The sequence below is a fragment of the Lontra canadensis genome, unplaced genomic scaffold (assembly GCF_010015895.1).
Source record: "Lontra canadensis isolate GAN:19392208 unplaced genomic scaffold, GSC_riverotter_1.0 scaffold47, whole genome shotgun sequence".
Lineage (NCBI taxonomy): Eukaryota > Metazoa > Chordata > Mammalia > Carnivora > Mustelidae > Lontra > Lontra canadensis.
In genome coordinates, this window is record NW_022631041.1 from 4209045 (window position 1) to 4269992 (window position 60948).

A 60948-nucleotide genomic window follows, 5' to 3' on the forward strand; every position below is an offset into this window, starting at 1 on the left:
GTTTATCTTTCTTTCTTTCTCTCTCTTTTTTTTTTTTTCTTTAATTTTCAGGTCATTATTTGGGGTCTTTCCCAGAAAAATTCTCATAGGCCCTTCCTTCCTTCCTTCCTTCCTTCCTTCCTTCCTTCCTTCCTTCCTTCCTTCCCTTGCTCATCCTTGCTGGCACTGCATGCCAGGGCACTTGCCTTCCACTGGGATACATACAAAAGTTAGCCAACAGACATGGACCATGCCCTTACAGTAACTAAAGTCTAGAAAGGATGATTGATGCACATTGTAAAGTCACACATTCTAAACTGTAATAAATATCATGATGGAGAAGTAAGAAAGGGAATGTAATCTCTAAATTCAGGAAAACTTTCCCCAAGTCAGTAACAAGCATAATATCAAGACTGCTTGTCTAGATGTTTGTCCATCTTTTCAAAGAATAAAAAGACACATGTCTGGGAAATCTGAGGGGTGGTAAGAGGAAAAACAAATATTTTCTTTGTCTTCCTTCAGATGACGTAAACATAGGAATGGGGGGAAATGTTGCCTTTATGGTGGTGCTGATTATTTCTATCTATCCTGATTATTTTCAGGATTAGCATTATGTAAAAGGTACCAACAACCCATCACTTTTGAATGAAAAGGTGAATATGTGGTACATCAACAATCTCCATTTATTATAGAGAGGAAGGTATAAACCGGGTTTTCAACTGAGTGGAGGTGGGGCAGTTCTTATCTGCAGATAGGAGATCCAGATATGATATGCAGATATGATATGCAGCATATGATATGATAAGAAATGGGTCTGTCCATCAAAGCTAAATTCAAATAATGGAGAATATTCCAATATCCAAGTAGTCAAACAACACTTTGTCACTGAATCCAAGGAACTTGAGAAGAAAAAGAAAGAAACTTTGGTTAACAGCCACTGCGGGGAAAGTGGTCAGCACTAATGAACTCTAAAAAAGCAGATCAAAGGAAAAAGAGCCCCAAATTATTTCTTAACAAGTCAATAGAACAAAATCACATTTTGATACTCTGTTCTCACAATCAGTTGTAGTGGATAAAGAAGTCAAGTTTAGAGTGGTTAGAAATATCAAAACATCTATGGAGGAAGACCAACTTGAAGGTAAGAAAATTCTTTCTGTTTTTTGGATAAATATAATGTATAGAGATTTTGAATCATTAGATTGTACACTTGAAACTAATATAACACTGTATGTTAACTATACTGGAATTAAAATATAAAACCATTAAAACACACACACATAGATACAAAGATAATGTCTTCTACTGACCAAGATAACATCATTACAGTTTCTACAAAGGAGAGGTTCTTCTTCTTCTCTTTTTTTTTTTTTTTTTTCAGGAGAGGTTCTTCTGTGACCAGAGGGAAAAAAGTACCATCACTCTCCCTGGAAAATGTCGGTATAAATTTGGGCTAATCTTATGAGTAGGCAAAATAGAATGTGACCTCTGCAATGAGATATATTTTTCTATTTGTTCTGTGGCTATCCTTTTATTGCATTTTCTTACCTCTAATGTTTTCACTTAATCTTTAAATAGCTAATGCATTTCACATGGTTCCAAAACAAAGAAATGTAAAGAAACGTATGGAGGAAGGGAATCTCTTTCCCACCACAGTTCACAGTTCACTGTGGCTCTTTTCCCCACCCTGTTCTCACCATGTACCAACATTATCACTTGGTTGTGTATCTTTCCAAAATTCCTTCAAGCATATATAAGAAAAATCTCATGTATATTTTTTCTACCATTTATCTACTATTCTTACACTAGGCCAGCATGCTATACCTAGTATTCTGTTCCTTGTACTTTTCATTTGACAATGTGTCATCTTATCATGATGATACAGACAACTTCTTATATTTTATAGTTGCATATAATTGAATTATATTGGAGACATTGCATTATACACTTCTGATGAGTGAGATTGAGAATCTTTTCAGATGTTTAAAGAACCCTTTTGCATTATTTTTATGAGCTGCTTGTATTATATGTCCTTTCCTCTGTCAAGTTATTGGAAAGCTTGATGTTCAAAAATTTTAACAATCAGTTTGATACAGTCATCAGCCAATAGCAAATGATGACTGCTTAATTCAAATGGATGCCAGGTGTAACCTGGCATCCCTATGGCATCATGTTCCAGAAGAAAATTAACACTGATTGTTGGTCTTTTCCTAGGTGCTTTCAATATACAGATTATTGAAAATAACTTTTTCTAAATGTGTCATTTGTCTTCTGAATTTGCTTAAGTTTTTTTTTTTTTTGTTTGTTTGTTTTTTTTTTTTGGAGAGCAAGATGTACTTTCTAAATTTTAGATCATTAAGTTTTCAAACCTTTCTTTTATGCCATCCATGTTTTCAATTGTAAAGAGTTTTCCACTCCAAGAATTTGAGCAAATACTTGTATTACTTTTTTGAGTACATATATTTCAAATTTTCATGCTTAAACTTTAAAAGATTGGGATGCTATCCTCATACACATTGTGAGATATAAATATGTCTAATCTTATTTTCCCCAGATACTTAGGTGTCTGACCATACTTACTGATGTGCCCATCCTTTTCCCCACTGACTCAACAGCTATCTAACCTACATTTTAAACTCCCATATGAATTTGGGCTTAATTCTATAATTTCTATTTTATTTCATTTACCTGTATAAATCCCTATGTACTAGTACCACAGTGATTTAATCAGTAAATCTTCACTTTAAAACTTTTAAGTCTTCTCTACCCTCATTGCTCTTCTTTTTCAAAATTTTCCTACTTATTTTTATTTCCCATATTAGATTTAATGTTGGTTTATATAGTAACCCCCTTCAGAAAAGAGTTTGGTACCACTCTCATACATTACTGGTAGGAACAAAAGTACGAAAGGGAAGTTGAAAATATCCAGCAAATTGCATGTTCATTTGACCTTTGAACAAGCAATCCTAATTCTAGCAATCTATCTCGAGAGACTCATGAGGAAAAATGTAAAAAGATATATGTTCAAGAAAATTCCCTGAAGCACTATTTGTAATGGCAAAACAAAAACAAACAAACAAAAAAACCAACTAGGAAATCTTAAATTATTATCATCAACAGGTGTCTTGTTGAATAAAATATGTATAGCTACACAACAGACTAAAATGAAGCAATAAACAAGATTAAGGACTGTCTCTATATACTATGATGGAGTGATCTGAGAAAAGTGATATCTAATGGGTTTTGTAGATTTCCTTCGTTTCTCTGACTTTTTATGTTCTGTCATTTCTTTATGGTCATTTTCTCTTTCTTTCTTCAGTAGATTAATGATTTATCTAATTTTTTTCTCCAAGAACCAGCTATGGCATTTATTAATTCTATACTTATTTGTTTTCTAACACATTTTGTTGTTCATTTTATAACCCCTGGTTCAGATGCTTATTTGTTTTCAATTTTCTCTTCTGTTTATGTAAGTATTTCAGCCTGTAAACTTCCTTCTAAGCATTCCTACAGTGAATCTCATAAAAAATTATGTGTAATGTTGTCATTATTACTATTTTACAGAAATTCTGCAATTCCTCTGTGTGTTCTACATTGACTCTAGAGATGTTTGAAGTGATTATTTTGTTAATTTTTTTTATTTAATTTCCCAATGGAAGTCTCTTTTGTTTTCTGGTTTTGTTATTATTTTCTGTTTTTTATCGTATTTCAGTCAGAGAAATTTTTCTATACTATTTCCACTTTTCAGAATGTTTTAGGTTGTTTTGTGACCTCTTAATTGATCAGTTTCATGAATAGAACAAGGACACTTGAAAAGAATGGGTATTCTATTTTCAGGTTCAAAGTTTGATATATATCGATCAGACATGCTTCCTAAATTATGTTATTTGGGTCACCTAAATCTTAATTTTGTGCAGTTTGACCTACCATAGACTGAGAGAGTTAAATAAAATTAATCGACTACTAGTAAGCAGATACATTTTTCCTTTTAATTTCCTGCGTCAGCTTTTAATAGGTATTTGTATTTGAGTCATAATTACTCATAATGTTTACCTCCCTTAGAAATTTCTCATATTAACATTATAAAGGAGGCTTCTCTTTCTCCTTCACTAATTGTTGGCCTAAACTGCATTTTGTTTAACCTCTTAAAAGTCAAGATCCCCACATTATTTTTTGTTTGCACTGCATGAGAATACATTTACCCCTTTTTACCCCATATTTTCTGAATTATTTACTCACTGACTTTGGCTTCAATCTGGAGTTAGGTTTTCTTTATGCTCCAATCCGAAAAATCCATGTCTTTCAATTGGTGTGCTATTTATTGGCATGCAGATGTCAATAAACATTACGTTGCCAGAAATATCTATCTGCTGCACCACTCCAATGAGTGTGCTTAGAAATCTTCCTTTTAGGTTTGAGATATTACCTCTCATCTCTCTTTTCCTGGCACCTCTGCCCTGCCTTCTACATGGTTCTCCCTCAGAAACAGTGCCATATTCAGTAATCAGCTGTATGAGAATACATTAAAAGTCTATGTAAAATGCACATTAATGAAATGCACTTATGAATGACTTATGAAATCATATTCAACACCACCTGGGCCCTTGAGATCTCTAATCCTGGTCCCAAGCCTACAGTCTAAGATTTCTACTTTCCTTGGAAATAAATTGAACATTTTGCCTTCCAAATACAGCCAAAATAAAATTCAAAAATCTCTGTCAAAGAACAGTGGTCCAATATGAGTCCTGCATTATCCCCCAAAAAGAATCCAGCAAATTGATAGACAACTGTCTCTATATTTAATTCATCCCCCTTGCCCACAATATCTTCATGGCAAGGAATTTACTCCTCCTTTAAGATACACCTTCAATTTGAAATGTTTTCTTGCCCTCTAGTCAAGTATGCTCTCATCATCTCCAGAACAAAATTCATCTCAGATACACCACTGAATTTTGCATTTATAAAACTCCTCTCTAGATATGTGATATTGTGAAAAAATATGTGAACAATATTTTTCCACTTTTAAATTGAAATTATCTCAAGAAAATGGAATTTCCTTAAAATCCTATAGACACATAGTTGTCAGCAGTAGTCAAAGAGAATAGACCTCATTAAAACTTTGCCTATAGTTATTAGCACCTTAGCGTAAATTGCCTTTTCAGTTAACTGGTTTTAGTGCAGTGAGGAAATGAAAAACTTAAGTTGAAGGAAGAGTGATTTTGAAAGAAACTTTAAGGGAGAGATTTAGTGATGAGCAGAAAGCTCAGAAGCAGGCAGAAGGCTGCAAGAGAAGAGAAGAGCAGATAAAGAATGCAGGAAAAGGGAAAACAATGTACTTTGTTTAATTCATATTTTTACTGGGGCAATTCCCTTCTTCAAGGTAGAACTATAAACGATGGCACACCTGATAAATCTATGACCTTGGGAATTTTTTTAAACATCTTATTATGAAAATTTTCAAATATGCAGCAAACTTAAAAGAATTTTAATGTATAAAAACTGGTTTATCCACTATATTTATGTACTATACTTTGGTTAATTGAATTTAAATTTTAAAAATAAATAATAAATAAGTCAATTGCAGAATCTGCATATTATAAACTAGAGTTCAATTTCTTTGTAGTTTCTTTTCTATAAAGGTAAAATTTACAGTATAAATACCATTATCTGACAGCTAAACTGTGACAGCTCTGTGCTTATCTCCAGAGATGCTTGGAAGTTTGTACCAAGAAAAGAACAAGTGGGATAACTAAAAATCTCTAATGTGCTGTTTAATTTCAAATGTTAATCTTTACACCCAGGACCAACTTGTTTATTGATCGCTTACACCTGGTGTAATTGGCCAAACACCCTGACTTGTTTATGTGACTAGTGGAGCATAAAAGATTTTGCTGGAGGGGCGCCTGGGTTGCTCAGTAGGTTAAAGCCTCTGCCTTCAGCTCAGGTCATGATCTCAGGGTCCTGGACACCGAGCCCTGAGTCCTGAGTCGGGCTTTCTGCTCAGCAGGACACCTGCTTCCTCCTCTCTCTCTCTTTCTGCCTCTCTGCCTACTTGCGATCTCTGTCAAATGAATACATAAAATCTTTAAAAAAAAAAAAAAAAGGTTCTGCTGGAAATTTTTCCTCATGGTCTCATGAAACTAAGATTCTCCACTCATTTATCAGTGGCTCATAATCCACAGACTAAGTGCATTCTATGAGAGTCAAACAGACCCCTGATGAAGCTGTCCCTGGGAATTTCCGGCCCCATGATCACCTACATTTTGCTTTGTCATTCTCCTTGCCTTGATTAAAACTTTATGTGAGTATGCTCTGTGAAGTATTGTCAATCTTTTCATTTATCTAATCCTGTGAAATTGTTGCATACAACAAAATACATAGAGTTTAAGCAATATTTACTAATTTTTTACAAACTCCTATAAAGACAGAATATTATTCTTGACCCCAGAATGTTCCTTCATACCCTTTCTTAGTCAAGCTGCAGCTCACCTCCAGAGACACCTGCTGTTCTGTTTGTTGGTTCCCCCCCACCGCCATACAGGTTAGATTAGCCTATTGCAGAACATCATATACATGAAGCCATAGAGTATACGCGTTTGTGTTTGACTTTTTTCCTTAGCATGCTTTTTGAGATTCATTCTTCATGTTTGTATAAGTGCATTATTTATTTTTATTGCTGAATTAATATTCCATTGTGTGAATATATCACAGATTGTTCATCCATTCTTTTATTGATATACACCAAGGTTTTTTGTTTTGTTTTGCTTTGTTTTCCAGTTTGAAGCCATTGGAATAGAGATGAGTATATTTGTTTAAAAAAAAAATCATTCTGTTTTCTTTACTTTTGAATAAATATCAAAGGGATAAACTTCTGGGTCACAGGATAAATGTATGTTTTATTTTATAAGGAATTGCCAACAGTTTCCCAAGATGGCTGCTGCATTTTGCATTCCCATCAGTAACACAGGGGTGTTTAAATTACTCCACATCCTGGCCAACAGTTGAGTTATCAGTCTTCTTAATTTTAGCCACTCAGGTGGATGTGTGGTGGTATCTTATAGTTTTAATTTATATTTCCTCAAGACTATTGTTATTGAGCAATTTTACATATGTTTAATGGATATTTGCACATGTTCTCTTGTGAGGTGTCTACCAAAGGAGTTTGCCAATTTTTTAATTAGATTGTTTGTCTTTGCATTATTCAGCTGTGGGAGTTCATTCTATTCTGGGTGCCAGTTTTTGTTTTTGTTTTTGTTTTTTCCAGTTGTATGTTTTGTAGATACCGTCATTGAGGCTGTGGCTTGCCTATTCATTTCTCTTATTAATAATGTCTTTCGAAGAACAGAAGTATTCAATTTTAAAGAAGTCTAGCTTATCAGTTCAAACTACAGAAAAGTAAGAAAGCAATGAAAAGTAAAAAATCATTTTAAATTTTGGGGGTAGCTTGGTACTCAGTAACAATACTATCCTATGTCCATAGGCTAAAAGTAAAAAAGATGGTTTAATATGAAGAGCCCTGAACTATGACTCATGCACACCTAACAAGTACTGGACAAGTAGAAACCTGAACATTTTTACCATGTATAAATATGAATTATGACTTTTTGATATATTCCCCCATCCATGCATGAATTGTAAAGAATTCAAATCCTTCATGCATTATGCAAGTGCTGACACAGAAACTCTTAAAACCTCACAAGAATGGAACTCCACGTTTTACTCTTGATTAGTACTTTTTTTAAGAGCCAGCTCTTGATAATTTGCTTGACAGAGCCAACAGCACCTCTTCATTGTGAAAAATCAGTTGGCTAAAATTATGTGAACCACAAAAAAAAATTGAAACTCGAGTTATATAATTATGGTTGTCCTGTTATAATGTAAAACAATAAATTAAAAAGATTGTAAGAGTGCCTTTTCTCATGCACACCAGGGGATAATACTTAATGATATGATAGACTCTTACTGAGGGTATTAACTAATGTCAATGAGGATGGTGATTTTTTTCCTCCTGAGAACACAGTTATAAACTATAAAGCTGTGTTTGACTCACTTATATTTTAATACAAAGATGTTAACATAATAAACAAAATTCTGTAGAAAAATTATTTCATTTTTCAAAGTCCCATGCCTTTTAGAAAAGAAACAAAAAGATCTTAATTTTTTACAACAAAAAGCTCAATAATTTTCTGCTTTACATTTAAAATCATGAAAATATATAGTCTAATTATGAAATGATTAGATGAGGAAGATAAATTTCTAAATAGTAGTATTTTATTAATGCTAGATTGGGTCATTTAAGACTTTGTTTCTACCCTGAAATGGTAGGTTAGAATCAGTGTCCATTCATTCATTCCACAAATATTTAGTAGACCAACTACATGCCAAGCATTTTGAAATCTCCAAAAATAGAACAGTTAGCAAACTAAAAATTCCCTATTCAGCTAGAGGTCATTTTATAATGACAGGAAAGAATTAATAACTAAATGGTATGTCTACAGATGCAAGGGATCAAGAGGAAAATAAATGATGAGGAAATACCGAAGGGATGTGAGAAGGCCAAGCCATTTAGCTTGCTTGAGGAAAAGCAGTTTAAGAAAAGGGAAAAAAAAAAAAAAAAAAGCAAAAGCCTTGGGATAGGATTATGCATGCATCCTCCATGAATCCAGTGGAGTTGGAGCAGAGTAATGTTACAGAGGTGTAGCTAGGCTAAGTCAGATGGTGTCTTCAGAATACTGTAGACTCGTTTTTTTTTCCCTGACAAGGGCAGCCATTAGATGACTTTGAGCAGAGGACTCACACGATATGACTATTTTATAATTTATTCTTTCTGCTCCATAGAAAAGAACATAGAGGATAAGAATGGAGTTAGTTAAGGGACTACACAATCCAGTTGAAAGATGACTTTGCCTTGGACCAGGAGGGGTAACAATGGGAATGAGCAATAGGAGGTTGGATAAGAAGGTCAAGACTTCAAGGGAAAAGACTGAATTGGAGATATAAATTTGACAGGCCACATCAAAGTGGATGAAATCACTTCCTAAGTAGGTGTGGTTAGACAAAAAAATGTTGAAGAAGACAGAGAAAGAATTAGCTAAGAAACTAAGAAGTAAAGCCAGAAAGACTGTAGGTAAACCTGACAAATGTGGCCTCCCACCAAGCAGATGAAGAATTTTATCAGGAAGGAGGGAGAGAGAAATCAACTATGTCAAATGTTGCTGATAGGTTAAGTAAGATGAGGACTGAGAAATTATTGACCCTTGAATAATTCAGGGGTTAGAAGCACTGATCCCCTTGCAGTCAAAAAATCTACATATAACTTTTAACTCTCCAAAATCTTTACTACTAGCCTACTGTTGACTGGAAGTCATGCTAAGTAACACATATTTTGTATGATATATAGATAGAAAGATAGGTAATCTCAAAGAGAGAAATTTCTGGGTCACAGGATAAGTGAAAGTTCTATTTTATGAGAAACTGCCAACACTTTTGTCAAGATGGCTGCTGCATTTTATATTCCCATCAGTAACATAGGAGGGTTTTGGTTACTCCACATCCTGACCAACATTCGAATTATCAGTCTTCTTAATTTTAGCCACTGAAGTGGATGTGTGGTTATATCTTACAGTTTTAATTTATTAACTTTAATAATTTTATTATTAATTTAATTAATATATATATATTATATACTGTATTCTTACAATAAAGTAAGCTTAAGGGGAAAAAAGTTATTAAGAAAATAAAAAGAAGAGGGGCTCCTGGCTGGCTCAGGGGATAGGGCATGCAACTCTTGATCTCTTGTGAGTTAGAGCCCCACGAGTTGGGTGTACAGATTACTTAAAAATCTTGAAGGTGCCTGGGTGCCTCAGTCAGTTAAGCATCAAACTCTTGATTTAATCTCAAGTCATGATCTCAGGGTTGTGGGATCAAGCCCTGCATTGGGCTCCATGCTCAGCACAGAGTCTGCTTATCCCTCTCCCCCTGCTCCTGCTCTCCCCCCACCAAATAAATAAGTAAAATCTTTAAATAAATAAATAAAAATTTTAATAAAATAAAAATATTTTAAAAGGAAATAATAGAGAAAATACATTTACAGTACTCTACTGTATTTATTTAAAAAAAAAAGTCTGTGTATAAAGTGGATCCATGCTGTTCAAACCTGTGTTGTTCAAAACTCAACTGTATGAACAATTCTATCTCGAACTTTGGTGTAAAAGGGAACTAAGAAATGGAGATGTCAACTGCCAAAAAAGAAAAGAAGGATTTTTTTTTTTTTTTTAGGCAAGGAATTATAGTACATTTGAAAGCTGATGGAACTGATACAATGGAGAGAAAGAAAAACTGACGACCTAAGAAATCCCCAATGCTAAAAGATTTCATGAACCCTTTCTCTACACACTACCACAATTGCTTCCCTGCATCTTATTTTCAGGTTAGGCTCTAGGTCATAGTAACAGTTTCCCAAAATCTTATTTTCCAACTTAGACCTCCACTAGCACCAAAGCTGAGGAAAACTGTTAATGTGTTAAATCTTTCATAATTTGCTGGAAGTGCTATGATTTACCTACTCATTATTAGTAAGAGTAATCTCTTCCCAGTGTTAATTAACCATATGCCTTTCTATTTTCTCAAAAAGTATGTTCCTGGTCCAATTCTCTGTGGCTTACTTTGGGGTATTTTTCCCTCTGTGAAGTGATTTAATGTCTTTGTAAATTAAGAATACTAACAATCTGTCAGGATGCCTGGATGACTCAGTTGGTTAAGTGTCTGCCTTTGCCTTTGGCTCAGGTCAGATCCCAGAGTCCAGGGATTGAGTCCTGCCTCAGGCTCCTTACTCAGCAGGGAGCCCACTACTCCCTCCGTCGGCAGCTCCCCCTGCCTGTTCTCTGTCTCTCTCTCTGACAAATAAATAAATAAAGTTAAAAAAAAAAAAACCACACACTAACAATCTGTCATATTTTATTTCAAATACATTTCCATATTTTTTCATTTAATTCAGGCTTGTTTTGTTTTACCGTATTGATTTGAAGGAGTTTACATACAGTGGGAAACATTGGTCATTGTAGGTTTTGGATTTTATTCAGATTCATAAAGCTTGTCTCCATTTACAAATTAGATTGATATTCACCTATATTTTCTGTTATTTTTTTTTTTAGTTTCAATTTCTATGCTTAGCTCTTTCACCCCTTTTAAATTTATTTGGTGAAAAAGAGTGAAGTAAAATCAAAATGGATTTTTTAACTAACTCCTCAGCACTCCCAGCAATGCATTTTGAATGATCCATCTCATTCACCGGATCCATCAGGTCTCATTTATCATGAATTACACTACAGGATCTGGCTCCATGATAGCTATTCTATTCCATCGATCCGCCAGTCTATTTTTCACCCATTAATTACTGTAGTTTAATCATTTAAATTACACCCTTAATTATCCTAGTCTTAGAAAAAGTTTTATCTTATAGGACTGGTCCCTACATATTATTCTTCCTTTCCAAAAGTTTTGTAATGTTCCACATCTTCTCGTCCTTTAAGAAAGGATTGAAGACCCCATTTTCGTTGCCATATTGTATAGTGATTAAGAGCATTGACTCTAAATCTGGTCTGCATGGGTTCAAAATCCAGCTCTATCCCATAGTAGCTCTATAACTGTGGGCAAATTATATAAACTCTGTGCGCCTCAATTTCACATTTCTAACATGGGTATAATAACAGAACCTACCTCATAGAACTGTTATAATAATAGAGCAAATGATTAAATATATATAAAGCACTTGGAATAGTATCTGGCAACATAACATAGAATATTACATAGAAGTGTTTCCTATTATTGTTTAGTGGCCTCTACTCCAATAAGCTGTACATGCATCCGTCACTGAATCCCTGCTTGGGACCACTTCTCAGGACCTCATCTTCTGACTTACTGATCTTGTAAAAACAACCAAGTTAAAGTAATTTCGTGTTTGGTCATAAGAATAATCTCACAGGAGAAAAACAGAAAATCCAAGACTTTTTTTCCTATTTCTACTGAAATTATTTCATAGGTATTGTCTCACCTGAGATTATTGATTCTCTTGACTTTCCAACCCACAGGATGGGAAGAAAAAACACAAAGGCTCACAAAAGTCTGAGTGTGTATGTTTAAAATCATTCCCAATTCATTTCTGTTGAAACACTGCATTATCATCAGTATTCTGTTATGATTTTTGCAATCTCCAAAATAGAATTTCAAGTATAATTCTTTGCAGCCTATAGTTTGTGCCATTACATACACATGGTATTACCTTTATTGGCCTGTTACAGGGCAGGCCCAATAGTTTGGGCTCTCATTGCTAAAGGAGAGACACAAACATTGACAGAGACAGAGAGGAGGTTTACCAGAAGAGCGGGTTAAAAATGAAGATTCCAGAGATTCCAACTTAATAGCTTTGCACACTGAGTAAGTCCTTGCCTCCCAGGTGACAGAATACAGATGGTCTTAAGGAGCAGAGTTTGAGAAATACTGCCCTAAGAAGGGACATAGAGAGAAGCACTGGCAATGTAGCATTGTCTCTAGTTGTCACTGCTTCCTTAAAAAAAAGAAAGAAGACAAAAGTCTCAGATTAAGGGAATGTTATCCATTTACAGTGTGAAACGCAATGAGGCAGGGATGGGAAGAAGAGAAAGGAACAGAGACGTGCTGCTGGTGAGGCAATAAGAGCTACTTAAAGTCAGCAGCTGCAATGTCAGGCAGAGTCTGGAGATCATTTCTCTCCAATCATTTCTCTCCATCATCTCTCCAAGATGGGGAAGCCCCTGCTGCAGGGACCTTCCGTCCTCAGTGCCACTTCTGATTTCCACTTCCTCAACAACAACAAAACAAAAACAAAACAAAACCACAAACGTGGCCTGTTAGGAAAAGTATAACCTCCACATTCAGAGAGTATCTCAACACAATCCCGTTTGAATTTCGACTCTTCATAATGACCCCAAAAGCCTCCGTGTAGCTTTTGTGTCTTCACCATCTTGTGCCTTTTGTGTCTTCACCATCTTGTGCCTTTTGTGTCTTCACCATCTTCTTTTGTGTCTTCACCATCACCTTATGCAAGGACGGCCAGAAGAAGAAGGGGTAACCCTAGATCTTTCTATGCTGAAACATAAATACGTAGGCATGCTCTTTCAAAATGCTTTCAGTGCATATTCAGAATCCTACATGCAATGAATTCCACACAAACTGAGATTTTAACACTAGAAATATCATCACCAATATGCTATATAATATGAATTAATCTGTCCACTTTTCTAGGTGGCCATGATAGATATCTTCTCTTGTATATATTAACTCCCTCTCTCTGCTCACTTCTCTTCCTAATAGCAATTAATTGTAATGAATTCCACAAGACAGTGAGATCCATGGCATTTTGAAAACTATTCTAAGGATTAATGTTTCAGAAAGTTCAGAAAAAGTACAAAATTTGATAAAGAATTATGAGAGAAATGGGTCCCCAGAGAAGTATTAATCATGTTTAACTTGCAACAAGTTAATATTCCTATGGTCTAACATGATTCAAGTGTCTGATAAATTTTTATAGACAGAAATTATGCCAGTTTTTCCCCCCAAATTGGTTATCATTCACTGAGTTTATCTTGATGGTTTAATATTTGCTTAGAGTTTTATAGACCATTCATTGAGTTCTGTTAGAAATACTCATCTTTAAAAGATCCTTAAGAATTGTAGTTTTAAAGACACTCAGTTATCTGGGCAGTGATAAAAATGGTTTTAGATCATAATATCTGTCATCCTCAACTCACTGAAGGCAGGTGGCTTTAGTGAATGCGTTGCTCATTTCACTGACCAATTTACTTCATTTAGGGACCAACTTCGGTGGTAACATAAAGCCTATGGAGCAATACTTCATAGACATACAGAATGGGCAAAAAGAATGACATGAAAGAACAATGAACCAATATCTAAGGAAAAAAATGGAATTTAGTGAACATTTAAAGTCTGAAGTGTGAAAATAATTAGCTTCTAATAAGAATAAAACAGAAACAGACTCTTTTTTTTCCCCTTAGGCCATTTTTAATACACTTTTATGATATTAACTATATCCAAGAATAATTTCCACCATGTCAAGGAAACAATTAGGAACCAACAACTGACAACATTTTAAGATTACTGGATTACCATTTAGGAAGCATGATAGGACATTCTTAATAGCCTGAAAACTTTTTATAAGCAGGAATGTTCTCTTTGAAACTCACCGTAGCCTAGTCTATCATATATAACAACAATCATTTAGTCTCAGTAACTCTGGCTTTCCTCAACCCAACTCATCTCACAGACTGGTTTAATGCAGGTGGATAACACAAGACTGTATGGTCACTCTCCTAGAATGCCAGGGGAATTTAAGAGCTGAAACATAAAGCAGTTAGCCCAGAAGTACCGCTTCCTACAAGGTCAACTTTTAGCTGGCTAAAGCATAGTGAGACCTGGGGTCAGAAGTCCCGGTTCAAGTTCAGAATCTTCTATGTTTTATACGTGCCATCTTGAGCAAATCACACCACCCTCAAGACTCTGTTTCCTCTCCTGAAGCATATATCTAAATGTGAAATTGTCTTGTCCAGCACTTGACATATAGCAACTACTTGGAATTGGGGTGAACCTAAATCTAAATGTGGAGAAGATTCTAGAATCCCTCATTTAATACCTACTCTCACTCAAACCTAAGAATTTATGTCCATGTTAACATAAGGGACATTTTTTGTATGTTATTGATAAGTATTGATATACTTAAAAATGAAATATGTTGTCTTTAAATACCCTCAAAATGGATGGGAGAATAGGTAAAATACAAGATTGGCAAAATATTCCTAATTGATGAAGTTGGAGGATGGGCAGTTGGGGCTTATTGTACTATTTTCTCTAATTTGTGTATGCTTAAAATTTCCCTTAATAAAATGTGTTTTTTACACATTTTACACACATGCACATGGACACTTCTTCTCCAATGCATACACAATTTTAGTAATTATCCTGTTTGTTATATATAAAGGGTGTGCAGAGCTCTGCCATATATTTCATGTGCAATCCACTTACTGGCAGAAGTGTTTAATAAATCTTACTGACTTGAATACAACTAATAACAAACACTATGTGCCAGGCACTATTCTAAGTGCATTACCTGTATTAATTTATTTAACCCACACAATAAGCTAACAAAAGAAAAAAAACAGTTAATTTATTTGTGTGTGTGCCTAAAAGCACAGACAACAAAGAGAATAGAATCCCTTGTGTCTTAGAAATGCTTCTAAATAATGAGGAGCCTGATTTTGTGCAGCTGTTCTTCTCTGCATCCCCTAAGCTCATTTGTTTTGAGAATGCAGGGAATCACTCCAAATCCAGGATGCAGGATTCCACAGAAATGGTTCACGTGGCTGGCTGTTTAAGACAAAGGTACATAACAGCTACAGCTATAGGCTTTTGCTAACCAAATTTTATCACAATACCATTAATCAAAACAACTTTTCCATAAATCACTGGGAAATATAAAGGATAAAGGGAAATTTTCTTCCCTTCACTTCTTAGTCTTTCTTGATTTTGTGTATACTCCAAATGAAGAACTTTTTTTTTCTTTTTTTAACCTTTGATGGCTGGTATAGTCTCTTCTCAGATCCTATCAGATGGCTGGGAGTATTAAAACGATCTCATTTTAACATGTCAAAGAAAAAGACAGAATAAAGACAGGTTCATGTTGAAAGCATCTATGGCATTTGGTGACACTTTCACTTTTGAAATAGTTGTGGTTCTTATTTTTCTTTTTCCACTAAACTTGCCTCTGTTATATAAATGTTCCCTGGGATTCAAACATTTTGCTTTAAAATATAAAATTTAAAAACATTACTGAATCATCTATCAGCAATATGCAGCATTTATTATTCAAAATAGACATAAAACACTCAAAGACATTACTGGAATATACAATGATTTTGAAAACTAACAAATTTTGACAGCCTTGTTTACATTAAATTTTCCAGTATGATGAGGAGACAATGCTTCTTTCTCTGTTATAATACTTCTTGTTTCTTCAAAGCAAATTCTTTTTTTCTTTTTTTTTTTTACAATAATCTATTATTAACTATAGCTACTGTGCTGTAACTTATTTCTCTGAAACTTACTTATCTTTAACTGAAAGTTTGTACCTTTTGACCACTATCATCCATTACTCCCTACCACACAACAAATTCTTCAGTATGTGATTACTCTATTTTCAAAAGTATAAAACTCACTTTTTTTTTTTTTTAAGCTGTTAATCTTGCTGTTGCTCTCCCAGAGGTAGTGCATCTTTTTTTCCTCTGGTTGCTCCTTCTTTTTTTTTTTTTTTTTTTTTCCAGTTTGACAATATTCCCTTGTATTTTTTTTTAATTTTTATTAATATATAATGTATTATTAGCCCCAGGGGAACAGGTCTGTGAATTGTCAGGCTTACACACTTCACAGCACTCACTATAGCACATACCTTCCACAATGTCCATAACTCCACCACCCTCTCCCTACCCCCCTCCACCCAGCAACCCTCAGTTTATTTTGTGAGATTATGAGTCTCTTATGGTTTATCTCCCTCCCGATCCCATCTTCTTTCATTTATTCTTTTCCTACCCCCCAAACCCCCCACGTTGCATCTCCACTTCCTCATATCAGGGAGATCATATGATAATTGTCTTTCTCTGATTAACTTATTTCACTCAGCATAATACCCACTAGTTCTACCCATGTCGGTGCAAATGGCAAGATTTCATTTCTTTTGATGGCTGCATAGTATTCCATTGTATATTTATGCCACATCTTCTTTACTCCATCCGTTGATGGACATCTAGGTTCTTTCCATAGTTTGGTTATTGTGGACATTGCTGCTATAAATATTTGGGTGCACGTGCCCCTTTGGATCACTACATTTGTATCTTTAGGGTAAATACCCAGTAGTGCAATTGTTGGGTCATAGGATAGCTCTATTTTCAACTTTTTGAGGAAGCTCCATGCTGAAAACTCACTTTTTATTTAATGTTCTTTTTTGCAGTATAATGCCTTAGTGCAAATCCAGGAATTATGTTGCTATGTTACCAATGCCTGCATTTCCACATAAATTGGATTCTCTTTCATTATATAATTAATTTTTTGAAAGGGAAACTGTGTTCTTGCTTCTCCAAGTTTATTATTAATAAAGATATTAGGCAGTCATAAAGCTTTAAATAAATTTTTAATGAAATATTATTTTAATGTTAAGAATAAAATGGATTTCAATTGTTTAAATTACTCTGTATCAATATGATATATAAGGCTATAGCTACAACTTATTTGAAATATGCAATTAAGAATTTGAGGATCATGCTTTAAGATAAAATGGTCATATTCCACATCGCTCTATTTGGACATGCAACTGCCTTTAAAATTCTGGATTATAAAAATGGTTAAGAAGGGATGCCTGGGTGCCTCAGTCAGTTTAGCAACTTACTCTTGATTTCCACTCAGGTCATAATCTCCAGGTCATTAAGATCCAGCCCAGGGTCTGGGGGCTCAGTGCTTAGCAGGAATCTGCTTGAGATTCTCTCTCCCTCTCCCTCCATCCTCTTTTCTTCCTTACCACCCCCCTCTTTCCAGGTGGTTTCTCCTGTGTACTCTCTCTCTCTTTAAAAAAAAAAAAAAAACAATGTTAAGTATTCCTCTGATAAAGAAATGGGGAACACCGAAGATGGAAGAAGCAATGTCCAAGCAAGAGAAGACAGAGGAGAAAGATGGAAAGAAACCTAACCATTGCCATATGCAAAGGGCCCTATTATTAAACAGGACTTGGTGAAAGCCAACAATCCTGAATAAAGGAACTGAATGCATTTTTATATCGCAGAAGCAAAGAATTCAAGTTGGAGAGCAAGAAAAGGAAGAGTAAGGGAGAGGTAAACCAGAAAGGATTTTTAGAAACCCTATAAACATTACAAGAGTTTGAAGGTCACCCTAAGTCCGTGATTGTCAAACTTAGGTGTGCCTGGGAATCACCTAGAGCGCATATTAAAACAGACACCAGCTGAGCCCCACCCTCAGTTTTCTGATACAGTAGGCATAAGGGAAAGGCATGCGAATTTGCATTTTTTGCAAATTTCCAGGAATTGCTGATTCCATTACCCTCAGATCACACTTTGAGAGCTTCTTTTTTGAAAGAAACCTCTGAAGGATTTCAAAGAGGCAACTTTGAACTTTAGAAAGTTCACCCTTATTGTAACAGTAGAAAAGGGATCAGAAAGGAAGCAGTGTGGACATTGTTTAGAAGCTTTGCTACATACAATATAGGCAGAGCACCTCTAATTACCTGAACATCACCAGTCAAGAGTTAAGAACGCCTTGCAGGTAGAGGTCATTGTTCTCAAAGCTCTGGCTTGAACATAGGTGAATGGTTGCCACATTTCCTGTAATAACACTGGCTGAGGAAGCACCTTTAAGGAGAGAAGAGTGTTGAACATTAAAGGAAGTTTGAAGGATGATGATGTTCTGGTAATTGTTTAACACTTATTGTCTAGGGTAGGGATGAGGAAGGGGAAGCCTGATTTTTAGGGTTTGCAAATTTACAAATTATGTAGGGTAAATATCCCCACCATGGCTGATTTCAAGCTCCCAAAGTGATGTCACAGAATAGGGAAGAGGTGAGGAGCGATACCTAACATGTAACATTTTTACTGTATAAATACAAAGCCAAACTAAAACCAAGAGTGCTGCTTAGGAGTTGTAGGCACCATTTAAAAGCATATTAAGTTGCAAATACAGCTGTTGAGTTTTTATCAGACAAGCGAAACACAAGCAAGAGTCTGTCTGTGACACCACATCACAGTTTAGGTGAGGCCATGTGTGACCAAGGCATTAGGGGAAAGGATCTCAAGATATGTGGGTAGAGACGGGTAGAGGGGGTAGTCCTGGAAACTTTGGAGAGTCTCAGTGGGAATCAAACATCAGATAGCATGCCCTTAGCAGTTACCCAGCTGTTTTGAGGCCAGGGTTGTTTTCTCCCCAGAACAGCAGCCACAATAAAGCAGTGACTTAATGTTAAGGAATAGGGATAGTAGCTCATCTAAACAAGGGTTATGGTATGAGGTGAGAGTCCAGGTAATAAAAGAGGGACATTTTTTTTTTTTTTAAGATTTTATTTATTTATTTGACAGTGAGAGATCACAAGTAGAGAGGCAGGCAGAGAGAGGGGGGGAAGCAGGCTCCCTGCTGAGCAGAGAGAACCCGATGCGGGGCTCGATCCCAGGACCCTAAGACCATGACCTGAGCCGAAGGCAGAGGCTTTAACCCACTGAGCCACCCAGGTGCCCCAAGAGGGACATTTGATGGGGGTAGATTTCAAGGAAAGTGAAAAACCCAGTTATCCAGACTGGTGTCCAAGATCAGAGGCATACCACCAGTATGGCGTGAAAATGCTGGACCATACAAAGCTGGGCTAAATCCAGGCCTTGGATCCTGATAGACTGTAGAGTCTAAGAGATTCAGCAGAGAGTTAGACATCCCAGGAGAGGCTGGAGGAGGGTTTTAGAGGCTGAGAATCAAGGAGGGAGTAATAGTTATTCAGTTTGTTTGTACTAGCCCCTTTTAATTATCGTACAGAGTACTCCTTCCCCGTGAATTATCCCTATCCATGGCCATGTGGTTTACTCCCAGCATAGAGAAGAAAGTGCTTAAGATGCAGGTTTTTTAAAAAAATAATTTATCTAATTGAAAGTTTACATAACTTAATAATTGATGTTTAACACCTGGCTCACAGAATTTCTGAAAATTAAAAAAATTAGCCCTTGAGAGTCATAATAGTCAAGTACAGCATTCCATAGACTCAAAGTAGATGATTTTTTTTTTTTACATAGCTGGTATCTGCATATTCTTAGACTCACAAATTGTAAGGTTTCCTTTTTCTGAACTAGATAATCTCCCCATTTAAGTATAAACATTCCTAAAGTTTTTTTTAATTATTTTTATTAACATATAATGTATTATTGCCCCAAGGGTACAGGTCTGTGAATCATCAGGCTTACACATCTCACAGCACTCACCATAGCACATACTCTCCCCAATGTCCATAATCCAACCACCCTATCCCTACCCCCCACCCCCCAGCAACCATCAGTTTGTTCTGTAAGATTAAGAGTCTTACAGTTTGTCTCCCTCCAGATCCCATCTTGTTTCATTTCTAAAATGCAGTTTTTTTATGTATTGCTTATTCTCACTGGTTAGCAGATTCCATGTAAAATTAAAATGTAGGGGTGCCTGGATGGCTCAGTGGGTTAAGTCTCTGCCTTTGGCTCAGGTCATGATCTCAGGGTCCTGAGATCCAGGCCTGCATTGGGTTCTCTACTCAGCAGGGAGCCTGCTTCCCCCTCTCTTTCTGCCTGCCTCTCTGTCTACTTGTGATCTCTCTCTGTCAAATAAATAAATAAAATCTTTAAAAAAAAATAAAATGTAATAAAACATAGGTTTCATCAAGTCCTAAATACAAGGAGAGACATTGAGTGTCCTAATGTTAAATACGCCATTGGAGTAGTCAAAACTAATCATTGTACCTTGTAGATCTTATAACAAATAAATTTGACAAAAGCAATTTCAAAGTATCTGAATTAATAATACCTTGAGGAGGAGATGGGAACAGAAGAATTTTGTTTTCATAGTCTAGCACTGTTTTGGACTATTTCTGTAGTGAATTCCCTTATACGCAATTAAAAAACATGAAAAGTCTGCTCTATTTCTTGTACTGAAACAAATAATTTCAGGTTTCTACTTGTGTATTTATTGCACTTACAACAATATAAGTTACTTTATTTTAAAGCAATACACAATTTCAAAGTCAACTTGGATATATTTCTGTTAAAAAAAGAAGGAAGAAAGAGGAAAGAAGAAAGGAAAGAAAGAAAGAGAGAGAGAGAGAGAGAGAAAGAAAGAAAGAAAGAAAGAAAGAAAGAAAGAAAAAAGAAATTATCCAAAAGAACTTTTAAGGGTCCAGAATTTTCACAATGCCACTGTAAAGGGAAAAAAGTAAGTGTTTTGTTTTCCCTAGATATTTTTCCATAGTACTCATTTTTACCTGACTTGTAGACTGTTTCTTTAAAAAAGAAAAAAAGTTAAGTCATTCCATTTGGTTTCTATAGTAACAAAAACTAATTTCTGGCTTTCTTCATGAGCTATGATCACGCTGAAACCAAAGAGGACTCATGGGTCTTGCAAAATTCATAAAGTTCTGAACAAATAGGACTGCCATCTTCTGGCATTCATCTGAAATGACAGATAATTCTATCAATTCTGCCTCCTAACCTTAAGATTTCCCCCCTCATATTTCCTTCTGTTATTTTTAACACAGCATAATGATGTGGCACAGTTCAGATAGTTCTTGTGTGACCTCATTAAGTTGCAAATAAGCCTTTTTGTCCCAAAGGGAACATGAAGAAGTGAGGATATCTTAATGCAAATATTTGTCCCAGAAAGTTGGAAGATAAATACACTGGGAACTGAAAGATTCAAAATCCTTCCATTTCTTTCAAGAGGTTATTTAATTGTTGTAGATTTAAAACAATTCACAGCAAAAAGCCATGAGGTTCAGCAGGAAATTCTACCAGTGATTACTCTGGCAGAGCTTTTCTTTCCAGGAAGGAATGGAAGGAGGACTAATGGAAGAGGGCATATAGGACCAGGGGACTTCCTCCCGCCCTCTTCAGCTGACAGCAGTGAGTTATGAGGTGTTACTGAGTGAAACAGAGTTACCGTAAGAGCTGTCCAAATAACTTATGGCATTGAATCACAACACCATCTTCGGGAGATAATTCATGTCACCAGTGAATGTTCAGTAATATGGATTTTCTCCAAAACACCATATTTAACAGGCAGCACCATTAATGGCAGAGTGAATTATTTAATAGAATTGAACTATACTCTAACATGGAACAAGACCTGATTAAAATGTATGCATAGTTGATAAAACTATTTAAGCTAAATACTGGTTGTGGGTAGCAAATAATAATAGGTCCAAAATGTTAAAAGATGCCAGCCAAATCAAAGATTAAAGAGGGTAAAGAATAATCTAATTAGAACATGCCTATATTTCCATACTGCCTTTTTATTATTATAGACTTAATAGTAAATTAAACTTTAAATGAATACGGCAGATATTATTCTATCAGAATAGTTTATGGTTGCCATATCTGTTCTTTACAATATTAGGCACAATAAATAATTACTTGAATAAATGATTCGCTTACTCTAATATTGATAAGATATTAACATTCCTAAAAGAGAATATCCTTCCAGATTAAGTCCAATGCAGTTGGGAGTTTCAGACTCACAAAGTAAAAATGATTCCATGAAACCTTTAATTTATGAATTAAAGACTATGTAGTCTGTCCCAAATAGGAGTTAGAAGCTGCTCATCAATAATAGATTAATTGAGATAACTATGGAACATTATAATATGCAGTAGTAGTAGTAAAATATTATTGATTCCATTTGAACAATATTACTACCACTTGCCTCAAGCAAAACTGGCTCTAAAAGACCAAAATGAGACTTTAAAGCATTCCCCCCAGATCATGCCTCCATGAGAAGAGTCAAAGCACTATAATTAGCCACTGGTTTTGGCTCCACGATCAATGTGACATTCTGTCCCAGGATGAATCCCCACCTCTGAACCATGGTTAATTGCATCTGGTCATTTTACCTTGTGTGACTATGGACATTTCCCTATAATTGTTAATGCTACTGAATTTCCCTGCACTGTATAAACAATGACTTTCTTTCTCTGAAATTTCACTTTCAGAGTGCCCTTGTACACTTTCCAGATCAAGTTATTCTCCATTTCACAGTTGACTTCAATAAAAGAACTAATTGTACCAGTCAGAAGTCACATATACAGGCAATTATAAAAGTAAAGAGTAAGTCCTAGTACAACTTTATTTATCCTATTGAATATTCTGTGTCCTCTATTTATCTTGAAGTTACCTTTCACAATCACCATCTTCTTTGTATTTCCACTTCTAGTACCCTAAATTCAGGTCTTCACAGATGTTTTTCTACACTGTTCCAGGCAATAATCTTCACCTTTCCCTAACAACTTCTCCCCTCTACAAACGGTCCTCCATGCTACTTTCATATTAGTTACCTGAAAGAACAACTCTGATTAAGTCATCCCTTTGCTCAAAGTTAACAATTGCCTTTAACTTGTAACATGGAATCCAGTCCTGGCATGTTTTAGAAATGTTCCTAGTCTGCCAGCAGCTTACCTTCCTAACTCTCCGCTCTACAATTCCATCCGGGGAGTTTATGCTGTAGCCAAAATAGACCACTTACCATTTCCAAAACCTGCCTACTGTATATTATTTCTTCCACCTGACATTACTTCATCTCAGATCTTACTTACTATCTTGTGACTGTCTTCAAGACCTTGCTTGGATGCTTTCAAAATAGTATAATTATTAATGCTTATTGTTAGCTCCACCTGGAAGAAGATGAATCCCTTCAGTCAGCTACAAAATCAACTCTCATTCACTCTTTTATTCATAAAGTCAATAAACACTTGTGAAGGACATACTAAACACCAAGCCCCATGACAGGCCTTAGGGAAGGAGTTATGCCAACAAGATACCTGCCTTCATGAAACTCACAGTCGGGTAGGCAAACAGGCTATACACAAGGTAATAAATAAATAAGAAGCCTATAAATTGGTACAAATTCTATAAAGGAAATAAATATGGTGGTACAAGTGTGAGAGGTCATTTTATCTAGGGTAACAGAAAAGACTGCCCTGAAAGAAAGACAATTAAGCTGACACTTCCAGAGTAAGCAAAAACTGGCTTATGAAGTGCTCAAGATGATCATTTCAGCTGAAGAAACTACGAGAGTAAAGTCCTGGATATTAATGGTTGGTACACTTTCAAAAGTCCAGGGGAAGTGTTTAATAGGATACGAGGTTACCTTAGAGATTTTGTTCTATCAGGCTGTGCAGTTCATGGATAAAGTTTGGATTTTGTTTTAGGAGCAATGGAAAAACAGTGACGTTTATTCATAATGGAATCCTTTCATTAATTCAACATTTATTAAGTACCCACTTTATATCAGGAATATTGCTGGTTGGGTGCGTGGGTGGCTCAGCAGGTTAAGCCTCTGCCTTTGGCTCAGGTCACAATCTCAGAGTCCTGGGATCTAGCCCCTCATCGGGCTCTCTGCTCAGCAGGGAGCCTGCTTCCTCCTCTCTCTCTCTGCCTGCCTCTCTGCCTACTTGTGATCTCTCTCTGTCAAATAAATAAATAAAATCCTAAAAAAAAAAAAAAAAAGGAATACTGCTGGCTCCTGACTAGTTATTAAGAACTTACAGTTGAATAAATGAATATTCCCTCTAAGAAAGAGATAGGCATTCAGACAAATCATGTAACCTATGTACAATTCAGGCAGAGCTGGTTGCTAAAAGAACACAGAAGAAAACATTTCAACAACATCCATCCCCTAAGTGGCAAAATATACTTACCTTGCCTGAAAATTCAGCCTGCATTAATGGCCATGAAATAGACATAAACAAAGGTGATTTCTTTTTCATGGCTATGGCCAATTTTTGGCTGGTACAGTCCTAGAGAAAAATCTGGGGAAAAAAAACACGAATGATTAAAATTAGAGAAAGCCACAGGAATCCTGATGGTATTATGTCATCAGATTGGTAGCTAAAGTGAAGCACCATGCCTTCCTCATTCATCAAAGAATTGGGGACAGGCTTTATATCACAATAGAGCCAGTTAATGTATGTAGAACATGAGGAGTGACCTGGTATTTCATACAAGATCAAGTGCATCACCACAATAATAATGACATGGTGATTACTTGTTTCTAGGGTCCTCATTATTGCTGGCTTTGGCAATATTCCCCAAAATGAAAAGATGAGGAGAGAAAGAACTCCAGGCAGGGCTGGATGAAATTTACTGGTTGCTACTCGGTTATTTCTCTTAAACTTAAATAAAATTTTGGTGGTTATAGTTATTGTTTTTTGTTTTGTATTTATTAATGATAAAAAGACTGATGCCAATGCCCTCCAGCTAAAGACCACCAAGAATAAAGCTATAGTTGAATGAGTTGAGTTTTGCTTGTTGCTGTGAAGATAAAAGCATATCATAAGGACCCATGGGGTATCTCAATAGGGAAGTATTAGGAATGACTTGCTATAGGATTTGGATTTGTGTTAGGTGATGTGGGGAAAGGATCTAAGAAAGCAGGACTAGGCTCCGGATTGGATGCTTTCAGGAATCAAGGGTAATTCTGTGATTTGGTGTTGTAATAAAAAAAAACTCAGGCTAACACTGCAATTGGTAAAGAAGCTATATATACTCATAGTTAGCCAAAATACCTTTGGGGCAATTTGTGTGGTTTGGACAATGCACATATTTTATCTGTGTTCAGATATGACGACATGGTGGTATTATTTTTTCTTGATCCATCACGGTCACGGCATTGCCTTATTGGATGTTTAGGCTCTGGAAAAGTGGTTTATATTTGACAGAAGAACACTAAGTGTCTTACTTGAGTCCAGGACAGCTCCTGAATGTCAAGTAGTGCTTCTTGTCTGTATAGTTGCCGTGAATCACCATGGCTTTGTTTGTTTGTTTGTTTTGGTACACAGAGTAAGCTTTCCCTCACACCTCCATAGGGTAATATGTTGCGGCCAGTGCGACAAATCGACCAGGAACGTGAGGGTAAGAGGATGAAGAAAAGAACTCGAGAAGCAAAGAGATGGGGGCAGGAGGAGCACTGAGGAGGATGTCCAACAGTGCTAAGTTTATTCAAAGCATTAAGGCCATATATATAGTGATATTACATGTGTCTAGTTAAACAACCACAAGTTCCTCATGATGCCAAATGGCTGATGCCAGTACAAATACAGCAAACCTGAAAGTAATTTATGGGCTGTACTAGAGCAGCAAGGACCAGCAACAAACTTTTGACCCCAACCGAATTGTTCTCATTTGTTTAGCAAGCGTGTGGGAAGTCAAGTAGGCGAGCGCACAACACATAGCACAGACCCTTTCTCAGTGCTACTCAACTTTTCCCGTCCTAAACCTTTTGTTAGGTTATTCAGACTTTAAAGGAGGCACAAGTCACGGCCTGGTTTGGTCCTTGTCTCAAGCCTTATTGCGGCCTCCCACAGTAATAGTGGCTGCTCCCTAAGAAGTGAGCATATGCATCAGACCCTAGACATAATGCTTGGTCGCTGCTGCCTAGGACACCCAAGAAGGATTGATCAGAATCCTTCTCGGAGACACAATATGCAGATAGTGAATGAGGAAATTTCTGATTCCTTTGATGTTTTCAGCTTGGTGCTACCTGAGAACATGGACCCTGAAGCTTGAAGAAGGGTGAATAGCATATTTTTTAAAAACACAGAAACAAACAAAGAGGTTGATACAACTTTCAAAAATAATCTTTGGGCTTGGGCACAGTTTTGCTTAAAGCCCTGTTCCACCCTTAGATTTCCCAATCATATCAGCCAATAAATTATTTTTTCCTTAATTTAATTTTAATTAGATTTTGGTCATTTTCAGTCAGAAGACCCTGGAATAATGCAGCTATATCCTGCACATAAGTGAAAGTTCACCATTCAAGAACTGAAGGTCACTCTAATAAAATTAGTGTATAATCTGTCAACAGTTCCTTGCATATATATTCTCATCTATATCTTGAATTTGACCACTTCTCTAATATACATTGCCACCATGTTGATGCAAGACATCAGGGACAACATCAGTCATTGTCATGTATAACATTGTTCATCTTCCAGCTTCTCTGTGATCTGTCTTTTGTACAGCAAACAAAATCATCTTTAATAAATAAAAATAATAAATATACACTGGCTTGGTTAAAACTCTTTAAGACTTCCAATTCTCCCTCAAATAGATTCCAAAGTCTGGAGTCAGGATCACTAACCCCAAACCTCATCTTAATTTACCCTTTCCCTCCACAACTCAGCTTCAGCCACACTGGTCTCCTTTAGGCCCATCGAATAAATCCTAGATAACTTTCTTTCTCTCTTTCTTTCTTAAAATTTTATTTATTTTAGAGAGAGAGAGAGCGTACAAGTGGGGGAAAGAGCAGAGGGAGATGGAGTGACTCTTAAGCAGACTCGCTGCTGAGCACAGAACCCCACACATGGCTCAATCTCAGAACCCCAAAATCATGACATGAGCCAAAGCCAAAAGTCATACATTCAACTGACTGAGCCACACAGGCTCCCCAATCCTGGTTTTCTTTCTGCCATGACAACTTTATAACCATTATTTCCTCTACCCGGAATCTTTTCCTAGTCACCACTGCCCACCAGACCCACTCCTACCCTCTATGTATCAGTCAGATCTCCTTCAGGTAGAATGATGCAATAAAATAATATTAAAAATTAAATAATTTTTAAAAAAATCATCTTGGGAGGCTTCTTTGTATCCTTCTTCTCAACTGAAACATCAGAGGTTTGTTTGTTTGTTTGTTTTCCTAATCTCGCCAAGACATTTTTATTCTCTATCTTGGTCCTCTATTTCTTTAAGGGCACCAGCATCACTTTATAATGATATATTGATATTTTTTGTTTTCTTGGTTATTATAGTTCTCTCACACTTCTCTATAAGGTCCATGAGGACTGACACTGACGTCAGTATAAATTATTTGTTCTCGCCTAGTTTTCCACTTTCCATTAATTTGGGGGAATTAATATTCCTCTCCAAGATTTCCCTTCCACTGGAGTTAACCACTATCTGTTGCTGACAATTAAGATGTCTCTGTTCATGTCTGTTTTATTTACACTGCATACCCAGGACCTAATAGAGCAGAGAGTACATACTTGTTGCTACATAAATACTATTGAAATGAAATTTTATGCTATTTCATCTAGAAAACACAAATCTAAGGACTGTTGCTATAATCCCCCACCAAAAAAGAAAAAAGAAAAGTAATCAAATCAATATAGTTGAAGGCTTTCTCTAGACAAGTTAAGGCAAAGAGGCTTACTGTAAGACCTCGATCTCAGTCACAGAGAGATTTCAAAATCCAGGAAACCAGTGATTTTCTATCTGGCCGGGGCTCCAATCCTTTGGGGACTGTGAGATTAAAATCAACATCCTCAAACATAAGTAGTCATAATAGACCACTGTGCAGAGTAACGATTTGTTTATAGGAGTTTCATAGGCTTGAAAAGTATTGTTTGTACATGTCTTTCTTACTATTTGGGTCTGTTAACCAGTTGTCACAATAAAGTGCAAAAACATCTTGGGAAGCTTAAACTTGAGGTTACCAAAAAAAGTTTTTTCATCTGTAAGTTAAATAATAACAACAACAACAAAAAGGGAAAACTATCGAGAAAAATATTCTGATGTTGAAGCTGTACACTGCCATATATTACCAAGAAAGCTATACAGCTGTTTCTCATGGAGATGTTAAAGATGGGATACCACAATTATCTTACCAGTAGTTTAGATGTCATCTTACACCCAGATAGAGCTCTTACACAGATTATGATTGTAGTGATCTGTGGTTGTTTATGAAGCTAATACAATGAATCTATAAGAAACCACCATATGCAAACTTGCTCATCAATGCTACAGTTTAAAATGCCATTTTACCACGCAAAAGTTAGAGAAAGGAATAGGATTAGAATCTACATTAGACCAGCAAAGGACTGTCCTGAGTTATCCTGAGGTGTTAGACTTCACATTTATCCCACAGTTAATTATTTCCCCACTCAGTAGTGTTTTACCAAAGTCTGATTCTGGGCAACTTTATTTTTGTTTTTGTTACTAAGCATAACAAGATGACAAAAAAGGAAAAAGACCAACCAGGTTCATCGTCACCTATATTTTCTGTAAGCCAACAGATCAACAAAACATCTGGCACCCAGATGGAGAAAAAAAAAAAAAGAATTACATTTCTAGCCTTTCTCAGTGCTATTATTTAGTTATACCCTGCATTTTTAGGCAACATGCATCCCAATGAATAAAAAAAGTGAATGTGGAAAGGTGGGAGATCGTTCGTAATAATATGAACTATGTAATAAGTAAATAATATGAACTATGGAATTTACAGCATTCAGAAGTTCAGAATTTTCAATTCAAGAACTATGTCAGAAAAGCAGATACTCAAAATAGCAAATTTCCACACCTGGCCCAAAGTCTCTGGCCTCTGTATTCTAATCAGTCGAATATAACCAACCATAAGCATTTAAATTGGAAAATATTTGACAGGCATTCATAACTTTTATAAATTATCTTCAAAAACTAATTTATCCATACTATGTATAGCATTAAGAATACAATCTAATATTATATTATATTATAGTAATATTGTAATATTATATTACATAGTGACTCTTTTCAAAATATTTCTCAATTAGTGGAACAATCAAGCAAAATAGAATGCAGCCAGTTTTTAGTTATAAGTTCCTAAAAAGGGAAGAAATTTTCATGAGATATAATGGGAATCAGTTTATTAGTATCCGTCTGTAGTAGAGTTATGGTCCCACATCACAAAGTGGATTCTTTTACCTGCAAGAAGGACTCTTGCGGTACACAAAAAGGTGTTTCCTGATGACCAACTGTGAGCTTGCTTCTCACCTCAAACCACAGAGCATTTAAGGCATGAGCATCCCATGTTACTTTCAAGAAAAATATTCCAGTTTTACTTTATCCCCTTGGCATTTTCCCTGAAAAATATAATCCAAATGATACTTTGTAAGAAATTTCAAGCACTGTGACACTAGATACACAAAGCTATAAAGTTCTATCAGTATCTGACATGGGGAAATCCATGTTTATTGTAGAATAGCAAAGAGGATATAGGCAGAGTAAAAAATAATGATGAACTTAATACTTCATAGAGTTGGATCAATTATCTTCTAAATCTTGTTCAAAGGAAGTGTTTCCATTTAGTTCCATAAGAAGAAGTGGTGCAGGATGATTCCTTGAGACATTGAACAAAATGCTTCCATTCTTTATTTCCAAGTACCTTCTTTATCTTGTAACCCAGCACCATTCAACCCTTCATTTATTCAGTCTGCAGTTAGTTGATGAGCATCAACTACATTTTAAACTACAGTCCAAGAACTGTTTTAAACCTTGGGGATATAGTATACATGAACACAGATAAGTGGCTGCTTTTACAGGACTTGTATTAGAGATGAAGGAGAAAGACCATACAAGCGAGTAAAGAAAAGAAGGTAAGTGCTGTAGGAAAATAAATAAGGACAAGAAAATGTAATAGAATGATTTGAGAATGGCTACTATAACTTTTGGCCACAGATAGCCTCTCTGACAAGAGTCAGCCTTGTGAATATCTCAGAAAAGAGAGTTCTAGACATTAGGGACAAGTGCAAAGGCATTGAAGTGGGAAGATGTCTGTGTACTGCAGGAACACAAATGAAGGCTAGTGAGCCTATAGTTCACTAAGCTAAGTAGGAAATGAATTTAAAAAGGTAGTCAGGAGCAAGATTATGTAGCCCAAGCAAGTAATTTTGGTCTTATTCTAAATGTATTAGAAAGCCAAGGTGTGACATGATCTAAGTGTATCATGATTTTTATTTGCAGTGTGGAGAACAGATTTAATTGGGGACTAGGGTAAATAGGGAGGTCGGTTAAGAATTTACTGAATTAATCCAGGAAAAAAAAGAATGATTGTTTAGAATATGTGCTAACAGTTGAAGAGGAGAGAAAGTGAAAGACTCCAGATACACTTTGGAAGTAGAATCAGTAGGAGCTGCTGATGGATTGCATGTGGAGAGGTGGGGAAAGAAGAATTACGAGTGACAGTCCTGTCAGTTCTGTGAAGGGTAGAAGGCATGGCATTTACCAAAATATAGAAGAAAGAAGGATCAAGTTTGAAATGGAAGAATGAAGTTTAGGAGTACTGAAGTAGCTTCAGACATAGCAACTCTGGAGTGACTTTGAAATGTCCAGAGAAGATGTCCACTAAACAGTGAAATTTGCAGATATGGCCCACAGCCGCTGCCCTCTTCAAGGCTTGTCTAGCCCCCATGTCCCTTGCTTTTGGGAAAATCAGCCTCCCAGGGACTCAATAATCCCTCCCCTTTTCTTCTCTTTTATTTCTCACCCTTAGTGGAAATCTTCCTTTCCTTACTCCAAAAAGTTAAAACTGTTTATCCTAGAATACTATAACATAACTGAGCATAGCTTTGTGATTTTTATTTTTTTTATTTATTTTTATTATTTTTTAAGGTTTTATTTATTTATTTGACAGAGATCACAAGTAGGCAGAGAGGCGGGCAGAGAGAGAGGGAAAGGGAAGCAGGCTCCCTACTGAGCTGAGAGCCCAATGCGGGACTCGATCCCAGGACCCTGAGATCATGACCAAAGCCGAAGGCAGCAGCTTAACCCACTGAGCCACCCAGGCACCCCAGCTTTATGATTTTTAATGACTCCATATTTGATCTTAAATATACCCACTTTATCAAAAAAGAGTTTATTCTTACTTTCTTACTTCTGTTTTAGTAATGACTGATGATGAGTCCCCTTCCATCAGGCTGCTCTTAATACACCAACTTCAGGGGCACCTGGGTGGCTCAGTGGGTTAAGCCTCTGTCTTTGGCTCAGGTTATGATCCTAGGGTCCTGGGAGCGAGCCCCGCATCGGGCTCTCTGCTCGGTGCATAGCCTGCTTCCCTCTCTTTCTCTGCCTGCCTCTCTGCCTACTTGTGATCTCTGTCTGTCAAATAAATAAATAAAATCTTAAAAAAAAAAAATACACCAACTTCAGACAGCCACTTCCAAATCAAACGTGTCCCCACCCTGTCTCTGATTTAATTGGCTGATTCTACTTAAGTCTTAGGATCCTCTTTAAAGTCTTTACTGTAATTTAAAACAATAAACAACGCCCTCTTGATTTGTTTCACAAGTGTGGACACTTTATGAAATATTGATTGACCACAACTATAAAGGACAATTTTTAAAATTTTCTGGAACCTTCATGAAGAATGCATTAAAGATGGCTTATAATCCATATTAATAAGAAAGAATGCTCTTTGAAATGCATAAAAGCTATCATGTGAAACATTCTGTTTCCCTGATAAAGAAAAATACCCAGTAGAGTAAGCACTATTAATTACATTTCTGATTTTTGTCTTACACTATGAATATTTTTAGCTAAAATAAAAATGAATATAAACAAAAAAAGTCTATTTTCTGTCTTTTCACAAGAAGTTATATATAAGAAGACAGTTTATGGGGTGTCAGTCTATTAAGCGTCTGACTTGGTTTTGGCTCAGATCGTGATTTCAAAGTCATGGGAATCGAGCTTCATGTCAGGCTTAACACCAAAATAGTGTTCTATGAAAACTATAGAACTTGACCCTAGAACTTTGCGATTTTTTTGTCCTCATATTTGTAAATTCCAACCTAATTTTATTAAGTACTATTTTATTAACTAAAAAGAAACCAATATGGTCTTCTAAAACTGAGCTCAATATAAAATGAAGAACTTAAAAAACATTAACAGTGTTCAAACATTTATCTTTATTTCCTATTTCTTGATTTCATTTACTAATAAATTCTCCTAAAGAAAATGTATCCTCCTGCCCTGTGGTGAGATATGCCAAATCATTTTATTTAAACAGTGATAGTTTTCATTAATATTGCTTCTTGGTGAACTACCTGGAGCAGGGAAATAGGTTCTAATGTATAAATACTCTAGACAGCTTATTATAGCTTAGGCTGAAATACAAAACTAATGCAGATCAAGTACACCTGAAATCCAGTATGCACTGTTACATGGCCTTGTGGAGTCCAAGAGATTTATTTGATTAAACACTTAAGGAGAAATAACATGGCTCTTGGTAATTTGCTATTTGAATAAATTTATGTTTTTAACATCAGAAGTGTACACTAAATTTAATTTCTTATTGAACTTTATTAGGGATCTGCAAGATACTACACAGTTGTTTAACTGCGTAGTTAAACACACAGTTTAACTCTACCCACTGAAAATCACAAACTTAGGTGAATGAATAAGTCTAATGGAGACAACAGGATTATCTTAAAATGGCTTGTGGAGTTTCTTTTCTTACTTCTGTATTCTCATAAGACCATGTTGACATATGCTCTTTTATACAGGCACATACATAAATGTGCAAAATGATGAAAGATGGGTCATATTGGTGAGGGTTTACACTTTTTGGTTTGAAGAATGCAGCAAAATACTATACAAAGTGAATAGATACATTTTTAATATTCAGCAGAAAATTAAAAGCTGTAAGCATCCTCATGCTCCCAATTAAATTTTTGCAGCATATGAAAACAACAATTGGAACATTCTACTACTTGATTTTCATTTTTGATTATGTACAATTGCCAAAATACCTCAAATGATTACAGGTTTCTCATTTCAAATAGTTTTAAGTACCATTAAATATTTTGTAAAATACTTTTTAGGTCCCTAATTGGGTTCAATTTATATTATTATTCTACTCTGAGGAATAAAATGTAACTCTTATCTGTTTGTTGCCCAAGAGGAGAATTAGTTCCTAGAAATAAAATCTTGGTTAAATTTTGCTGTACACTACTTCAAATACAAATTACCCATCACAGATTAAGACTTGGCTTTGTAAATAAGAAAATTTCCTATTTGAAATTTTAGTAAGGCACAAGGTATGGAAAAAATAGAACTCTTGGAATAGCTTGGTAAAATAATTTAGAAAATGAAATGGTGTAAAATGCTGTAACCACAGCATGTAAGTAATGTTTATTTCAATAACCATTAAAGATCCACTTATAACCAGACTTTCTTTAGCACTCTTCTTATTCTTTTATAACTTTACAAAAGAAATAATTTTCTGCACTAAAGCTGACCATATTTACTTACACCTTGCCCCTTGCTTTGAAAAAAGTCTAAGAAAAACATGCTCAAATATTAATTTATTTAAAATTGAAATACACATGCTTATTCTATTTTAAGAGAAGCTTAATGGCCGAAACATTTCATTTCTCAGAAATTTAGTGGAAATATTTCCTGCGTGTGCAATGGAGCCAGTAATAAAATATTAATAAATGGAAAAATTATATTTGTTCAAAATCCATTAACTGTTTTACAGCTCTATACAGCCACATAAACATTTAAGACATGTTCTAACAAGAAATAGTCAAATAAAATGTGTTTCGGTATCAAAAAAATTCCATTAATTTTTGTTATTTTTCTTCTTTTTTATATATCATGCACAAAATAGAGAAAGAAATTGGGGGCAGAAATTATGGACCTATATTTTTATATATGAGATTATTTTTATAAAAATATTCAGATGGAGATGCCTGGGTGTCTCAATCAATTAAGCACCTGACTCTTGATTTGGGCTCAGGTCATGATCTCTGGGTTGTGAATCAGGCTCAGTGCCAGGTGTGCTAAGTGTGGAACCTGCTTAAGATTTTCTCTCTCTCTCCCTCTGTCCAGCCTCCTCCCCAAGCGCTCTCTCTCTTTAAAAAAAAAAAAAAAAATTCATATGGATGACACAGAATTTAAGCTATTACTCTTATTCTAGAATGAAAATGATAAACATAAACTCAAAGACCCATTTGTTTTTGTACACCATCTTCAGGTAACTTCCACATTCCAGGGAAGAAAACATTCTCATGCTTATTTCTAACTTCCATTCTGTCTTCCAATAAATTAACTGAATTCCAGATTCTTGGCAGTATTGACCAGAGATAGAATGTATGAATTTAAAGTCAGATAGATACGAGTTCTGCAAGCTCTTCCATTTTGCCTACCTGCTTATTTACTCCCAGTTTTTTTATCCATAGAATGGGAACCAGCATAATGCCTGCCTTTTGAAGCATTCTTATAAAATATGGGATCTAGCACATCATAAATTTTTAGTAAATTTTGTTACCTTACTACATAAAGAAAGATAACTTTTAAATACAATAAGAGAAGCTACTCTTATTGAATGCTTATTATTATGCCAGGAAGCGTTTGAGTACATGTTTTACCCAATTTAACCCCTGCAATACTGTGAACCCATTTTACAGAGAAGACAATTAAAAGAGAGCGTTCTCGGGTCCCAAGCATTGCAAAGATCCTATCATGCTGTAGTTCTTCTGAAATACACCTGTTTAAAGAAAAGATTAACATAAAAGGACACTTATCTACATGAAAAATCATAATTGGCTGAAATTTGCCTCCATTATGGCAGATATTACCACACTAGACATAAACTTTTTCCTAATAGTCGTTTGAGATAAGATACTACCAAATGGAATTATACAAATCAAGAATCTTATTACGTTTTCAAAGGTCTGTTTCACTCTGTTTATTTTAACAAATTTGTTTTCTCATTTTGTACTACCTCTGACTAATACGCGTAATTAGTTTGATTTCTTTCTGTAGTTTGATTTCATAGATAAACTTAGGGTTTACTTCTTTTATTTTCACTCTCTGGTAATAAAAACAGTCTTCAAATGCCCAGCAATACATACAAATAGTTCAAAAATAAATACGTAAAGCATGTACAAACTAAACATATAAAATCCAACCAAGGCCAAAGCTTGAGCTCTATTTTAATACAAATTCAATCTCATATGTGTGTGAGAGTATGTTTGTCTGTATTAGGCATGAAGTTTTGTTTGACTTGCAAAGTATATGATAAAAGTAAATATTAAACATTTGCCCTCATCATGGTGTATATAGAACATATGCTAATATACCAATTCTCAGGTATCTATTCCAAAGAAAATGTCTGAGAAAATGGTGCAGTTCACAGGACTTCTTGAAAATGAGAATCATTATTATTATAATTAGGATTATAACCCAGCAGTGGAGCACAACAGCCAGGTTCAAAACAAAGCTTGCACAGGTAATCTTCAACCTGCTTAATTTATGAACAGAGTTCTAAGTATTGACAGAGGCTCCAAACTTCAGGGCTCAATATTAAGAAATTCTGACTCTCAGGGCGCCTGGGTGGCTCAGTGGGTTAAAGCATCTGCCTTCGGCTCAGGTCATGATCCCAGGGTCCTGGGATGGAGCCCCACAACCAGCTCTCTGCTCAGCAGGGAGCCTGCTTCCTCCTCTCTCTCTCTCTCTCTCTGTCTGCCTCTCTGCCTACTTGTGATCTTTATCTGTCAAATAAATAAATAAAATCTTAAAAAAAAAAAAAAAAGGAAAGAAATTCTGACTCTCAGTATTAACAGCAACCAGAAAGGAATTTTTTAAATGTAGCCAATAAAACAAAAACTTAATAAATAAAAAAAAGGCAGACAAAAGTTTGATAATATTGATAATATTGTATGATCAAACATGTGGCTATTGTTAAAATTCTTTGTTTAAAGGAGGAAAACTGAAGTCTGGTGCTATCATTATTCCATTACTGTCATTAGAGAAAAATATTTTTAATGAAAAAGTATAAATTTAAAAATTTTTCTAAAATATCTCCTGAAAAAATGTTTTCCATTCCCGAAAAACAAATCAGATAACAGATTATATAAAAATGTTATTTTTGTAAACTTTAAATTCTCGGGACTTTATAAAGATGTTATGTATATCCCTTTAGCTTCATATATACATATATATATAGTTTCATACATATATAGCATATATCTCATATATTTGTGTGTATATATGAGAAACATATATGTGTGTATACATATATATATATTTGCATATACCTTGCAATATTCTTACATATACTTCTAATACATACTTCTACCATCACCTTAATGCTAGAAAAGAGAAAGATTGTACGTGGACCAAGGATTACCCTTGGTTCTTTAGATTTTAATGGATGAGGCTTAAAACATTTAAAGACACTCAGAGTCCATGAATAATTGGTGTGTAATATTCTTCACCTTTGTGGTGAGTAGATCAACAAGTTTTGCAAAGGTTAAAGACAACTAATTGAGATAGAAGAGAATTACAACTCTGAATTGTGTTGGAATAATGGTGCATGCACTGTGGTGAAGCATCTGGATTTAGATCTCACCTTGCCCACAAGACTGTGAAAGTCCTCTTTAATAACTTCCTTAATAGTTCTGATCTCAATTTTCTAATCTATAAAATAAAGATAATGAGAGGACATATTTCAGAGATGAATTTATCATGAAGTGAATAAAGTCTTAAGTTCAGTGCCCTGACAATATGTGATTGGGTATAATTGTTCAAAATTTGCAAAAATTTTGCAAAAAACTTTGCAAAAATTTGATCTTTCTCTTTTGTATGTTAGGGTTTATACTGAATATTAAATTAGATAAATAAAAATGATAAAGCTTCAAGATTATGCCTAGAACAGGGAAAACCCTTGATTAATGTTCATTACCATTATTATTATCAACCACCATAGACAATTTGCTTGTGTTTATTTTTCCCATTGCTGCATATGATTGAATATTTCATATCTTAAATAGTATGGCTTAGGGGTGTTTAGGAAAGAGCTTAATATATTAACAGAGTTTTCTATTTACCAAATTCGGAAAAAGAAATGGTATGAAATACATTAATTCAAATGTTAGGCTTACAGATACAAATCTAAGAAGGGGTAGCTTTTAGAATTTAATCAAGGCCATGTTTGCATTTTGGTGAAATATCTAAAATATTTATTCAGAAAAAAACTGGTACTATGCAGAGTAAACGTGCTTAAATGAGATTTCATACACTTGTCAAATTGAACTCCCCAGAATTATACTAATCTTATTGTATCCATACAGAAACATCTACATATTCAGGGACTTAGCAATGTATAAAAAAATGGCCATGCCATTTTCTAAGACACAGTTTCAGAACATATGATAACTATTTCACACTCATAATGTAAAATCAATCATATTCATATGATATCTATTTTACTATTCAAAATCAAATGTCCTCATACCTTTAATCACACACCTAAAAGTTACAGACATAAGCTATCTCTATAAATTATGATTAATTACACAAAGAATCATAATAAATAAGTATAATGGACTTATGATTAAGCTCTACCTTTTGAATTTTCTATTTTATTTGAACAAAGGAGATAAATACATGCACTGCTTATGAATAAAATTCACCAGGAAATTTGTTTATATTATAATATTGTATTTCATATAATAGGAGTTTGACTATTACCCTCACTGAATCATCAAGTCAATATAGGAATTCATTTCATGCTTCAAGATAAAACAAATTTAAGATAAATACATTAGAGTTGGCTCTAACAACAGCTTAAATTCTGAAGCAATACTAATTTATACACATGTAGAACTGCGTCTTGATGACTTTTAATGTGAGATGTATATATTTTTCAGTGTAATTTAAAGTCCTGTTCAGAAAAGAATGCTAGCTGTGTTTGTCTTGCCTTTTCTGAGTCAATCATGAAATCACCTCCTGAATTAGCTGAGCAATAGTAAGAATGAGGAAGTTGTTTCTTTCTGCTCTGCTCAGTGGAGATAGAAAGGTGAGTAAGTTTAATTCACATAGTGAGTTGAATGGCTCAAATCACAATGCCATTTCCTGCTTCATGCTGTGCCCATTTAGTAAAACTGAATTGGTCATCATGTTTTTAGCATTGCTTTTCAGAGATGTTATATGCACTGCAGAAGAGCTGGGAAGGTAGCTGGTTGATCCCTCTTGATAGGACTTCCTCCCACAGCAGAGCTGGCTGTTGAAATGCCTCCTGAAGCTTTCACTGAGTAGATAAAGAGCAAATGGATTGACACAAGAATTGCAAAAGCTCAGAACACGGGCAACTAAGGTGACAATCATGTGGCCTAGAGATGGGTCAATCTCATTATAATTGAAAGACCTATACATGTAGAGAATGTGATTTGGAAACCAACAGAAGACAAAGCAGCCCACGAAGACTAGCACAATTTTAGCCAGGCGCTTCCGTGTCTCCATCTGCAAATACAAGGAAACAGCTCCACTGGTTAAAATGAAAATGGAACCACCCACACGCAAAACATCATGGTGCAAAAAGTAAAATTTACCATGGCATGCAAATGCATCTAAAAACACAAAAATTATTTTCCTCAACAAAGTGATGATTTCAACAGTTTGACAAAGCCTATTGTGATCACTATACCCTTTCATCTAAAAATATTTGACAGCCTCTACAAGACTAGATGATAAATTATTAATAAATAGCTATGTCTTCATGTTAAAACTGTGACCTATAAAAATTCTCTCTTATTTTTTTTAAGATTTTATTTATTTATTTGACAGATAGAGATCACAAGTAGGCAGAGCAGCAGGCAGAGAGAGAGGAGGAAGCAGGCTCCCTGCTGAGGAGAGAGCTGTATGTGAGGCTCCGATCCCAGGACCCTGGGATCATAACCTGAGCCCAAGGCAGAGGCTTAACCCACTGAGCCACCCAGGCGCCCCTCTCTCTTATTTTTAACTACTTTCCTGTTGCTTAGTCTTCTGTGTTCACTTTAAATATAAATCATTAGTTTGTGTTAAATCCACTAAATTAGTGAACCACACAATATACTTAAGATTAGATTTGTTTTAATCAGGGTAATTGAAATACAGCATGACTTTTTAAATCCCTATTCCACAAAAAAAAAAAAAAAAAAAACAACCTTGAGATTTAAACTTCTCACTCACATAAATCAAAACCTTCTAACTATCAATCCTATAAGTATTACTATGTTAGATTACTTTTTCTTTTCTTAAACTTCACATAATGCATTTACTGTTTTATAAGAAAGCCTTCAGGAATGTGAGACAAAATTCAAGTATTGGAAATAAATCTTTTTAATCTAAAAATCATAGTCTAACATCTAGAGTTTAAGGTTTAGCTCATATTTGTCCTGCTTCCTTAAATATTTAAATGAGGCAACATGAATGTGAAAACTTAATTTATCAAAGGATATTGATAGTAGGAAAAATGATATTTCCTGAGCTAAAACTATTGATAGTGAATTAGAATATGCCAAAGAAAACCGTAGTGAGTGGTGAACCAGGGAAGCAAATAAAGATGCAGTAAAGAAGAGGAAAGAAATGTGGTACCCCAGATGTGTCCTGGTGGTATGAGTTAAGCAACCTGGGAATATTAAGAAACTCAACTGTGAAATTTAGGTTATGAAGCAGTGTCCACCCTAGCAGGTGGAACATGGGTGGAACAATCTTAGGGCAGCCTATACTTAAAGACTCAAATGCACAGGTAGGCTATTGGCATTGAGATTACTTCATAGCTGATAACAAGCCTAGCTACCCAGCCAGAGTTTATAAGTTCCAATAGAGAAATTCACAAAAACAAGGCAGAACTAAGGCCATTTTAAAAAACAAAAGTGGAGGTGGGAGGGTAAGAGGAACTCAATTTTAGAAACCAAAGCAAAAACTCAAATACTCAAATTGAGATACAAATTGGATCAGAGGGCAAAGGAAAAAGTGCATTGAGCCCATGACCTGAATTTTTTTTTGTTTCAGTGATGCTAGATATTTAGATGCTAGTGATGTTAGATATTTAGATAATAAACCTATTAACTTATCTATAATTACTTTAGTGATGGTTGATTTTTTGGCTTTTAAAGAAGTTGGATCTCTGATGTTGATGACCATCAATAAATAGAGGCCACCTTCCATGCAAGAACTCTCTCGAGATTCTGCTGTTGTTGAAGTGCGCAACGCCCCAGTCCGTGGCTCCATTTACAACCTAGCAAATTTTAATGATCTGCCATTCAACATGCCTTTAACTTGGTGAAGACCTAACCAAACCTCCCTGTACCTACAAAAATCCTTTGGAAGAATTTCCTCTCTGAGAGTCCACAAAAGCACAATTTGAAACTCTGTCCCACTAAACAGTATTTCCAGCTATTTGTGAATTAACATAATTTGTTTTACCTTAAGTTAGTATCTCTGTATATTCCTTAAGGAAGAAAGACTGCGTAAGGTGCATCTGTAATTTTTAAATTAGCATATGATTTTTATAGGACAAGCTATAAAGTTGAGTTAAAGAAAGTATGACTTCAGCGCCAGCCACCTCTGGATCACTCTCACCCTTGTTCTCTGCCTTCTGTTCCCACAGCCCCATTCTGGCATCCTATCCAAACAGCATCCCCAGTTCCCAGACCGTGTCCTACAGTCCTTTCCTGATGAATCCTTCTCCCAGATTTTCTGTCATCCTTAATGGGCTAATGGGAGGAGAGACAATGATTAAATAAATTTATACTTGAAATTTTAATTTTCTGGTTTATGTTGTTTTTTTGCATTAACATTTACAGGTAAGGAAAAGCCTTCAAAGACATTAAGTTTTAACAGCTCCAGGCCCAGATGGCAGATAAGCTGGGCTTCACTGGACCTCTACAGAGCTGTAACATGGCCACATATCGGAGTTGCCTCCCCTCCTCCTCTGGGCACAACATCCCTTCTAGTCCAGGCTAATGCAAATCCAGTGCACTGTGACCCTGTTCTAATCTTTCACAGTACTGAGAACCCATGAAACAGAACAGAAAATAGCAGTTAAGACATCTGACCCACACACCCAGAACACACACACACACACACACACACACACACACACACACACCCCTACCAAGCTTACCTGTTTTTTAGTATGTTCATTGTATTCTCCAGGAAGATTATGTGCACTTTTAATTAAGGTCTTTGCAATATGATAATAATAAACGCTAATAATAGCCAGTGGAATGAGGAAATAGACCAAGAAGATGAGCACTGAATGAATCTTTGGGTGTAATTCATCCGTCTGAGGGTAAGGTATACACGCAGTGAAGTTGCCATTTTCCAAGCTATCAATGCGCGTCACTTCTGAAAACACGGCTTCTGGAACCGCCAGCAGCAGGGAGATCACCCAGATCCCCACCGCCTTCACGCAGGTCCACAGCACCGCCCCGGATGTCTGGATGTCCATGGGGTTGACAATGGCTCTGTACCTGGAAAGACAACATGCCTCACATCACTCTCTTAGAAGAAAAATGTAAAGGGAAGGAGAAAGAGAGAGGAAGGAAAGGAAGTAGGTGAGGAGAGGAGGAAGAAGATGCTACTTGCTAATATTCCATACTCGCTAGCTGTTTTGTAGCATATCTCATATCTCGCTGTCAGTCTGCAAGTCATTCCACTGCTTATTAGCACAGAAGACAGGAAAGAGAAAGGGAAAGATTTTAAACAATCATTCCCCAAATTGCATTAATTTGCTTACCCCTTTCACAAGTCTTATTCTAAATCAATAATACTACAAAGGACCATCATTTATTGAATATTTGTATTTAAATTATTACATTTTTTAAAAAGTTATCATTACCGAAATGGCTATAATATACAACAAACCTAAATTACAAAATGACTACAAAATAATGTTACTAAGTTCTATCTCGATACTCTTCTTCAGCTTTTGAGCCTGAGTCTCCCAATTTTTCCTGAGGACATCAGTAAATCTTACAGACTAATCTAAACAGGGATTTCTGCCATAATTCAATCATAAGAACTGTAAGAACTGAAGATGAAATAAGACTTTGTCTTTGCAGCTCAAATTTATTTTATGTGGAGACCTCATGAAATCCTCTCTTTCTATTTAAAATCATCATAATGGTAAAAGGAACCACACTCCAGGACACAGGGCTTAAACAATCCAAATGGCTAACTCAAGTCACACACTTTACGGTAATAATAATGCAAACAAACCAAAATTATGTGTGAACATCAAATTATTTATATTTTTTTCTGAAAGTATTTCAGCTCCAGTAAACCTAGAAGGTAACATGATAACGGTAAAAAGTGATTTTAGTCAAACAAATCTGAGCCATTGTCTTATCTCTGACATCCTTTGGAAAATCACTTAAGATCTTCTTCATCTATAAGGTGGAGATAAAAACATTTCTCTCAAAGTTTTTGATTATAAAAAAAGGAGAGAGCATCTATTACCGTGACTGCCAATTAGCAGATATTAACCATTCCATGACTCTGTACATTCTCCTTATTTATATTTGAGTTAGTCTGGTGTTCTAAAAAATTCAGAATATTTCAAGAACCATAATAAGCAGGTAAGATCTTCTGAGGTCCTCTCAAGCTGTTTCCCATTGCCTGCAGAAGAGGAACAGCTCCCAGCCTAAAGGGAGCCTCTCTTTCTCCTTCCTAATTTGTATCAAATGTCATTCCCAGGCCCTCAATAAGAGAAGATCCATATTTTTATCTAGAATCTTCCCATGTATAACAAGAAACATATAAATTTTAAAGTAGAACAACAGCAAAGGGCCTTGACAGCAAATTAAATAAAGTAGCATACGTAATGCATTTATTTTACCCAGACTTTTCACATGGCAGAACACAGTAGGCATGTGTTCCCTCCCCATTCGGCTTAACTGGGTTAGTTCTTAAGAAACTAAAAGAAGAATTTTAGTTTTAGTTTTAGTTCTTAAGAAACTAAAAGAAGAATTACAATCAGTAACTAGAATGAGCTGGGGTTTGTTTTTTTTTTTTTCTGTTTTTTTTTATTATTTTTAGATTAATATATTCAAAGAGGTTTTTGTTTTGTTTTGTTTTTGTTTTTAGTCAGAAAGCACTACAAGCCTATGAAGAAAAATAGAAGCTCCTGATTTCATTTCAGGTCCTGCTCCTGGGTTGAACCAATTTCACATCATTACCTCCATATGTCTAAGAAATGTCCTTCTGCCACTGTCTCTTGAAATAAATATTATAGACATTTGCTCTCAACATCCTGTTATGGAATTTGAAGACTTTTCTCTCTTATTTCACCTTTATTCCTCACATTGCCAACTTCCTGATTTAGTATGCTATATTAAATGTTTATAAAGTAGTCACTATACTGTTATTATGGCTAAACAAGTATCTCACACTGCAAGATTAAGTAATATATTACATTTTCTTTCTTAAACATGTCTCTGACTTATGTAAAGTTGCTACTTGATCAGTTTTGTTTGCATAATTTTCCATGTTCCTGAATTTACTTTTTAAAAAAAAGTTCTTCCACTACCTTGTTGGATAATTGGAGTCCCAGTGCTTGAATCTCAATTATTCTCTCTTAGTCTTTTACTTTAATCAGCTCATCTACACCTTCCTTTTGGTTTTACTTTCTAAGATACTTTATTAGCTTTAGCTTTCATTCTTTCTTCTGACTTCTTAAATTTCTGCTATCATATTTTTAATTTCTAGAAGTTCTTCCTAGTTTTCAAGTCACTCTTTTGCATAGTTTACTTTTCTTATGAATATAAGTTCTTATTATATGTCTATGGAACTAATTCAGAAAATTTTTTTTCACTTCTCTTTCTTATATAGTTTCAATAATAGCTAACAATAATAACAGCACAATTTCTCCAAAGTTTCAAGCAAAAAAAAATTTTTTTGTCATAATAAAATCCAAGTGAATAACTATTTAGAAGTAAGAAACCTAGTGGGAGTAGAAGACCTGGGTAGAGAAGGCCCTTCCAACAGGGTCAATTACTGGTCATGTATCGTGCAAGAAAGGGAAATAGACTTTGGATCTTTCCCTAAATGATATACATATAATGGAAAGGGGATACTGTTCCCTTCACAGAGTCCAGTAACTATATTTTAGTACCAATAAATATCATTTTCACCGTGAATCCATTTTTTTCTTTTTGTATGTTCAGTTGTCCCTCTTTGCTTTTTTTAATTTTTTATTGTTTTTTAAGATTTTATTTATTTATTTGACAGGCAGAGATCACAAGCAGGCATAGAGGCAGGCGGGGGTGGGGGGGAGCAGGCTCACTCCCTGCTGAGCAGAGAGCCCGAAACGAGGCTCCATCCCAGGACCCTGAGATCATGATCCGAGCCAAAGGCAGAGGCCCAAACCACTGAGCTACCCAGGCGCCCCTTTTTTTATATTAATTGCAAGCTGTTCTTGAAATTCATGGAAATATAATTAAAATAGATAGTAAAACAAAACAAACAAACTAATACATTCAAAGACTTTTATTTATTTGGTTTCTTTATGCTAGAATTTCTCCTCAAAAGTTAGATATCTACTTCCTACCAATTAATATTTAAGATCAAAGTACAAAAAGCTGATGGTAAATTCTTTTATACATGGAGGAGATGAGAAAAGACCAGAGAAGTTTTGGGGGGCGGTGATGATTACTAAAAATTGATCAATTAACTAGCTTTCCTTGTTAGATGTCAGAAAATTCAAAGAATATTCCGAATTTTCCTTTGTGGATTTAAAAAAGAGGAAAGTCAGGGGTGCTTGGGTGGCTCAGTCAGTTAAGCGTCTGCCTTTGACTCAGGTCATGATGTCAGGGTCCTGCAATACAACCCAGCATCAGGCTCCCTGCTCAGCGGGGAGTCTGCTTCTCCCTTTCCCTCTGCCTCTGTTCCTGTCTCTCTCTCTCTCTCTCAAATAAATAAGTAAAATTAAAAAAAAAAAAAATGAGTGGGAGGAAAACAAACATCACTCCCCTGCCTTTATTCCCACCCCACATCTAACCACATAAACATAAAGCATGTTAGGGAAACTGTGAAGAGGAATGAAAGTTATAACTCTTTCATTCTGACAAGATTGCCATAGTAGAACCAGCAACAAATCTAGAATTCTTGGTTTAGAAGTAAGAAACCTAGTAGGAATATAAGACATGGGTAGAAAAGGCCTTTCCAACAGGGTCGATTACTGGTCATGTCCTGCAAGGAAGGGAAATAGACTTTGGATCTTTCCCTAAATGACATACGTGCAATGGAAAGGGGGAGTACTGACAGTTCTATAAAGCCAGAAATCACAGTTTACAACAGATTACTGAAGTGTCATTATTAGTGTCATTATTAGTACTTAAATATCACATAATTGTCAGAGAGTAAGTTTTACATTAATGTTTCATGTACATACATCTTTGAAAGGATAAAAAGTCAAGCAATACAGCACAAATTAGTAACAACATGTTTAATTATCCTTCCTTTAAATATTTATAAAAATGTAGGAATGAAACTGTCCCTCAGTATGCAAACTATCTCATTAAATTTAGTAGCATAACACGTGTGAAAAGCAATATTTTTTTTCTTTCAGATCGTCTCAGAAGGTATCTTTAATGGAAAACTAGAAAATAATCAATCAAAAGGGATTAAAGAGAAAAAAAGCGATTAAAGAAAACATAATTACCATTCATGTATTAAATATTTTTTAACATTTTATTTATTCATTTGAGAGACAGAGAGACAGAGACAGAGACAGAGAGCACAGAAGGAGAGGCAGAGGGAGAAGAAGAAGCAGACTCTGCGCTGTGTTGGGAGCCTGATGTGGAGCTCTATCCCATGACCTGAGCCAAAGACAGATGTTTAACCATCTGAGCTACCCAGGTGCCCTTCGTGTATTAAATATTAATAAACAGATATGTTTCTTTGTTAATTTTTGTTTTGAATCTTACACTTATCCTATTTGTGTATATTCTAAATTTAATGTAAAGGGTAATAGACTATAATCATATTACAACATATGTAACAAAAATTAGATCATTTTAGCTTGTATAAAGTCATCTCAATATCTCAAAGTCTCCATTCCATCTACACATTTCTGTAAACCTACTAGTTGCATTATCCATAGTTTCTTTTTTTCTTTATCCTTCTTTCATTAGAGGCCAGCAAAAAGTTTAAATGTGAACAATCTGACAATGAAGAGAAAGATACTATGGAAGCAGGAGAAAGAAAATTTCAAAAAATATAGACCCTCTATGTCAAATACCTCTAAAAACAAAAACAAAAACCTCCTTTTGCTTACTGTCGTATCTAAAGTGCAAAACACAATGCCTGACCCATAGTAATTTCTCAGTGAACATTTGTTGAACTAATAAGGAAATGTGGTCTGAGCAGCAAGGAGATCACTTTTTTAAAGTAGTTTTAGTAGAGTGTGGTCTTTGGTTATCATGTTAAGGGGAGAATGGATGTTAGAGATGGATATACAGTCTAGTCCAGTGATGCCCAAGCTAGATCAATATATTCAGAATCACCTAGAGCTGAAAACAGTATGGGGTTTCTCCCCAGACTTACTGGTACAGAGTCTCTAGGGTGTAAAAATGTGAGTTTCTGCATTTTACTAAGATTTTCAAATGATTCTATATATAAACCAGGTTTAAGAAACCACCTTTTAAGAAGATTGACTGTGGCCATGAGCATCTTTCCACAAGACCCCCATGAACTTGCCTGATGCCAAGGACACACATTCATCAGTGGAGAGTATCAGGAATCCAGTGAAAGTTCAGTGTGAAGAATTAGAGGTATGCCCTTTACAATATGTCACATCATGCTTTCTTTCTTTCTTCTTTTCTTTTTTTTTTTTTTTTAAAGATCTATTTGTTTGTTTGAGAGAGAGAGAGAGAGAGAAAGAGCACGTGCACATGTAAGCAGGGGAAGGGCAAAGGGAGGGGAAGAGGGAATACTCAAGCAGAATCCCTGCTGAGCATGGAGCCTGACCACAGGGCTCCAGCAAAGGACCCTGAGATCATGACCTCAGCCAAAATCAAGAGTCAGCCACTTACCCAACCAAATCATCCAAGTGCCTCACATCATGTTTCATTATTTTTTTATTTAAATTCAATTAGCCAACATATAGTATATCATTAGTTTTTGATATAATGTTCAGTGATTCATTCGCTGCATATGACACCCAGTCCACACGTTTTAAACATATTTATAGCTTGTAGCAGTAAAGCTTATTGTGAATAAAATTAATAAATTTATTGTTTAAAATTATCTATTCAAGATCGTAGAACAGAATGTCTAAAACAATAATCTTTTTAAAAATAATGTAAGGAAGTGGGATGTAACTTTGGAAAGGATGAGAAATACCAGATTGAATTACAGAGGCTCAGCAATTCCTTTTGTTCTTTATGTTCCCCCCAATCAATTATTTTGTTTTTAACCCATTTTTAACCCATGATTTAAGGGGCACCTGGGTGGCTCAGTGGGTTAAGCCTCTGCCTTCAGCTCAGGTCATGATCTCAGGGTCCTGGGATGGAGCCCCACATTGGGCTCTCTGCTCAGTGGGGAGCCTGCTTCCCCCTCTGACTCTGCCTGCCTCTCTGCCTACTTGTGACCTCTTTCTCTGGGTCAAATAAATAAATAAAATCTTTTTTTTTAAAAGTGTATGATTTAAATGACATATGAAAGTGTCATAAGAATGACAATGACAAATCACGTTAGTGAAGGCAACAGGTTGGAGCTAACAAGTCTATGATTAAAGGAATTGGAGAAAGCCTATAGAAGGTAGAGAGCTCATTCCCATTAATTTTTAAATAGGCTCATTTTGTTCTCCACTTCAGTGCCTATTATCTAATAATTAACTGCATATGTGAATGCATATTGGTTTGAATGAATGGGTTATTTGTCATCCTGACACATAGTTGACATAAGTAGATATACAGCTACATAATATTTAAAAATGCTTTCATATTAATTATGTCATTTCACAAAATAATCCTGTGCAGTAAAATTAATTGAAGTACCCATTTTACAGAAAAGATCATTGAGATTAAGGGATCAAATGAGGTTGAAATGATAGTCAGTAGGCAGATGACTCACGATTCATATGAGACTATCTTGTGACTTCGGAGTCTATATTTTTTTTTCAGTTTATTGCACATTGCAGATACAACTGAAAAATTAAATGCTTTGTCTATTCTACTAATTTTTAGACAGTTGATTGCTTTGTTCTTTGAAAGTCAGTGGTATTTCTAAGTGGAAAAAATGACTTATGTCTGTAATCACGTTTTTTCAATTTAATGATCATTTTTTATGGGAGAAACTAAGCCTCAATAGTACTAGCAAGTAACATTTCATACCTTTTTAAAGATATTATTTATTTATTTATTTGACAGAGAAAGAGAGCACAAGCAGACAGGGCAGCTGGCAGAGGAAGAGGGAGAAGGAGGCTCCCTACTGAGCAGGGATCCAAATGACATGGGGCTTGATCCCAGGACCTTGGGATCATGACCTGAGCTGAAGGCAGACACTTAATTATCTGAGTCACACAGGTGCCCCCATTTCATATTTCTTGAGTCATCTCTAAAAACTGCATTTTCATCAAATCAATGTAAATACTTATAGCCATCTCTAGGTCACTGTCTAAAAATCTAAAACTGGTTCCTCGTGAGATGTTAAATGCTTGGTTGTCCCTTAAAATGTGATTCTCTTCCAAAAATTAATTTAAAGTAAATCACAACTATTAAAATTTTCATTTTCAAAATATTCCCCCCAAATTTCCACAAATAATAAAAGTAAGGAAGGTCTACACTGAAAGTTGAAAAAATATTCTTAATGAAAATCTGCAGAAGACAAAAATCAAAACCTAATGGCAAATAGATAAATCAAGGGAAAGGCTAGGGATAAATAAATGGTTAGCATTTATTCTTGTTCCCATTGAAGATCCATGAGTAACTGGAAATAGAAAATACTGCCCAGAACCTCAATAAATCAGTGACATTCACAAAGATAGACTATGAGCCTAATAACAATGAGTATTTTGTATCAGTAATTAAAACAATAAGTTAAGAGACAGCTCATTAAGTTTGAACCTAGCAATATTAAGCTGGTTCATCACTTTGGAGCCTGGATTAAAACTGAAAATAACATTGATCATACAAAAACAAATAATAATACAGAAACAAAAACAACAATAAAAAAAGGGAAATGTAATGAAGATATGTATTATTTTGTATAGAAAATAAACAAATGAACTTTCCAAATACCAGTTGTCAGTATATTTGGGATGTGGGTAGAGTTCTCCATAGAACTAAAAATAATGTACTGGCTACATAAATGTTATCTAAAATGTATATATTGATTCAAAAATAAACATAATAATGGAAAGTAAATACACAAATATAGCATATATCTTTACTGAATATTGAATCAATTCTTTCCAGAAGATAATCATCTGTCTACACCTCACACCAACATCAACTTTTCTAGAAATGCAATAAATAAACAAGTCAGGATTAACTAAAAAACTTTAGGTAAGAACTTATTGAATGGAATATTATAGAACCACAATAAAGGATGATATCACGCCATTTGTGACAACATGGATGGACATAGGAGGTATTATGCTATGAGAAATAAATCAGATTGAGAAAGATAAATACCATATGATTTCTTTCATGTGTGGATCCTGAAAAGCAAAACAAATGAATAAAACAATAAAAAAAGTAGAAGCAGATCTACAAATACAGAAAATGAGCTAATGGTTGCCAAAGGGAAGGGAGGTGAGGGGATGAGAAAATGGGTGAAGGAGGGTGGCAGATACAGGCTTCCGGTTACATGGTGAATGTCATAAGAATAAAAGGAACAGCATAGGAAATATAATCAGTGTTATCATAATAGCGTTACATTGTGACTGATGGTAGCTACACTTGTGATGAGCATAGAATAATAGAGAAGTTGACTCACTATGTTATACACCTAAAACTAATATAACATTGTATGTCAACTATACTCATTTTAATTAAAAAAAAAAAAAAGAACTTGAAAATGAGAAAATAAAAATGCAATTAAAAATTTTAAAGACCTTGGAGACTGGTCAACCCTCCTGAGGAATCAGCAACTGGAAGAACCAAAGTATATTGTTATTTCATTCCTGGAATACACAAACAGGAACTGTAAGGCTGGGACAAATAATAATAAGGAAAGTGTTGTTGAACTTCATTGTCTGACCTCGTGGCTCAGCCAGAGCAGATGGGCCCCTATTTAAACGTAACATCACAGGCAAAAGACTGACAGGTACATCTTAGAGCATCTTTATTTCCACTGAGAAGTGGGCCAAACAGAATCAGTATAAATTTTTAACTGAAGACTTGTCTGAGATGTTGCAACATGGAGTAGCAGAATGGGTAGACCCCCAGAGACAGAACTCATCATCCAGCTGCCTCACCAATACAAGTGTCCCTTCTGCTCTTTTGGTCTTTCTCTGCTCAAAACCCAGGTAGGGAAATAATAGGATCCTAGCTATAGTCCCTCAGCCCTACCATTGAAGACATTATTCTTAATTTGCAAATGAAGAAAATAACTGCATTATGAGCATGTGTTTTGCACTATTTTATCATCTTCTCCAACTAGAACATTTGAACCTAACAAGATGTAGGACTAGCACCCACATGCCTGGTGTGTTCCTTCTTATTTATAGCGTGTCCCAAACATTTCAGATCAAGGTGGATGAATAGCTTCAAAATAATCTTCAAAAACTATAAAGTCATGTATAAATTATGGCAATAGTGTGAATATTGTAAAAATTATCCAGTACCTCCAATGTGGTATTTAGAGTGTTTCTAAAGAGAAGGGAAAAAGGACATAAGATAGAAGCATTTGACTTATTGGAGTCAAATATTTGACTTATTGGAGTCCAATATAGCAACTTTTGTTTAACAAAAAAATACATATTCAAATTAAAAAACAATACATTAAGTGCAGGTTATAATTTATCCTGTTTTATGACTATATAAAAATAACATTGAACACTTGTAATGGAAAAAAAAAAATGTCCTTTTTGCATTGGCAGCCAGAAAGCTTGCAGACAAACATGTGACTCACATTTTGTGGTAGTATAAGTCACCATATAGTCTTCAACTTTTTATTTTTCCTCTACCTGGGTGTCCTCCCATTTTTATTTCTGTTGTATGTTGTTTTTATCTTTATTTTTAAGCTCCCTTAAATTCTTTTGGAACAACTTGACAATAAGAAAGCCCTCACTCTGATAAAATGGGTTATCAGGGCAAGTGGGGAATCTGAACTCTCCAGAAGAGTTTAGAAATACACTAAGAAATATATAATGTCAGTGCAGAGAAGAAAGCGCTTCTCACATGCTACCCAGGACTCCAGACCAAAGGATCACATGCTACCCAGGGCTCCAGACCAAAGGAGAAAGCATCTGCAGGCCAGCCAACTGGTTAATAAGTATCTGAACTTTGGTCCCAGCAAACAGATTATGGCATTCCTCCCCGCACTCCCCAGCCCCCTCCCCTGCCCCATCACTGGATTGAGACCACTAAAAATGTTTCTTACAGCCTAGGGAGTATAGATCCAGAGCCTACATTTGATCTGTTCCACTATTTTAACAAATAATTATACTGAAGAGAATATCTGTTTGCATTGGTAAAATATCCAAATAATGTTAATGATTCAAGGTTTATACCTAACAGAACCAGCTCAGTTATGGTATTAAATCTGATTATTTCAACAAGCAAACAGAAGTTTGAAATCATGAATATTTTAACACTTTAGTCAGATTTGGTGCAAAATTACTTTTGCTTTCAATCCAATATTGGCTATTTAATATTAGAAAAACAACATAATCCAATACATTAAATTAATATTAATCTCACCTTTATTATTTTATAGATTTTTAATATTTAATTTATAAATGCATTTTAGTTAACATGTAAAAAAGGAATAAGAATTGTCTAGTTTTACATTTGTAAATACATAAAATCATAAAGTTTGCAGTTCAGCACTAGGAATCTGAAAATTTTTTCCTGTAAAAGAAAAAGAACTCATTCTTAAAAGCTATTTGCATTTTAATTAGGGCCTTTTAGAGGCCAGAAGGTCTTCAAGAATCAAAGAAATTACATTCTAAGCTTGGAAATGAAGCTACTGTATTAGATAGTGAAGGAGAGATCTACAATGCCAGCCATAAACAAAGTACGTTTATGGAACTCAAACTACTTGGTGTCACAGCACACATGTAAGTGTGTGAGAGAGTGTGTGTGTGTGTGTGTGTGTAAAACTGTTAAAAATATAAGACCACAGAGAGACTATGCAAGTGTCTGTAATTAACTATTTAATATGAGCAAGCAAACAAGTACATTTCCAAAATACAAAAAAATTCATCAAGATAAAAGTAGAAACTAAACAAAAGTCACCACTCTCACTCTCCTGGATCACACTGTTATCTCCTTGACCCACTCTGGCTGTGATATGGCTCTGAGGCACATCTACAGTGGACAGAAAGGAACTTTCCAAAGGATGAATCACTTGAAACTTCTCATAAAAGTTTGGAAAGCCAAGGATAATAATCTTGAGTACCAAAAGTGTCACCCACACAACCCTTTGGCCCTAGTGATCAAGGTGATTTAGGCCCCAAGGTAGATTCATAAGAATTATATTTCTTATGTCAGTCTCTGCTCTAGAACACAGAAGTCCACATCACATTCCAGTATGCTTTCTGAAATAGAATTATCTTCCTCTTCCTTTTTCTACTTCACTGTGATCTCTACTTCTAAACTCTCTCTCTCTTTTCTTAAGCAGACATTCAAGCCATCTCATGAAAATAGGATATTTGGTTTAACAAACAATTGAATTTAAAACTTGTTGTTTAAAAACCCTACTAACAGGGTTTTGAGTTTTGTGTATGTGTGTGTTTTGTTTTTTCTTTGTTTTAATGTTCCTGTTGCTACAACTACTCTTTAATTTTGACTTTGAGACATTTATTTTATAATCACATTTATGATGTTCTGTTGCTTTTGTTGAATCTAATGAAATCAGCTTTTGCAATCATTTTTCCTTTTTTACTCTTGGGTGCTTTGTTTCAAACTATTCCTACTATTAGTAGGAAAGATCATTAATAATTTCTTACGATTAGAAAAGCAATAACAGGGGCCCCTGGGTGGCTCAGAGGGTTAAAGCCTTTGCCTTTTGGCTCAGGTCATGATCTCAGGGTCCTGGGATTGAGCCCGCATCAGGCTCTCTGCTCAAGCAGGGAGTCTGCTTCCTCCTCTCTCTCTGCCTGCTTCTCTGCCTACTTGTGATCTCTGTCAAATAAATAAATAAAATCTTTAAAAAAAAAAAAAGAAAAGTAATAACATGGCTTAATGTGAAGAGTATGGGCTTTGAACTGAGCTCAAATGCTAGATTCATCTTATTATCAGATCATGAAAGTATTGCTTAATTTCAAGACTTAGTTTTCTTTAGTTTAAAATGGTAATAATATTAATACCTACTTCATAGCATTGTGAGGGTAATAAACTCACACACAAAAAGTACAGTGCTAAGGGAGATTAGTATTCTATTTGTAATCAAATTGTACAGGAAATCAAAACATTTGCTTAAATAAAATATGAGGAGATGAAGTACTTATCAACACGTGATTACTATGTTCTGGAAGAAAAGTACACATGTAGACAATATCCAGCAAAACATTTCCAAACCACTTTAATTGAAAATTGGAATGTATGGGTCATTTCATCACTAGTGATTTCAGTTATTTAGTTTATATTTCCCAAACAAGCACTAAAAGGCAAAGTAGAACCTGGACCAAGTAGAAAAGGTGACCCACTTTTAATTATCCTTAGTATAAGTTGTTGCGCTTCATTTACAGAGTACCTGCCACACATAAGAAACTGAAAAAGTCAGTAAGTACCTGAGGAATAGCTCAGCTCAGTCAGAGCCAATTTACCTGTGGGTCTCCATGATAATAGGTTGAGAAAAATGGCATGAAATGTACTCAAGCCTTGGATCTTGCTACTTATGGAAATAAAAGCACAATGATAGTAATTTTAACTATTGTAATGATAGCTATTCATTAAGTTTTATTCTAATCATTAAGTAGAACTTTTTTAACTTTCTAATTAAAATAGGTCTGATAAGGAAGGGCACCTAAATGAAAAAAGTCACATTTTAATTATAAGAGTCAAAGAAAACTTCATAAAAGGTAATAGAAATGGTGTCCTATTAGCAAGATGAGGTGCATAATTTACCCGAAGGCACCTATTTTTATAGGAATGTGGTTTTAAAAAGAACATGACACAACCCAAAAAGTTAATAATATTTGGTTTAAAAAGACAGGAGCTCTCAACTCTCCAGTGATTATTGTCTTTCCTTCAGTGAAGAAGAGCCCTTCAATGCCAGAGTGATGGAGGGGTATTATTGCAAATACCAGGATATTTAGATGGACTCATTTTCCATTAATAACAAGATTAAATTAAAGAAGAGGAGAGTAAACACCTTAATCATCCAAGTCCAATTGTTTGTCTAAATAACATAAGTCCATATCCTATCCTCAAGGGAATTAGACCAGGGTTCCACGCACAGTTGCCTAATTGGACATTTCATCACCATCCTCATCCAGACATCCTTCCTGCTTAAATGCCTGAAAGCATGATCATAGAGAGACTGAGGTAGGGGCACTGAACCAGGAGTCAGCTGACCTGGATTCTTCTCTCTGTCTGCCAGTGAAATTTACATTCCCTGGGCCTCAGTATCTTCACCTAGAGAATGACACAATTGAACTTAGCTGATCTGCAAGGTAGAATAATGATCACTTCCCCACAATTAAAATATGTGAAAAGCAGATTTGATATCAAAAATCTATTTTTACAGCACCATTTTAAGACACTAAAATTTGGTACCTACCTGTTGGGAGTGAGGGGGTAAATCACTTGACTTGAGGTATTAAATCAAAAATGTTTGTCATCTGTCTGAAGAGCACTAACTATTGTAGTTGTTTGACTTCAAATAAATAACAGGATTTAGTTAATAACTGTAAACGATATTTCCCCATATTTGAAAAAACCTCAAAATCAAACATTTCCCTAATATTGAGTCAGACTTTCTTACCTATCGGGTTATTAATTTGGGCACACAAGAAAAGCTTCTACATGGTAGTTTCACTATTGCCCAATTATTCTATAGCTTTTCTACGAAATAGATAATAAAGATTTCCAAAGTGTGTGTAGGGGAGGAGGAAGACCAGGATATGCACTTTTAAAACTACTTTCAAACTAATGCAATCTTAATTATTTTAAAAGTAATAATTTTGTTATATACATTTTTTCAAGCTTCACAGCTCAGTTCGCGTAACTCCTTTTACTCTAATTCCCAGATACACTCTCCTTCTCTCCTTGCCAATCTCCAGCCATTCCAACACCCCCCCACCCCCCCGCCAAGGGGCACTCCTCCCCCTCTCCACCTCTTTTCCAGGCCACACCACCACCACCTGCGTCCTCACCTGTCGGCGCTGAGGGCAGTGAGAGTGAACACGGAAACCCCCACGGAGGTGAGCTGGATCACCGGGATCAGTTTGCAGCCCACCTTCCCGAACATCCACTCGTCAAAGAAGTAGCGCGAGGCATCCACTGGGACGCAGGTGAGCAGCAGCAGCAAGTCCCCAGCGGCCAGATTAGAGATGAAGATGTTGGGGACGCTCCTCATGGCGCTGTTGGTGATAAAGATCTTCACCAGCATGATGTTGCCCAGCAAGCCCACCGTGATGATGAGCAGGTAGAGGGACGGGATCACGCAGCGGATCGCGAACTTGGCGCTGGTCCCGTCGGAGGGTGGCAGGAAGTCTCTCTCTGACACTCCGGGGACCAAGTCTCCCGGATTCTCCTCCGCGGTCTCGGAGAGGTTGCAAAGAGACTTGGGGGGCATGTTCTCCTTTCCGGGAGAGTCCACTGGAGTTTCCATGCGCCCTGGTGCCCTGACAAGTGCACCACACACTTGGGCTTAATCAATTTCCCTCTCACAGGGGCAAGTTTACTGCCTGGGGAGAGCGAGTCACACTGCCACGTCCCAAAGAGGACCGGGCCTTGGTGAGAAGTCTGTCCACGCTCAGGTGCTTCACTTCTGGAAGGGGCACACCGGCGCCTGCTGGCTCCAAATTTTAAAAAAGAAAAAGGCAAAGCAGTTGCGTCTTTGTTCTAATCCTCAGTGGTTTATTTTCCTTTATAGCTAGCGGAGAACAGTCCTGCTGTGAACAAAGATTTATCCCTCGGGAATTAATAAAAGTACCTGCCCGACAGTTCGCGGGGACGGGAGGAAGTCCTCCTGCCGCTGCCCAGCGAACCGCAGCTGAGACCGTGGGAACAGCAGACGGGCGGCGGGCACTTTGCTCTTTCCACAGCTTTGCTCTTGTTCTGCAGTTCCTACTGAAATGTGTGGAATTGGAAGGGATCTGAGTCCTCTCTTTCACTCGCGCCCCTACATAGTTCCATCCTTACCCGCCTCCGAGCGGGAGGAGCCCCAGACCGTTGCCAACCTGCGAATTCAGGAGCTGAGCTGGCAAGGTCCTGGCATTGCAACACTCAATTTAGGAAAGAGAATGAGTGACAAAGGATGGAGCAAAGAATGGAATTCCTTCCCCACTCTTCTTTCTCGACCCATTTTTTTCACCCCATAAGGAAACTCTTTCCAACAGCTGGCTTATTAGTTTTCAACATATTTTATTGAAATATGGTGTGCATAAGTACACGATTCCTAAATGTACAGCTTAATCTAACCACCGCTCAGAACCTACAATCTAACCATTATCCCTCGCAGTGACTGCTATTTATTCTAACTTTTAGTATCTAAGATTAGTTTGCTGTTTTTGAGCATGTTATAAACTGAACCATAAAGTATTTAATCTTGTGTCCAGTTTCTTTCTCTCAACATTATATCAGTGAGACCCCCTGGTGATTTGTGTGTAGCATTTTTCATTGCCACGGAGTATTCCAATATAAACATGCCACTGTATTTACCTCTTCTAATGTTGACATTTGGATTCTTTATGATTTTAGCTAATTTGGACAATGTTTCCATTAATATTCTTTGCCTGTCTTCTGATGCACATTTGAATGTCAGGTGTAGATTTTTTTTAGATCACAATGGTTGAATATGTTCAACTTTAGCACAAATGAACAATTTTCCAAAGTGAATTCTAACTTTTTTTTTTTCTTTTGGAAACTTGCTGGACAATATCTACTAAGGTTGAACATATGAATGCCTATGACTGAGCAATGCTACCCCTAAATATACACTCAATACACATATAATACACTATTTTTCAGTTTCAGTTATACAAGAGTGATTCAGCAGTTCCATACATAACTCAGGGCTCATGATGATAAGTGTACTCTTTAATCCCCATTACCTTGAAAACGCTATTTTATTTTATTTTATTTTTTAAAGATTTTATTTACTTATTTGACAGAGAGAGCTCACAAGTAGGCAGAGCAGCAGGCGGAGAGAGAGAGGAAGCAGGCTCCCTGATGAGCAGAAAGCCAGATGTGGGGGCCAGGACCCCTGAGATCATGACCTGAGCCAAAGACAGAGGCTTAACCTACTGAGCCACCCAGGCCCCCAATAACGCTATTTTAAATAGTGTATTCCCAAAACCAAAATGACTTTCCAAATTAACACCATCTGAGTTTAATGTAAATTTCTCAGAAGTGGCACAGTTCCGAAGTTAGCTAAATAACACTCTTTATTAGAAATGACATTAGGCTGGTTCTTGGTTACTAAAGAATAAAATTGTGTGATAAAAAGAAAATTAGTCAAGAACTATCTACAATGATCTAGCCATAAGCTGATGAAATGTGCCAACCCATTTCTAAAATGTAAGCAATTGTTCAAATATTTCTGATCAGTAACAGCATTTAATTATCATAGTTTCATTAGCCAAGATAAACATTTGCACTGTAGTCAATTTCATGTTTTCTAACTTGATTACAAGTCCTTATCATACTCTTCTTGGATTTCATTACTTAATTTGTTATTAGGTTAAGGTTGACTAAATAAAATCAATTTGAATGTATATAATGTATATAAATGTATATGTATATAAATCACTTTGATATGTCATATATATCAAAGCAATTAATATTACATATCAGTTGAGAATGTCTCTAGGAATTTTATCTTCAAAGTTATTTAAACTTTATCTTTTATCATCCAGTCTTATTATGCAAAATAAATTAACTACCAAAGCAATCTTCTACATTAAGAAATCTCTCACTTTTAAACTGCAACTATTCCATTCTAACCTTTTTTATGTGAAAACAAATTGTAGTCTAAATCGCTGTATAAATATACGCACTCTTTTCTGACTGTGTCTGATGATGTTAAGCATTTAGATGAGAAAAATGTTTAGTCTAAAAGCTGGATTGGTAAATATCCAATTGCCTGACATTACAGAAATGAGGCATGTAGAATTGAATTTTTGCATTTTAAGTGAATCCATATGTATTTACTCAAGGTCTTAGGTTCATGAGATTGGAGAGATAATGAATGCTGTAATAATAATAGACTTACTGATATTTTATTAAAATATTATAAAATTATTGTAATTATGTATGTATTTAGATATATCACCAAATTGCATATAGGTGCATGGGTATTGTCTCATTTGTATAGAATCAGTACACATCAGAATAAACATCTACCAAAGGGACAATATTTTTTATTAAAAAATTTTTTTAACTTAAAAAAGTTCTATACGTCAGTGTTCTATACATCATATTAGGTGCCTTAAAGTAACATCTAATTTAATGTTTTAAGTGTTCTATGAGGTACATATGTGAGTCTTAATTTTACATATGAGATGATCAAAACTCATGAAGGCAAGATAACTTGCTTAATTTCCTAAAGACTTTAGTAAAATTCTATTTTGAAGTCTAATATATTTAACTTCAAAGTCCACTGTATCTCATTGTTCCAAGAGAATAAAATTGCATGAAAAAATGTAATTTCTGTGTAATTGAAGCACACATTTTTAATACTGAAGTTTTCAATGTTTATAAAATATATATAATACATTTCATTGCCCTAAACTGAACAAAATCTATTCAGAAGTATATGTAAACATTCTTTGTTTTTTAAAATTCATGCAAATAAGCTGGAAATCTCAACCAAAAAAAAGAAAACAGAAGAAGAAAAAGAAAAGAAAAGAAACTATTTGTCAGATGATACAAACAATTGTATTAGATGATACAATAAATAGATAAAGATATCAAAAATGTACTAAAACCTTAAACCTTGTGTTTGAGAAGGAAGAAGAAAACATTAGCATTAACATAGAGAAATGGTGAATATAAAAAGACATATTCAATTTCTACAGAGGAAAAAACAATGTGATGGGAAATAAATTTTATAAGATTAAGAGTAGATCAAACACTGCAAAAGAGATCAGTGAACTTGGAATATAGTAACAGGAATTATCCAAAATAAAATACTGAAAGAAAAAAAAAAGAACAGTGTATCAATACACTGTGGAAAGACTTCAGTGGCCTCATCTTTCTGTAATTAGGTCCCTGAAGGACAGGAGAGAAGGAAAAATTAAAATAGTGGCCCAGGATTTTTTTAAATTTGATGAAAGCAAATCCCAAGCAGAAGAAACATGAAGGAAATTCTACGAAGAAAAAAACTGAAAACTCCCTCTAAGATTGGGAACAGGGGCACCTGGGTGGCTCAGTGAGTTAAAACGTCTGCCTTTGGCTCAGGTCATGGTCCCAGGGTCCTGGGATCAAGCCCCACATGGGGCTCTCTGCTCAGCAGGGAGCCTGCTTCCTCCTTTCTCTCTGTCTGCCTCTCTGCCTACTTGTGATCCCTATCTGTCAAATAAATAAATAAAATCTTTAAAAAAAAATAAGATTGGGAACAAAGAAAGGATGTTCTCTTTCACCACTTTTATTTCACATACTGGAAGTCTTAGCAATGCAATAGGACAAGAAAAGGAAATGAAAGGCATACTGATTAAGAAGGAGGAGTAAAATCGTCACTGTTCAAAAGTGGCATGATTATGGAGACAATCCAAAAAATTCAACAAAAAAACTTACAACTAAAAAGTGATTATAACAAGATTGTAGGATACGAAGTTAATATATAAAAGCTAATGGCTTTTTTATATAGCAGCAATGAATAAGTGGAATTTGAAATTAAAAACACGATACCATTTACATGAGCACTCCCAAAATAAAATACTTGTACAAATCTGGAAAAATATATACAAGAGCTATATGAGGAAAGCTATAAACCACTGATAAAAGAAATCACATAAATAAGGGAATGAAATAAATGGAGAGATAATCCATACTCACGGATAGGAAGACTCAATATTTTTAAGATCTCACTTTTTCCCCCCTTGATCTATAATGATATATCAATTAAAATCTTAAGTTAATTTGTGGATATTGACAAAGTGAATCTAAAGTTTATATGGTAAAGCCAAAGACCCAAAATATCCAACACAATATTGAAAAAGAACATAGAGAACGTACACTACCTGACTTCAAGATTCACTATAGAGCTGTAGTAATCAAGACAGTACAGT

At 35.5% G+C, this 60948-nt stretch overlaps 1 protein-coding gene across 1 annotated transcript; it reads right to left on the bottom strand.

The window, feature by feature from the left end:
- Positions 1 to 37979: 37979 nt before the first annotated feature.
- On the bottom strand, positions 37980 to 56498 carry NMBR (neuromedin B receptor). The gene is made up of 3 exons (XM_032873012.1): positions 55870 to 56498; positions 41503 to 41851; positions 37980 to 38855 (listed from the first exon to the last, which is right to left on the bottom strand). The coding sequence occupies exons 1-3, from the start codon at positions 56325 to 56327 to the stop codon at positions 38454 to 38456; spliced, it is 1209 nt and encodes a 402-aa protein (XP_032728903.1). The 5' UTR covers positions 56328 to 56498; the 3' UTR covers positions 37980 to 38453.
- Between the last annotated feature and the right edge of the window lie 4450 nt (positions 56499 to 60948).

Excerpts from the sequence above, each read along its gene's own strand:
- NMBR (XM_032873012.1), bottom strand. The coding sequence starts at position 56,327 with ATGGAAACTCCAGTGGACTCTCCCGGAAAGGAGAACATGCCCCCCAAG. Across the intron at positions 41,852-55,869 it reads ACTGCCCTCAGCGCCGACAG|GTACAGAGCCATTGTCAACC; the intron begins GTGAGGACGCAG and ends TTGTCTTTCCAG. Across the intron at positions 38,856-41,502 it reads ATGAACATACTAAAAAACAG|ATGGAGACACGGAAGCGCCT; the intron begins GTAAGCTTGGTA and ends TTGTATTTGCAG.